The sequence below is a fragment of the Diceros bicornis genome, chromosome 1, assembly GCF_020826845.1.
Source record: "Diceros bicornis minor isolate mBicDic1 chromosome 1, mDicBic1.mat.cur, whole genome shotgun sequence".
Taxonomy (NCBI): Eukaryota; Metazoa; Chordata; class Mammalia; order Perissodactyla; family Rhinocerotidae; genus Diceros; species Diceros bicornis.
The window spans coordinates 23,788,228-23,860,316 of record NC_080740.1 but is presented as its reverse complement, the minus strand read 5'-3'; the positions used below and the strand labels follow the sequence as shown (position 1 = coordinate 23,860,316).

General features: G+C 41.0%; 1 protein-coding gene across 1 annotated transcript; it reads right to left on the bottom strand.

The window, feature by feature from the left end:
• Positions 1-15,836: 15,836 nt before the first annotated feature.
• RGMB (repulsive guidance molecule BMP co-receptor b) lies at positions 15,837-40,741 on the bottom strand. The gene is made up of 5 exons (XM_058535035.1): positions 40,500-40,741; positions 39,461-39,536; positions 35,974-36,233; positions 30,080-30,588; positions 15,837-16,806 (listed from the first exon to the last, which is right to left on the bottom strand). Exons 2-5 carry the CDS (start codon positions 39,463-39,465, stop codon positions 16,138-16,140), a joined length of 1,443 nt encoding a protein of 480 aa, XP_058391018.1. The 5' UTR covers positions 39,466-39,536; positions 40,500-40,741; the 3' UTR covers positions 15,837-16,137.
• Positions 40,742-72,089: the final 31,348 nt, after the last annotated feature.

Here is a 72,089-nt window from a genome sequence, read left to right as displayed (position 1 = left end):
ACCATAGCATTTTGTCATATATGCTTAAGTTATACATATTTTTGAAAGAGAAAATGTTGTAGAACTGAAATCTCCTGGGTATCTTCTCTGAATCTATTTCACTTCTTGCCTCTCCCAAGTTAACAATGATTCATTTTGTTATATTTTTGTACATAAATATGTCCTAAAATTTCATAGCAAAATTAAATATTTCAGTTGTATCAACCTTTTTCTTCCTGTAGTTTACTTCTTGTGCTTTTAGTATATTGTTTAAGAAATTCTTACTTAATTTAAGGTCATCAATCAATCAATCTATATTTTCTTCTGACATTTAAAAAGATTTTTCTTTTGACATTTGTGTCTTTAAACCATCTGGAATTTATTTTCATGCAGAGTGAGGTAAGGATACAATGTTAATTTTTTGCATATGAATAAGCAACAGTTGAAGCACACTTTATTAAATACTTCATTCTTTTCCCACTGATTTCAATGATCAAATCCATCATATATCAAGTTCCTATGTATGCTTGGGTCAACTTCTGGCCTCTATTCTGTTGCACTAGCTTATTTTTCTCATTCTGAGGCAGTATCACATTGTTTTAATTTCTATGGTGGTATATAAGTTATCGATATCCGGTAAGACGTTGTTTGGACACGTTTTTCTTCAAAATTATTCTGCTTTCTCTCCAATATAACATATGACATTGACCTCTTTTGGTTTTAAAGCCTTCACAGCAATAAAGGGTAGCAGGTGTATAACTATGAATAAATATCAGTCTGAAGTTTGGTCATTTATCTGCCTTCAGAAAAAAATTTAAGCAATTGTGTATCGAATAGCATTATTTTGCATAATTCTGTAAAACTGTGATTGATTTTACAAGAACAGTCACCATGCATGACATCCTCCAGGGCTATACGCCCCTGTAGACAAGTGTGGTAACAGATAATGCACTGGGACCGGTGGCAGTGGATCAATATTTCAATAAAGTTCATTTATCTTATATTCATTGATTGGCTGTAATGTGCAAAGTCATTACACATTTAGATTTCCTTGCTTATGCAGATTTACATTCTATATTCACACTGGACTTCTCCTTATACATACTTTATATTCTCAATTACAGTATTTACATTATCATTTTTGTCATTCCTTGTAATCTTTAATGAACTAATTTTAAGCTATGGATATATTTTCTTTGAATTAGGATGATAACAATGAAAAATGCAAATTTAACAAATTTAAATGATGATACTCAATTGACTTGAGAACACCATGAGCAAAGAACACACCAGGAGCAAAGAGAAAATATTTCAGTTTAGTTGAATGTTAAACAAGGGTTTCTGATCAGTACAGTCCAAACGGCACATGGACAACCTCTAAAAAGTTAGAAAGTATTGGAACACAATGAGATTTTAGCAGAAATTATAATTAATCTTACATTTCAATTTAGGCAATATATGCAAACAGTTGTAAGCTGTAAAAAATGTTTTAATTGCCAAACAGACTGAGGATCTTTCATGGACCATGAGGAACCACCAAGGGTCTGAGGAAAACACTTTGAAAAGCACTGTCCTGAGCAGTGATGTCAGCGTTTAAAAGCTTTTCTACTATGTTTCAGAAGTAGAACTTGAAAAGTCTGAAGACATGTAAGTGGACAGAAGCACTTATACTAACCTCAAATGTAGCCAAATCTAGATTCTGACAGGAATTACCTTAAATTTCACTCTGTCATCCAGGAAATCCCCTATATCACCATACTATCCCTCTGCTTTCAGTGAACAGCAGCCATTTATCTAAGGACAATCATTTTTGTGATCTAAGTTTCTGTAGATGTTTTAGTCATATTTTTAATTTTTCAGAGTAATCACAATCCTGGTTTTAAGATTTTCTAAAGTACTAAAAGGCTTTAAAAAAAAACCCCACACACAATTCCCATAACCCTCTCACAGCCAAATCCCACTCCTCAAAAGCAGCCACTTTATTTAAACTTTTAGCTTTTGTTCCTCTGGTATTTACCTCCATATTTCTATATATTTATTGCTTTCTCTTAATTAATCAAATTTAAGCATTTTCTATTAAATTTTTGTAATAGCAGATAACAGTTTTTGCCCTCTTCCTTCCTCTGTCTCTTTTTTCCAATATGGTATGATTGCAAGTTTTAGTTAAATTCACATGATGTTTTCATTAGTATATTCAAACATTTCTCTTCAACAGACCAGGTAGTGCACTAGGACTTTTCCTGTCCCACTCCTCTCCAGCCCCCCGGAACGAATTGTCTCATATTTTCACTTGCTTGGCATTCTTCAGATCTCTTCCTCCAAACTGCTTTTTCAGTTCAGTATTTCTGGAACACTCCCCTAAGAGTCGATGTTCACATCCAGGATTGATACTCTAAATAAAATAAAACAAAACAAAACAAAACCTTTTTTCTCCTGCTGTCTATCACTTTGTTTTTCTGTTCTACTTTCTTAGAGATTCCCTATACTTATTTTCCAATTCTCCTATTGATATCTTTAATTCTGCTTTCATATTTTTAATTTCCCAGAGCTCCATATTTGTTCTCACAATTAAAAAAAATAGAATCCAATTCCTTGGCTGTGGATGCGACACCTCATACATCTGAGGATATCTTCCCTGCATTGTCCGCATTTGCTTCCTCTCTCTCTCTCTCTCTTTCTCTTTTTTAAGCTCAGCGTGGGGGTGCAGTGGGGATAGAGGTGGCGGGTTGGTCTCATCGACGTAGGGGTGTCCCCTGACTCGCTGGTGATCCGAGGTCTCCCGTTCATGTCTGGGCATGAGCTCTCAGAGGCTCACTGAAAGCTCTCTGTGCATAGCGGGTCTTATTGACCTGGTGGGGAGCTTTACCGTAGGGCAGCGGGGTGTTGAGTTGTTATTTTTTATTCATTTCCCCCAGCAGTGGTATCTATAGGTCGTTTCTCTGGGCCGGTTTTTGAGTGGAGACCTGAGGTCTCACTGCTTCATATGTAATTTCCCTGTGTTCAGTTGCCAGAATCACCCAGGCCTTTCTCGGTACCTGGTTCATCCATTCCTGAGCCTTTCAGAAGAGCTGCCGGGCACAGTCTTCCTTCCCCTCCGGTACCGACCTCTCCCTTTACCTGCGCCGGGTGTTTCTTCCCTCTGGTAGATGAATGACCATCCGCTATTCACTTCTGACTTACACGAGGTTTAGGGAATATGGATTTATTTTAGTATCATCAAAAATTGTTTCTTTTCTTTCTCACTTGTAGGCTGATTGATTTTAAAGTGAATAAGGGGTCAAAAGGTATTTTCTTTGCCGCTGGGTACCTGGTAGTGAGATTAGTCTTGTCTGAGCTGATAATGCCTCCTTCGGCTTCTGAATTGCCCAGAGCCAAGCTCAAGGGAGTGGCATCCACCCAGGGGGAGAGGAGCCCTGAACTTGGGGAGTAAAGGACTCACTCCAGTTTACTCAGCGAATTAACCCAGATGTCCTGGGATTTTCAATAATTCAAGAAACTATTCACAGCCTGCTGCACTAAAAAGCTGCAAAGAATCCTTGAAACAGTCACGGAAATGCTGTTCCTGGGTTCTCAGGAGTTTTGGAGGCTTGGATTATTTCTTCTCAGGCAGTGAATAGTCCTATTAACCAAGAAGATGAACAACTGAGGCCATTCACCAGATGGTAGTTAACTCTTATGACATCCCACGGGGTAAAAGCTGTGTCAACACTGCTACCAGGGCATGTACGGGCACTGCAGACGGCTAAAGGAAGAAGTGGGAACAGCCTCAGAAGGCCAGGAGGAAGGGTACCATGAAGCGTCAAATCACTACTGGGATTTCCCGTCCAGGGGGCTTTGATTAGATCACCGGGTGTCTTAAGGTCCTCAAGAATCCAACAAACATTTTAAAATCATTTGAATTTAAGTGTATATACATATATATCTGGTATATTTGACCTTGCTGGGAAATAAGATTATACATATTAGTAAATTTTCCAGTTAACTTTATTAATTAATTGTTTACGGATTGCTATATATTCTTATTTTCCAAAAAGATTTTATGTAGATTAAAAGATACATATGATTACTAATCTCTCAGTGCCTCAGTTTTTAATTACCTATAAACGGACTTAATAGTACTGACAACATAGCGTAATTATGAGAAGTGCATTGATATTGTAAAGTGCTTAGAACCATGCCTAGCACATGGTAAATTCCATACAAATTTTTTAAATAAAACAAACAATATAGCAAAAAGATATAAATTCAAAATAAGTGAGAAGGATGAGGCAAATAGAAAACAAAAGGTACGGAAACAAAATGGAGTTTACAAAATAACACCATGAAATCCCCTACAGGAATGAGAAGTGGGTCCCGGTGTTAGCTTTGAGCCTTATGGTACCAGGGCAAAAGAGAAAAGGCAATCAGTTTTCTGATTCATAGAGCCCATAACTTAAAAACAAGAGAGAGTCCTATTCCTTATATTAAGAACAGAGAGAAATGCATCCCCAGGTCCTAATATCTATTATTTCCGCTAAGTTTCTCGCAGTTCATGAAGCAACAGGTTTACTGGGCTGTGTCTCATCGTCCCCTTCAGTCACATCATAAACAATCCATCGAGAGCAATCTGGGGCTGCAGCAAACCTGCAGAAGGCAGGGCATGTGGGTCAGTCACTCACTATCTTTATGGCCTGGCTTAGTTTAGGGGTAACATTGAGAATGTCATTAGGAATGAGTAGATAGCATATCTTCCAGGCCTCAGTTATCTAAAATTATAAACAAAAGGCAGAGGGTGGGAGTGGAGCTTGGCACATGGTAAGCACTCAATGTCTGTTTAATAAATGAATGAATGAAATCCTTTATTTCAGCAGTCTTATTGAAAAACTTTATATAATGGGCAATACACATTCTGCCTTCTTATTGGGTGAATTTGAAATATAATGTAACCTTTTCTTGATGACTCAGTTCCACTGTAACGAACATCAGTGATGGCCCCAGGGGATGTTGAGATGCATAAGCCTGTTTGCTCCCACACTCTGGTTTAAAATGCTGTGTCTTTTATTCTGATGTATGTTTTGAAGTTCTTGCTTCTGCATCCAAAGCAGTTAGGTTTATTTTTGGTTATTGCCAGTGTGCGCGCTGCTACCAGCCTTCTTTCTCCCCTCTGCATATTTATTGCTTTTCTTTTGATGTTGAATAAGAAATTGGTTGATTAGCATGTAAGAATTATATCTAAAATAGAGATAAGCCCTGAGTGATGGCCAGAGAGATTCTCCTGTGAGTCAAACGTGTAAGATTTTGTGCACATATTCTCTAAGATTCCTCTGGTGGGTCAGATGACTTTTTATCTTTCTATTTATTCTTGGCTGTGTTCTAGATGGTTGAGTTTGCCAGATAACTGATCTTGGGACAAATGCAATATTAATCTACACAGGCTACAGTACTATGCTGAGTAAGGAGTCAAAGGGAGAGCTTTCTTGCAAAATATTTCATGAGAAAGAGATTGTACAAGTGTTGCTGGGAAAGTCATCTTGTTATACATAATAGATTAGTTAAGCAAGAGCTCCAGGTAAGTGGGGACCAGATAAACCAGACTGTGGCATTCAATCATCCAAGTGTAGGAGACAGAGGCATTGAAGGCCCAGGGCTTGGAGCTTGAATGTCCTAGATACCCATCTGTACCCATCTGAAACATCACTTGCCTGCCCTTGGAGCCAGAGTTTCGGGGTTAGTCAATGCCTCTCTTGATAATGTTTACATTCCATGGGTGGAGTGAAAAGAACACTCCTTTCTTCTCTGCAATATGAGCATGTTGCATCCAGTTTTCATTCGGTGATTTCATTATTTACCCTCAACATTTTTAGGTACCTAGAGATATGTGGGAATGGCACAATAAAATGCAGGGGCGATATAACACAGTATGACCTTAAGAAATTCATTTTTAGCATCTTGAACAAGGATAACTGAGGTCAGTTTAGTTTTTTAAGTGGATCAGTGTGGTTCAGTAAACTTGAAAAGTGGAGTAAGAATCGCAAGAGAACAAGGGATGTATACTGTAAAGAAGTATCTGTACTGTAAAAAAAAGTCCTGTAAAAAAATCTTTGAGTTTTTTTTCTGGCAAAAAAAGTGTTATATAACATACTACTGACACAGTCAGGAAAGAATGCATTAAGAATATTTTTGAATCTGATAAAATTTAGCCCACACTCTCTATTTGGCATATTCTTCTTCCCATTTTAAGCAGATGATCATTTGCTAGCAATTGAGCTTGTTGATGCTGCTGCCAACTTGATTGATGAGATGGAGTATTTGGAACATTGATCCATTTATTCCTCTAAAAAAAAAACCATTTATCTTTGTTTCTGAAATTTCTTCCCACACTTCCACCGCCATGGTCCCCATCAAGTTCTTCCCAAAGATATGGGTGCATCTATTTTTTGTAAAAAATGGGTTTCATAGGGGATGATCATTTCATTGTCAACTGGCTTATTCAATTAACTTTAAGATCATGTTAAAACTACATTATCCCAACTGTAAATAAATTGCTTACATTGAAGTCAAAGGTAGCCTAAGGAAGTAAGCTTCTTCATTGAGCCACCGGAGCCCACTCCCAGAATTCATCGAACCACATACCCAACACATGTTCACAATCGATTCAAAGTGCCCTCCAGTGAACCAACCTCCTGCTACTTTCTTTGCAACCTCATCATTCAGAGAGCTTGGGAGCCATCAAGACTTTCCATACTGATAAATGGCAGCAAGGCTTACACTGGGCATGGCAGCTAGGAAAGGGGACTGAGTCTTTGCTCATGGAGAGCGTGAGGTGAAGGAAGCACTCTTCTCCATTGTACCAAAAGGTGATGTAGGAGGAAGTTCTTGTCAGGAAAAACTGCAACCTTCTAATATACTTTTCTCTCTTCCTGCTACGTCAGAACCTGTATATTTACCATCTGGGTGTTTTTTTTTTTTTTAATTGATGTTTTGATAGTTTTTAACATTGTGAAATTTTGGGTTGTACATTTTTGTTTGTCCATCACCATATATATGTCTCCCTTCACCCCTTGTGCCCACCCCCCTATCTGGGGTTTTCTAAGCCCTCCCTTAAGTAAATTGTCTTTTTAAGAAGACTAAAACATACAGAGACCTAGAAATTTTCGAGCATTGAGAGAATATTTTGTGGTTTTCCAAGCCTACTTAATGACCCTATTCAAATATGAAGAGTTGATAACAGTTTTCCCAAAGTTAATTTATGCTAATTATTGTGAAATTTATTCACATTTCTCTTTTATACGGAGCACTACAGAAAAATGTTGAGAGTTTTACACTGATCTTGGCTCTACTGTTGGGCAAAAAAGAGATGCTTGAAACTGTTTTGAAATTAGTGCAAGTTAAAAGGCAGCCTACTCAAAATTAATTCTGTATCTTGTGCAACTTATTCTGGTAGCCATTTGGGGAAAAAAGCCAAAAACCAAAAACACTCAACAAGGGACTCATGAACCACTGATGAAACTCATCTACAAATATGCTATTAATACATAGTGGGCACCATTGTCTTCTCTGGGTACAAAACAGTGAATAGGAAAAAAATATCTGCCCTTAAAGAGTTTCCATCCTAGCAGGAGAGACAGACAACAAACACATAAACATGAAATGCAGTATATTATAAGATAGTGAAGAAGCAAACAAAGTAAGGTTTCGGGGTATAGAGTGAGGGAGGGCGCATCATTTTAGATAGCGTAGTCATGGTGGGCCTCCCAGAGCCTGAATAAAGTGGGCCACACCACAAATGCCCTAGAGCTCCAAGGTGGCCTTGGTGGTGAAGTGAGGGAGAAGCCTGCTGCCCATTTTGCATTATGCTCGTTTATCTGGCCTAAGCTGGGGCAAAGAGATGCCCCCAGGAATATGAACTCTGTGTAGGTAGATGGAACTATAACTCGGTGAGGTGGCCATGTTCCACCAAGAGTGCCTGTGAAGTAGAGAAGTCAGCCTGCAGAGGAGAGAGAAGAAAGTGCTTCTAGAGTCAGAAGCAGAGATGAGACCCTAAGATCTTTCCAGACTCTGTTTCCTGCCTTGTGGGCCTGGATCCGTTCCTGCCCTTGGTTCCATAAGATACCTCTGTAGCCTTACAATAAATCCCTCCTTTCCCACTTTGTGCTTGAGTAGTTCAACTTGGATTTTGTTGATGAAATAAAAATGTCTTGATCAATTATCACCCTCTCCTATGCCTGAGGGATGTATAAGAAATTTTAAAAGCAAATACATATATAAAAGGAAGAAGTGATGGTTAATTTTATATATCAACTTGATTAGGCTTAGAGATGCCCAGATAGCTGGTAAAACATTATTTCTAGGTGTGTCCTTGAGAATGTATCTGGAAGAGACTGGCATTTGATTCAGTACACTGAGCAAAGAGATCCGTCCTCACCAATGTGGGTGTGCATCCTCTAATCTGTTGGAAACCCGAATGAAACAAAAAGGTGGAGAAAGGGTAAATTCTCTCCCTTCTTGAGCTGGGACATCCATCTTCTCCTGCCCTCAGATACTGGAGCTCTTGGTTCTCCGACCTTTGACTCAGTGACTTAGACCAGTGGTCCCCCAGTTCTCAGGCCTTTGGACTCAGACTGAATTATACCGCTGGCTTTCCCGGGTCTCCAGCTTGCAAGTGGCAGATCTTGGGACTTTTCAGCCTCCATAACCATGTGTGCCAATTCCCATAACAAATTTCCTCATATATATGGTCATATACAGTCCTCATATATACATATGTGTGTGTATGTGTACATACATATGAGGTTATATACAGTCATGCATTGCTTAACAATGGGGATAAGTTCTGAGAAATGTGTTGTTAGGCAGTTTTGTCGTTGTGCAAACATAGAGTATACTGAAGGGGAACAAAATTTGCCACCCTAAAATGTCTCTAACATCAGGATTATTTTAGGCTGATTATTTTTAGGAAACAAAAGACTCAGAAAGTTTTCTTGTTACCTCCCCCTTAACTGTGTAAAAGAATTCAGATAAAAAAACCTATCTCAGGAAGCAAGCTATCACTTGAGCATAACATGAACTAGGTACAAGACAGGGAGGAACCTGTTTGTGGGCTCCCCTCTGTGTTCTTCTGTTTCTGTGTGGCCAAAGAAACACTTGTTTTCCAAACATTTGCTCATTTTCACCTACCTGTGAATTGCCTCCTTCCCTTTGAAGTCCCTGACTCTCCCCACCTCCAACATCTTCTTTTGTCTTTAGCTGCAGATGGTACTTAAGGGGAGGGCTGCAGCCATTTTGGCGAGTTACTCAGTTTTCCTGGGTTTCTCCCATGTATACATGTTATTAAGCTTTTGTTTGTTTTTCTCCTGTTAATCTGTTTCATGTTGATTTAATTCTTAGACTCGCCAGAGGAACCTAGAAGGGTAGAGGAAAATTTCTTCTTCTCCTAGATGGGATAGCCTACTATACACCTAGGTTGTATGGTACTAATTTTACGGGACCATTATCGTATATGCAGTCCGTCATTGACCAAAAGGTTGTTATGCAGCACATGACTGTATATATTTTATTGGTTCTGTTTCTTTGGAGAACCCTGACTAATACAGAAGATATCTGATTATTCAATGCCACTGTTTTTCCTCGTAAGTTCCACAAACACTGCCTGCATTTTTGTACCTCTATTCTGTGTTTTTATTAGCTGTAAACAAGTTTTCTCAATCATCCCTCCTTCACCTTTTACTTTCTTGTCACTTTCTCCTTCCCATTTCTATATTTTTGTAGTCTGTTTCAACATCTTTTCATGAACTTTTTTCCATGTTGCCTTTTTATTGAGTGTCTGTGTGCAATTTCTCACAACTCCTCTCCTCTCACTTCTTATATTTGAAAAAATCCTAAAATCAGAGAGCAGAAGGACTTGCTCAGTTGGGCGACTCTAAGTCTGTCAGTTGCTGTGGCAGGCCTCTCCTCTTCCCTTCCTCCATTTTCCACTGTAAGTAATTCTGGGAAGACAGGAATGCTATAACTGGCCTGGACTGTACAACCAGAAGGGATCCGTGGATAAGAGTGAAGGATATAATGTGAGCACTGGATGCCGTTTCCAAACCTTCTATGTGCATCCCAATCTGTGAAAACATTTCAGAGTGTCCTTGCCCAAAGTTGGATGCTCTCTCCATGGGGACTCCTATTTGCTGAGGTGTATACACATGACCAGAAATCTCCCACGATAAATTCACCGGGAGCAGCTTTTCTTCAGAGTTCTTCCTGTCCCCAGGCCACCCTTAATCCCTGAAGTTCTGTCCAGGGCAAGTGGTTGCTCACCAGTCAGGGTTAATGTCGGGGCCTTAAAGGGTTGATGCTGAGCTTTCCAGGGCAGCTGCAGCGAGAAGGGAAGCAGGAGGCCCCTAGTCTGCACAGCTTTTGCATTTGGTCTTTCCCCTTCTCCTAGGAGCCATGGTACAGAGTTAATCCCCCTCACGTCTAAACTCAGGTAACTGCAGAGCTTTGACCCAGCCCTAACGGGGCATAAATGCAAATTTAGTTCTACGAATAGCTCAAGGGTTTGCCAGTTCCCAAAAGTGAACATAGTTCTCCATCTCAGGTACATTTTTGAGTAACGTATGTTGAGCACTAGGTCTGTACTAGGTACTGTGCTAAGAACTTTAGATGTGGCAACATGTTGAACTCTCACAATGAATATTTGAGGTGTGAAGTTCTATTAGGATTCCCATTTTAAAGATGAGGCTATGACTTGGCATGTCTAAGGCTGCACAACTAGCAAAGTGGGCAGATTTGAACTCAGAACTGTGATTTCACAATCCGTAATCTTGAGCACTATGCTATGCTGCATCCTCTAAGGTAGAATGTATAAAATAAATATTTACGGACAAATGAACCCTTAATAAGATCGTGTGGCCCAAAATGTAATCAGTATGCATGCCATATTTGACACTCTGCTTTGTGAGCTCTGCCTGTCCTGTTACTCCCCAGATGATAAACTTGCACCTCTTTCTCAACCTCCAAATGCCACCCAAATTTCCAATTTGACAGGATGCTGAGAATCTTATATTTTGTGCCGTCCCAAGTTATTTCACTACTCTTTGCTTTTCCTTCCCAAGAAGGAAGATGAACATTCAGTGGGGCGGTGACTCTAGCCCAGAATCCAACTTTTGTACTTAGAGAGAGCCAATAGCTAGCTCTCCCCACAGTGTTCACTGCTCAATGGAATTGCTATTTGGCAGCTCAAAAGAAGGTCTTGCTAGAAAAGAAATTTATTGCCCTCCTCACCCTCCCCTTCAGTGACTCCTACCTTACTGCTTCCTGTTAGAAGGCTTTGGAAGCCATTTGCACTGTCAAATAGCACCATTTTCCTTGGTGGTAGACATTATTGATTGAGATAATTCTGGTTTTTTAAAATGTCATTTATGGCAAGTGCAATTCCTACTTGGTTAGCACATGCGTGGTTTGTCTTGTATATTCAATCTGGTAGCAGAATGCTTATTTTTTTTCTTCTTCTGGAGTTGTTTTCATTGTTGAAATAAAAAATGGGTCAGAGAACTGTTACCCATGAAGAACTCTCAATTAGGAAACATTACCCTATTGCTTTCTTCTTGCTGGACCTACTTTTTCTGAGGACCTACTTTAATGTATTTTAGTTGACCGGACTGGTTTATTCAAATTGGTTTGAACACCATTCTAACGAGGCCAAGGGTGTACATTCCATCTCTGGAGGACCTGTTAGTGTAGCCTCCTGGACCCTGGATGCCCCGGTCTCCTTGTAAATCTGCGTGCTGCTCATAAGGGAGAAGAGACACAAAGACAACCCTACTCTAAGCGCATACTTCGTAGACATCAAATTTTGGGTACAAAGGGCTGCATATTCTATTATTTAGTTGATAGTGTCAAACGTCTTGCTTACTAGAGGTACTTGGGAAAAGAAGAGCAGTAAATTTAAAGGACAATACCATCTAAATACAGTCATGCGTCACTTAACAAGGGGGACAGGTTCTGACAAACGCGTCCTCACATGATTTCGTTGTTGTGCGAACATCTTAGGGTGTACTTACACAAACTTAAATGGTACAGTCTACTACACATCTAGGCTCTGTGGTACTAATCTTATGTGACCACTGTTATATATGCGGTCTGTCATTGACTGAAAGGTGATTATGCGGCACATGACTGTAATAATGGTGCAAATATGACTTGTCCATTTGGAAGACATGCAGAAAATGGATGGAAGCAGAAACATGGTGACCTAGGCAGTGAAACAATAAAGAACCGTGAACTGCTTCCTCTTTCTTGAATGTCTTGGTTACATTCTCTGTGAGGGAGGGAGATGTTCCTTGGTTCACATACAAATAGACATTTGTTTATAGGAACAGGGGAAAAAACTGTAGCAAAGTATCTGCTCAGAACGGACTGCAGCAATCCAACACTGTGTTATTCCAGCTGATTCCAGGCAACAGAATGCAGACAAACACTGTGGCTACAAAAAAAATCAGAATTCTTGGGGTTTGTTAAAGTCACCGTTTGCTGTTTAAGACAATCAAGACTTCCCCTTTAGATTTTGGACAGTTACTCAAGTTTCAATCCCCGAAAAGCTGGAGGTCTGGACATGAATAGAGTATATTGAAGAATTTTTGACTTTTAAGCATAGGCTTCATTGCATGTGGATTATTTATGTAGATGATTTCTTAGTGTTCATTCAGTACAGACATACGCACTAGGCACTCAGTGGCTATATCACTGTCATCCTATTTTGGGGGTTCAGCTGACGTAACTTTCCTTTTTTGTTTGTTCTGAACTGCTACACAGAAACACAAAGAGTAAGGAGCAAGCTTTCTGCTGCGGAAATAATCTGTAGGTTTTCCCCCCATCAGAACTTGCTCCAGGCACATCGACCTAGTAGGCCTCACAGGCCTTACCCGTGCCTTCAGTTTCGGTTCTTTTTCAAGCTTTTCTACCCTTTAGCATGTTTCCTGAACGAAGACCAAATTGTGATCTTGTAATGTCTCTTTTTAGGACACCCAAGAGGTGGGGATGTACAAGTTTCCAAAGCCAGAAAATCCCGCCCCAAGACCCTCCCCACCAAGAAAGTTGCTGCAGTCCACGCTGCCCCCAAAGAACCAAAGTGCAGGCCCTAGGTCTGCAAGGGACCAAAACTATTACAAAAGACAGACCTTAGGGATAACACCAGTGGACCAGCCTCACAGGTACTTATCTGCAGTTGCCTAAAATTTAAAAAAGAAAAACTACAGGAGTGATATAGTTCAGAAAATAAGTGTGTCTGTGGGCAGGTAGTATGACTCCCTGTAACCATAAAGGACTTGGCACAAACGCACCCTCATTCCCTTCCTTCTGCGCCTGTTTCCCAGCTCATCCAGCAGGTGTCACTATAATCACAGAACAAACATTCCACAGCATGGTAGGTCACTTTATTTTTCTAGCATAATAATTTAAAGTATTTACACACTGCACACTCACTGTTTTACACAGATACTTATTCATATACCTATGAACCACATCTAAAGGTTTCTTTGCAAAGACTCCACACACTTGGGGGGGGAGGGGTTCCAAGCATAACAAAAAGGACAAAAAAATGTTTTGAGTCTTTAAAACAGCCATGTGGAGCATCTGTGAAAACCAGTGTTTTCCTCCAAGTTGTAAGCTCCCCCCAGTAGGCCTGTGAACAGCTATAGCCTATCCATGTGTTGGTACGACCCAAAACTCTTCTGGTTAAGGAGGATTTCAAGAACAAACATGTGCAAGTAGCATTTTCCCTAGAAATCCTAGAAAAGAAACAGGAGAAAATAAACCTGACCCTTCTCTAGAGAAATACCTGTATTTCTGAAACAGTTATCTGTGGGGACTGTAAATGTTGTACAGGGACACTGATCATAAAGGGAGAATAGCTAAATACACCGGTACTAATACTAGTGACGTAGGATGCTTTTAAGCATCCTTCCCAGCTAAATGTTATGGCAAAACCACCCAATTTTCTCTTTCCAACTATTAACAGAGGTGGTTGTTTTGCTTTCCCTGAAAAGGACAAAAGTATATTAATTATATACACTCTATACCCAGATACTGTAGAAATTTCTACTATTGTTTTTACTTCACTTTTATACTATTTGCACAAAAATAGTGGTTAGAAGTACCCTAAATATTTTTCCTCCTTCGTTCTACTCAATTACATAACAAAATTGCTAACTAATTATCGCTTCTGAACCTGGCACATGGTTCCACAGAACAAAAGCAGCTGCAGTTCAGAGCTGATGGCAGGTAGGCTCCAATCCAGTTTTGGTAAAAGGATAACAGGTTTAGATTTCAACTCTCTGGTGCTATGTCTCTATCGAGTAAGAAGCAGGATGCCATCATGATTTTCCCAGACCGGCCAAGATTATTCTCTCACATACCAGACGGTAGAGGGGTTCGCCAGCACTAGATGAACCCACAGCTCCATCCTGTGACTGGATGATAGATCAGTTCACTAAGAGACAGAACTTCACAAAATGACATCCTCTTTTCCTGCTAGTGTGGGCCTCTGGCAGTGCAGGACAAAAGGAAGAAATGACTGGCCAACTAAAACTAAGCACAATTTTGACTACTATGGTAGTCAAATTACTATGGTATCTAAAAGTTCATTAACTTTTGTTGGCATTTATGTAGACTTGATTAAGGTAAAGTACAAATTGTATCACTTCTTCTTGGAACCAAACATTTACATTTCAGATATAACAATATAAACCTACGCAACCTGGAGTTCACTTTCTCAGTTATTCACTTGCTCTGTTGTCGCCTTTTGTGGGTGGTGGTTTCCTTTTGCCACAGGGTGCTAACAAAGGGATGGAAAAGGCAAGGAGATATTTTATTTTATAGAGATTTCACCAAGTTACATGAGCAACTGACTAAATAATATTCACTTACAGATGATAAGAGGGAGAGTATCTGATCAAAGAGAGAGAGAGCAACAACACTGCTTAGTGAAGATGAACCAGCACCCAGTCAGGCCAAGGAAGCTTTTCTGTCATTAACACCCTCTTCTGTTCCATCATGCATACAGACATGTGACAGACTTTGAGGAACACCCTGGGGTGGAGGGCAAAGACCAGAAAACTTTGTGACGGGACACGGGCCTTGACGTTAAAGAAGGGATCTAACAACCCCCACATCTGGGTTCATAGGTGAGGTTGAGGAAAGCTTACTGGGGTCGGGACAGGGAGCAGAGTGTTTTTGGGCCCAAATAGCCAAGGAAGAGAAGGCTAAGAACATGGCACAAGTTATAGAGAGAAGAGCAAGCCATGATCACTAAATTTATGCTGCTGTGTTTTGTTTGTTCGATGCAGAAGAGAGTTAAAAGAGGTAAAAACTACAGTTTAAACAGGGACATGGGACAAGAAAAAGGCTGAAAGCTACTTACTGGGGACTAGCAAAATGCCTAGTATTTATCTACGAACTTGCCATCACTGGCCCCTTCTGACCTACAAAAACAGCAGTTTCATATGGTTCAACCTAAAATACCGCAAGTGCTCAGATCTAACAATCCTAGTTAATAAGAATTGTAGGAATATTCTCCCCACTCTCTGAAGAAGTGGCAGCTGTTAAAGAGGGAGACGGCTTCCTGGAGATCAGTGTTTGACAGAGCCCAAAGCACCTGTAAGGGGGATTAACTCTCCCTCCAAACTGAGTGAGGGCAGAAGAAGGGGTAAGGACCTCCCCAGTTCAAAGGAACGAGGCAGCTCCACCAGGAGGCGCCAGTGAGAGCTGCCACTGCGGCACATCAGTAGCAACGGGAAAGGGCAGGAGGGAACAGCTACAAACAACATCACTGTCATCTTCAAAGGGAACGCTGCGTATGACTCTGTGTACATGTACTATACATACTAACCAGGTACACACATAAATATTTAATATATAAAAAATAAAGTGCTTTCTAATAGGTCCCAGGCAGGGACATTATAAAACATTTCACAAAACTGCAAAACAAAATCGATACAATCAAAGAATACTACATCCAACATACGTGAGAACAGTCAAACACAATATGTACAATCTGGTGGGTGTCCCAGGACAAACATCCTGTCATATACATGGTATATACATATATACTCTTTTACTCAATATATTATGACAATATATATTTTAAAATTTTGTTATAGACAAAAAAATAAAAAACAAAACAAAAGACAACCCCTAAAAAAACACAATAAGGATCAGGCATGTGAGTCCTAGACTGAGAGACACGTGGCTGCCTCCACGGGGAGTCCCACGGCTGCTGCTCGGGAAAATGTGCCAGCGTTCCTTCCTTGGGTGCAGCGCCTCCACGTCCTCCAAGGCACTGTGGGCTGCGGCGGTGAAGTTGGCATCACCAGTGGTGAGCAGGTCAAAGACACAGGACTGGAAATAGATGTCCTTCACTGGCATCTTCTCGTGGCATTGAGCGTTGGCAGTCTCCAGTGTGTAGCCAGGCCAGGCCTGTGCCAGGGAGGTGCGAGGCAGGGTGTGCCCCAGGATGGCAGACACCTGGCCCTGCCCATCATCGATGCGCTCGCTCAGGGGGCAGCCGTTCACACACAGCTGCAGGTCCTGGCTTTCCTCGTAGGACATGGCCAGGTCTTCGGGCATGCGGATGGCGAGGGTCAGGTAGCGACCCAGCTGCCGCACAAACACCGTGGTGCCTATGTAGCGGGCGTGCATCTCCACATAGCGGCCACTCTCCCTCTCCACGATACGCAGGCTCTTGGTGTCACCGTCCCCACCGCTGGTGCTGCCATCCACAAAGGCAGCTGGCAGGTCATCTGTCACAGCTTGGTATACTTTCTGATCTGTACACTCCCGGTGGGCTTTGAAGATGATCGTGATCTGTGGGAAGGAACACATACAAAGTTTAACACGACGGGAAGGAGAGTGGACGCTGCATCCCTCTGCAGCAAGAGTTCCCTCCATTCTGGAGTTGAACGGCTAGAGAGAGAATCTTCTAACTCAGCCCATTTGTTCCTGTCTCACCAACGAATGCTGTCATTGTTAGGGAGAATAAAAAAAGTCCTCCGTATTAAGAATGAAATTTGAACACAAATCCAGAGAATGTCTATCAGGAAAATTCTTTCCTTTACTTTTCTAAGGCAGAACAGTGTTGCTGTTGGGGTACAGGCAATTTTTATTGATAATTTATATCTTGTCTCTGTCCAAAAACAGATGAGCTGTGGTACAGCCCTGAGGAAAAAAAGATTCATTTCTAAGTTACGCAGAAACTTGAAGGGGCTTAATTAACAATATACCTAACAGAACTTTGATTTCTAAAAAGATTCTTCATGGGATTATAAAACCATATCCCATGAGTCATCACTACAAACTTATAAACACCAAGGGACGAAGCAGAGTTGAGGAGGGGGCCACTCCAGCAACAGCTACCCATCGTGCGCCTCGGGAAAGATTTCTCTAAGTCTCTTAATCAAATGTTTCACATGACTGGCTAATCCCTGTGACAGGGAAATCACTTGGCAAATATAGCTCCCAAGTGCTGGCAGAGAATAAATACCCTAAACCTAGTTACAGCAAATGTTTTCCCCAAACAGCACCATGGCCCTTTAGCTTTTCAGAAATTTTTTCCCCAGCCAACTCTCAATTCTCCAAATTAAGCAGACAATTCACAGAGAAAAAACTACTGATAATACAAAAGCTTCTCTTTAATGAACCCACTTTCTTTCCTTAACTAGAACAATTACAAAAAAACTGAACCTTCGTGCACCTTTGCCTTCAACATACTCAGCATCTCTGGTACAAGTGGTGGAAGGAAGATGACCATGAAGAGACAGGGCCTTCTGGGTCACACAGGTGGGAAAAGTGTCCCAAAGGAAAAAAAAAAAGACTACATTTTGAGATTCGTGTTATTGTCAGTAACTTAGGTAACAGCTTACTTTCCTTTCTTCTTGAAGAAGAAAAAAAGTATCAGGTGACTTTAGTCAAGGAGGAAGGTAGACAGGCTGAACACTCTACAAATTACTCTGGACGGAGGAAAACTTCCACCTCCTGCAAGGGAACTAATCAAGACAATAGACCCTTGTTAAAAATGCCAGAAAATGCCCTGCCCCTTCCCCGCCCCTCTCTCTACAAGTCCTCACCACCACCCTCAAGTTTATGTCTGAAGTTTTTTCTCCCCAACTCGGCCAGCATTTGCTCACACTATTTAATTCCACATGTTCCCACTGGTGTTACTTGACTGGAATTTTCCAGCCATTTCATTTTACTTCAGCCAGTTATAAAGCCAGATCTGAACCAGATGCACTGTAGCAACTGGCTAAATTCATATCCGTTGTTTGCAGCTGCAACTAAAAGCCAGACAATGTCCTATGAAAATGCTTGGTTTTCTCCCTTCCTAATTATCCTGAGCCACAATTTAATTTCACTACCAGCCTTCTCACATTTCAACACCTTCTTAACAACCCAAAGGAGGTGTACCAGAGATGATTTCAGGAAATTTGTTGTGCATCCAACCATAGGACCTTCCAGAGTGCATGGGATTTTGAGCGAGATATCTAATAGGACTATAAAGTAGATTTATTTGGTGGCTCTAAAGACAGTTTGACAAGTGCTTTTTTAAGGCAAGCTAGGATCCCTTGGAAGTAAAAAGATTAATTCAAGTAAATTCTGCACCTGAAGGAGTGGAAAGTTTATACAGATGGCTAAAATAAGAGTTAGTAATAGACTTTTCATATAATCACTATCCTCATTTTCAACCAGAACATTCACTCAAAGATTAAACAAACTCTTCTACAACAGCTAAGTAATTTGTCTTTCTAGTCTAACAAACTTCAAATTTAAACCAACTTGGCATTATTTGCAAGAACTAAGTGCTTTTTTGTTCACCTTAGGAAAAACAAAGAGGAATTAGTTTTGTTCGGACAACAAAGCCGAGAGCTCCAATTCCAAACAAGTTTCCAAAAAGGTAAGCGAGGGTCACTATTAAGATGAAACCGTTCCATGTCTTACTCAATCTCTGTTGTTTTCACAAAGCTCACCAATTCCAACTGAGGAGTCAGACGCCTCACACATTACTGTCCTCTGCTACGCCTGTGACACAATTAGTAACTCCCACAAACCTAGATCAAAGAAAACTCAAAGCCTGACCTCTGTACTAGTATCTACACTTACAGATTATTCCAGTTTACCTAACAGATTTTGTCTGTCTGTCCAACTTCCTAGGAGTGATTTTCTCTATGAGACAATGAAGCTGGTATTTCTCTCACTGTCTCTTTTGGGTGAAATAATTCTCATGGAGCATATGGATAGAATTAGCCCTTGAATCAAAATGCTAAGGATGATGAATCCATCTCAATTCCTGAGAGGAGTTTGCTGAGTGGTCTTCTGTAGTTTAAATATGTACTGAAGCGGCATCGAGAGATATAATCAATGTAAATGCAGAAAACATCAAGTAACAGTTTCACATGACTTAAGTTTTTTTTTTTTGTGAGGAAGATGGGCCCTGAGCTAACATCTGCCAACCCTCTTCTTTTTGCTGAGGAAAACTGGCCCTGGGGTAACATCTGTGCCCATCTTCCTCTACTTTATATGGGACGCCGCCACAGCATGGCTTCACAAGTGGTGCGTTGGTGCGCGCCTGGGATCCGAACCCCGGGCCACCAGCAGCGGAGCACGCGCACTTAACCGCTAAGCCACGGGGCCGGCCCTGCACGTGACTTAAGTTTTACAATGCAATATCATTCCTCACACTAGTTACAACACAAGCTCTTAAAAAGCGAGCACTCAGCCATGAGCGCCAGAAATTCATTTTCAGATTCTGTCTCCGTTTTCAGAAAAACAAAATTTATTCATTCTTAATAATTCTTACTTCAAAAGCATTCAAAATTTAAACGGAATTTTTGGAAATTCCAAACGTTTTATATTTCCAACTAGCAGCTATCAGAGGGTAAAAACAGGATATTCAAAATTGTATTTTAAAGCTCTTTAACAGATAATTTAAAAACGCCAGCTATGCTGCTTAATCCCCTCCCCACGAACTGATCCATATGCTATAATAACTCAGTTTTCCACATCTGTTCTATGCCATACCATTTATTATTGATGGATGGAATTTCTGTGCATTTAAAACATCAATGCCTTTTGTTAAACCTCCCCCACCCAGTCCCTCTCAACCCCCACCTCAGACAAACTACTTCAGTAGTCCTCATTCATTTTTAATGCCTCACTCTCTGCGAGCTTTGCCACCCACAAGGTCTATCAGCAAGAGAAAGACAGCCGCTACAAATCAACCTTTCCACATGGGAAAGGCAATAAGGACTTCAGGTTTGCTGTGAAATATCAAAATTTAGACACACCTGCCTCTCCTTTCCACCAGGAAAAAAAAGAAAACACATTAAATGAAATGAGGTTGCCAACAAAGAGGAAAACCCAGGCACTGCCTGGCCAGCACACAGACACAGCGTCCCAGGCCTCAACAACCTTGCAAAGTGCTGTGCAGAGGTTTTCAAACAGCAGAATTCCCCAAAGGCTGTGCACTTAACTATCTGTTCTTATTGTATTTTGGAAGAAACATTTATTGGCGTTTAATCAGGCCATTTGGCCCTGCAAGTGCAGGACCTTACTGGAACTCTCAACTACCAGAACTGGACTTTGAGATCAACCACCTCACAACTCTTAAGACTGGACCAGCAGCAAACCAAACTGAAAGAGTCACAGAAATTAGCTTGGAACACAGGGAAAGGCAGTTTTGATTATGTACCTGGTTAAAATCCTACTTGTGTTAAAGAAAGCTAAAAAAAAATTACTTCATATAATTAGTTGATATGTCTACTTCATCAGATCATCTGGATGCAGTTATAGGTTGAAAAACTATGCCATTTTGAGGGAGAGGAAGAGAACACTGGGCTGGCGGGCCCTCTTCCTCTGGCACAGGTAAGGGGCATACAGCCTCCACAACCCGGCCTCTAGAGTGAGCACACAAGACAGCGCGCCAACAGAGCACACGCTCCACAGACGAGAAACACACGCACGCTCTGCCTCCAGCTCTCCAACACCTCATCTTCACTCGGAGGGTCAGCTTTTCTCAATGTTGAGAAGTCAGAGTCTAGGAAGCTGTGAAGCACCAACAGGAATTAGAGGCCTTTGCAAGCACCTCCCTTGGATAGTCCTCCTGGTCCCAACCCCCCTACCGGCCAGCATAACCCGGAAGTGTGGCTCTCGTCACCCGGAAGTATGGATCACGCTGGAGTAGAGCTACCCATCACGGCGAGAGGCGACTGTCTTTCCTTACGTAAGACTGGGGAGAACTCCGTGTCTCTCCCCCTTTTGTGGAGCAGGGAAAAAAAAAGAGTATTATCTAGAATAAATTTCTGTCTGAATGATTTCATAAAAAATCCAGTACTTACATGTTCCATATTTAAGAAAAAATGTTGGGCTGGGAAATAATTGATGCCATTGATAACTTTCCTGAAAAATTAAGAGAAAAAAATCTGCTAGGGGGCAGCCCAGTGGCATAGTGGTTAAGTGTGCGTGCCCCACTTCAGCGGCCCAGGGTTCGCAGGTTCAGATCCCGGTAGGCACACACGCACCACTTATCAAGCCATGCTGTGGTGGCGTCCCATATAAAGTAGAGGAAGATGGGCACAGATGTTAGCCCAGGGCCAATCTTCCTCAGCAAAAAAAGGAGGATTGGCAACGGATGTTAGCTCAGGGCTAATCCTCCTCACACACACACAAAAATCTGCTAGGAAGGTGTGAACTCAATGAACTGGATTGTAATTTTACAATCACTACTCAGTCTATATATCAAATATCTACCTACCTACAGGGAGGCTGAACTTAAGCCCTACAAAAACATACTTTGTTAAATAGCTTTATTGGACTAGGACAGACAAGATACTAACAGTAACACAGTACAAGTGTTTAAGAGGAGGGCGGCAAATTAATCTTACCCTAGACTCCTTTTAGGGCTCGGATGAAACTAAGAATCTACTACCTTCAAGAAAGGTATCAAAATAGGTTTCTCTACCCTCGAGTTTTTTCCGCAGAGCTCTGTTCTAGGAGCACTTACAGGATTCCAGAGAAATGGGATGGATCAGCCTTCAGTGTTGCCCTAGGTAATACATGCAGGAACAGGGGCTGCCTTGGCCGCTGCAGGGGTGCTTGGCAGAAGACGGAGAAAGAAGAAACCAAATCAGAGGGGAAGGACACCCGCAGCTGAGGCTGCTAGGGTGGTCCGGGAAGCAGCATGAAGCTCAGCGGCTGGAAAGAGCATGCAAGAGTGAAAGGGAAGCAGGCCCAGGGATGACACATGAAAGGGACAGGCACAGAAATGCCGACCGCCAAAGAGTAATTTCTGTACACTTAAAACTAGGAAGGCTGGAAGTATAAATAGGCTCAGAGACAGGGAAGCTGGCCAGCTTCCTTGTACAGACCAGAGCAATGCTATGCTGAGCGTAAGGAGGAAAGGCCTCTACTCCACAGGGAACGTCTTGTCTGTTTGTTTGTAGGGTTCAGACTTTGCATCATGAGGAGGCCAGCAAAGGCAGGAACTATGCTTCTAGATGTCAAGTCAGGCCTGTGTGGACAGCATTACTGGTCTAGGATGCCACTGTGCTTCAGACCAGAGGCTAAAAATACTGTGAAAGGTAAGAGCCAGGGCCAGAGGCAGGAACTCTAGGGGCAGGAATCTGCACTGGCAGGTCTTGCCTTCAGTGATCTCTCTCTACCTAACGGCTGGAGGGGGCAGGGCCACAGATCCTGAGGCCCTAGCGGGACCGCGGGCCATTCAGCACAGCTGTTCTCCCAAACCCATGGGGATTAGGCAATCACAGCCTCTGATCATTTTTCAGTTTTGGGAGGTGATTTAAAAAGTGAAAGGGCTTAAAGGGCTTCAGAAAACACACACTGTCACTTCTAGGTTCAATTTCAAGTCCCCAGGACTACAGAAGAAAAAAAATGCCCACTCAGTTACGAGGTGGTTAGAGGTGGTGACCATGTATTTCAAGAAGCCAGTTAACTGGAATGCCACAAAACAATATCCTTCTGTCTTCATTTTCCTGAGGCAGAGAGAGGGGAAGACATCATCACCACATAAGTGCATGTGTGTACATATGCGTGTACTCACACACACCTTTAAATGGAAAGATTAAACTCTGACCCCCGTTTCAGGAGCACACGCAGAGCAGATGAGAAGTTGGTGTTTAAATGCTGTCATATCAATTCTATCCACAGTATACATGTGATGTTCCAACACTGAAAGAACCCCACCAGAATTAGCCAAAGTTCTTTTGGCTCCAATTGTTAAAACACCCAGCTAAATGGGACATCAACAATCTTCTCTCCACAGACCTGAAGTTCTTTCTGGACCCAGCAGCACCGGGTTTTCACTGCGAGGCCGTCCAGTTAAAATCTGTATCTTAGATGAGTGTTGCTATTCCTGTTAGTTATCACTTAGTGACCAGATGAGCAGTTTGAAAAGTCCTTAAGTTACCCCACCCAGGACAACACAAAATTCAAAACAGCGGAAGAGCCAGTTCTACTGCAGTCGAAACAAACAAAGATGAAACGGGTAAGGTAGCATTTCTCATTGTTCAACACTGTAGGTAACTCTTTTTACACGCCACATTCTGCACAGTCAGAAATTGTTTGGTTAGCATTAATTGAAGCCAACAAAAAAAGTACCAACCACCCAACATTTCCTTCTCACCCCTTCCTCTCAAAATGTTGACTCAAAGAAAATTTAACAGGGGAGAGAGAGACATTTGGAAATGGGACAGGAAAACAAGTTCTAACTCTCAGCTGTGTATCAGCCTTGGCCTCGTGCCTCTGGTTGAAACTATGGAGGAGTGTGGATTTGTTTTAAAGCAGCAGAGGCCCACAGCACTCACATGGAATCCTGCCTGGCTTGGGCAGGCACTGGGTTAATTTCACTTACAAATGGGGGACGTGAAGGTCCCCCCCCCTCCAAACCATAGCTGGGACAGAGGGAGTGGCACAGTTAGGGAGATTCAAAATATAGGACTTAGAAGATACGCAGATACAAACTTTATACTGTTGTAGATGGTTTCTAACAGCACCTTCTGCCTCTTCATTCCAGAGAATAGAAAGACGGTAAAAGACTCATTATCCAGACTATCTGAATGTGTATGGACCATATACGGTGTACTGTGTTCGGTGAGTACAGCACAAAGAATAACCCAGGTAGGCCCATTCGCTTTACAAAATGACCTTTCACACTTATAGACACAGCATACAGCTAACAGTTTCTCCTCCTTTTTCTGCTTTCTTTCCCCACATACATCTGGAAATCCTTTCACCTCCACGCAATCTGCTGAAACTATATGAAGCAGAGTTGAGCAGTTCCTGGGCCTAAGACCTTATAATCCAGTACAAACAAGAGCTATGCAGGAAACAGAAAAGGACAAATGAGAACACCACCACCTGGAATTACAGCTTTTTTCTGCTCTTCTAAAAACTGTTCTTTAATGTTTTAATATTATTTCTATAATGAATACATTCGGGGAGATAAGGATATCTAAGACACGCTTTCATGAGTTGTAAAGATGAGATGAGACTCTGACAGTCAAATTCTAGAAAGCTTTTTGGTATTAAATCAAAGACCAAAAACCTTTCAAAAGTAGCAGCTGGGGTTCTACACCCTGCTAGGTCGTATGGGAGTGACGAAATGAGGGTGTAGGTGGGGGCCACCTTGACTACAGGAGGTAGAGAGAGACTGAGCCAAATCCCAGGAGTAAAAGCAGTGAGTGACCTGTGACAAGGACCAGGGGGAGGGTGTGTCCTGGGTACAGCAGCCCATCTCCTGGCCCACTCTCCTGGCCCTTCTTGACACCTGGGACAACTTGCTAAGTAGCAGCACTTGGAAGCAGCTTATGAACGCAGGCCACCAATGTTCTAAAAAGAAACCCTAAAAATGGCTGGTTTTACACACAAACTCTACAATTCTCCACCGATTGCTGCCAATTTTAGTTACAGGCTTAGACTGAGGCAGAGACTGCCTTCACCTCTGCATCTCCCCCCACAGTAGGCCCTTTAATGCTTGGTGGTTCAAATGTAGCACCAAGTTAATCACACATTTTATCAGAGAAATGATCATACTTAGCAGGGAGCTATAACTGCAAATTTCTTTCCTATCTGTTCCCCAATATGCCTCAACCGGTCTTATAACTTTTTAGCATTTTTGCAAAACAAGGAGGACCATTACAACGAGCGAATCTTAAAGAGATGGCAAGAATTATCTGCAAAACAGATAATCATAACAAAATAAAGAGCAATTTCAGATTTTAAGGATTAGTTATAATCTTGCAAGAATCTCTGGAAGGAAAAAGTCTATATTCTCAAAGAAAATGCCGTGTGTACCTTCTATAACAACACTGCATGCACGAACAGTGTCCGTATATTCAAAACCCAATCCTGATGGGACGATGAGCTTCTTCCTTAGTCCATAAAAATAAAAATGATCACCACTGCGTAGCTCCCATTTCTTTGTAAAGACACTAAAAACATAATGGGTTACAAAAACTTGGCTACAAAACAAATGCACTAGGTCTAGGGTCAAGAGAGGACAGATTTCCAAACCTTGATCCAGAGATACGCTTAAAATGGCAGCTGAAAGCCTTTGCAGTGCAGGCACGCCTGGCTCTTATTTTGTAACCAGAGAATGATCCAGAACACTGGTTTACATGCCCACATGCTGCTGCGGAATAACAGTTGCACGCTAAGTGGCATCAGAAAGGAGGAGGACCCAGTGCATGCCCTAGGAGCCTACAGAGAATAGTGTTTTATCAGGAGGGAAAACCCTGGGTGATAGAGTTTGAGGAAGACAGTAAGCAAGAACCAACCGAATGAACTAAGTCTTTCTACATCTCTAGTTACTTCAACCAGTAGACGTTTTCAGGAATTTCCCAGAAAGTAGCTAGAGTATGAGAATTAGGATAATTATGGACTGTTAAAAATATATAGATACCTGATGGACAGGGCCTCTTCATGCTTTGGACAGGTGCTGAGCGCTACTGCCCATGGGGTTACCGGGTGCTGGTGGCCCATGGCAGCAGCAAGAACATCCGAGGCACCTCAGAATGCCCACTCACCTGGCCAACAGCCATCTGGCTTGTCAAGCACAAAGAACACCCCTCTTTCCCAAAAGCAAACGTAAGCTAAACCGCCTTCTCTCACTCAAGGATGAAGCATGGAGCCATCTGAAGCAGAAGATCTATAAAAGGACTTGCTGTCATCCCCAGTCTCCCCTCCTCCCTCCAATTTTGTTTTACTGAGGTTGAAGGAGAGGGTAAGAAAGCTCAAGTGATGGGAAAGGACAAGATTACATTAAAACAAAAGGAAAAATAAAGCAAAGATATCCAAATTACTTGTAAAAAAAATAATTAAAAAATACTGCTACTGTTTACGTGCAATAAATATATTCCTGAAATTTTCTGGAAATGGAATCTTTTAAAATGCACTTGAGAGACTGGCGATTTTAATATATGCTACCAGGAATACATTTGTAATGTGTAGAATCCTTTCATAAAATAATATATTCCAAAATCACCTGCTGTAATTACAGCATATACAAACCCTTATTGAGTCCGCTTAACCAGAGATGCATGGATACAAAGAATGAAGTAAACAGGAGCTGAGACGAGGGGCTGGCAAAGAGAATGTGCAAGAGAAGGTACAGAAGTCGAGCATTCCCACAGATGACCTGGTTTATTTATCTGTGTGAGGCCCAGGAGAGGTACTGACATGTGCTCTCTGGAGCCCGAACAGTGTGGGGCTACCTCCTCCTCCCCAAACAAAACTGCTCTTCTTCCCCGGGTAGCCAACTCTGCCAGTTCTAAGCCTGTCCCTCTCATCTCTCTTGCCCACTGCCTGCAGGCCCGAAGCTGCCTCTCACAGCCAAAGGTGGGGAAGATGGCCCAGAGCTGATGCGGATCTCAGTGAGGTTGCAGGTATGCCAGAACCGCTGCAGCTCCCAGGATGGAGAGATGAAAAACCAGCCCTGGCCTCCTCTTAAGGAACACACCTACCTGGCAAGGTAGCCAACTGCATAGACTCCTCCGGAGAGTGGGAGCCTAACAGGCTGGCAGAGGGCATAACAGAAACCCAGCAGCCCTGAGAAAGCAAACCTGCACACACCATGACCAACTGGAAAACCAGCCTGCGCCTCCCAGGGGGAGAGGAAGCAGACAAGGGGGATGAAGGCACATCGTTGAGCACTGCAGGCCTAGGTGCCCTAAACTCACAGCTGGCCATGTGGAAAATGGAAAAGGCTCAGCTAACAAATAGCCCCTTGAGCACAGATGCCTTCATGTTCTTTCATTCTGTTGTTCAGAATTTTTTCCCAAGCTTTGTCTTTTTGTGACGAGGGAAAGGCTGGTACTTAGGGGCAGGTAGAGCTCAGGAAGATGGCTTGACCAAGAAGCCAGGCACTCAGGACTGAGGAGTTGTCTTCGAGACCTCACTGAGCAAAACCCCCAGGTCCAGGGCTTTAGTTCAGTGCTGAAGGCAGAGATAGGAATGGATGCTTGAATACAATTTCGGTATCACAGCTGGCCAGCCTCTACCGTATCATTGGTCAGTCTTTAAATCTAGTGACACTGAGCACGTGGGTCATTAAAAATGCTTGACCACAAGGATGATACAGTATCTGCAATGGATAGTGCAGAGTTGTCCAATAGCTGGTCTATGTCTGTATAAAGGTCTCAGTAAAGCCAGGACTTGCACACAAAAACTCTGAAAGATTTTTTTTTTTTTTTTTAAAGTTTTGCAGCAGACATCAAGAAAAATAAATCAGATCTTTTTTGGAACTTATTTCATATGTACTTTGTGCCTCACATTGTTTTTATTTTTATTACCATCATTTTTTCACTGATTAGAATTTTTTAAAGGTTTTATTTTGGCCCTGGGTAGAAGGAAACTGCACTGCACAAGGTTAGGCCTTTGCTTGGTGTCACCAGCACAGGTCATATCAGCATTGATTCAGGGCCTCAAAAGTAACCTTCCAGATGTTTCTGGGGGCTTTGGAGAGAGTTACAAAAAGAAGGAAAAAAACAGCTACTAGAGGTTGGGAAGCCAGAGAGTAATTTGTTGCTGAACAACATGGTCACCAGATGTGGGGAAATACTTTCCAATAGTGCAATTAAAGACCAAGCATTCTCATCGTCGGCTTGAATTTATGTCAGAGGACAACTTTCCCCGCCTCCTTTGTGAAATGGGTAAAACCTTTGATCCTTACCAAATTGAGGGAGAAAAAGTTGTTCTTTTTATTTATTTATTTGCTAAAAACTACGATAGATTAAACCACAATTGAAATGGAACAACCTAAAGTACTTCAGTGTCAACTGTTCCATTTATATATTAATACTCATAAGGTAACTGGTTATCCCCAAATATTTTCACCATCAGCAGTAAAAAGGATAGAATTTTGAAAGGTTGAATAACAAACAGAAGTGACATGTGATTGGATGGACGGCATGAAAAACAGAACTTTGGGCTTGTGAAAAGAACCAGTATTTTCCCACGTACACAGCACTTAATCTCAATAGTATTATCTGTAGGCCACTCTTCCAAGCCCTCAATTATCTGCATAATCGATAATGATTTTCTCCATTCCCTATGGAACTGCCTTCTTGAATTTTTAGTGTTATGTTTTCCCACAGGCTATCCCCAGGTTTTATGCCCTATGACTCTGCAGCAATGATGGATTTTGGGCCATAGTTTGTTTTATAACTTCCTAATTGTATAACTCTATATCATAACTCACAGCAAATACATATTTTAATATACAGACAGGAAAAATTATTTGCATACTTATAAAAACCAGAGGAAGAAAAGTTTGAGATGTAGGATTTGGAAAGGCAAGCTGGGGCTTTCATAGAGAGCTGAAGTGTAAACATTTTTGAGTTCCCCTAAGATGTCTGGACCAATGTAATAGTCTTCTTTGTTCACAGCAAGGACTTCTAATCTTAGATTTGTGACACCCCTGGGTGTCTCCAGATATCTCCGGAGGTGCTGTAAAATTCCCTCCACAAAATGCCAAGTAAAATAATTTAAATTCACTTAAAAAATATGCCACACGTTTGGAGGCAAAGGAGGGTGTCTTGCAATCAAAAGAACAGTCATAAATATTACAAAAGCTTGATCCATGTCAATTATATTTTAGTCTAAACCAGTTTATGAATAGATAAAATAAACAAAGGAAATTAAGCAAGATGAGATCAGCTGTATGCGTGATTTTGTCGTTTGGGACACTATTTTTGTGGAAAACCCTTTTTGACCTTTTACTTACTAATGCCTGAATTTGCGCTGACTGGCAACTGGAAACCCACCTCATAGCTCCTCTCCACCTACTTGCACAAAGACATGGGTGCCTTAAAGGTGGCTTAGAGGATCTCCATTCAGTATTAGTTTCTTTAAAACCAACCCAAACAAACAAGAACCACAGACACTGGCAGCTAGGTAGGGTAAGCTTAACTTAATTATGTCAGCTTTTCCCTCAGCTTCTGACTTAAACTGTTATCTTCAGATCACATGTGAGTTATACCTCACCGCTCTGCAATATCCAATTCCTAACTTCCTTGGTCACCCTGGTTAGTAACTAAAACACCACTGTGGGTTTGCTATTGGGAAGCTGGCTTATAGCCATTACATTTTACTATAGCTTCCAAATTTCCAATAAAATATGCTTCCTGATGGGTTATTGCCTCGGGCGTCACAGCTTTCTTTATTCAGAACACCCACTTCAGTCATCTGATAAATCTGAATGTGGCTCTCTTCGAGAAGAGTCACATACATATGCACCCAAAAAATACATCACTGAAAAAAAGCATACATTTTTCCATTAAACAAAGCCTGCCTTTTCCCTAGAGAACACAACTTCAGTATTTACTTTTTATTTTTCATATCATTGTCTATTTAAATTTAGACTCCCATTTTATATAAGCTCTAGAATTCCAGAAAGAAATTCCTTACTAAATAATTTTCATTTAATCCTTCATCAACCCTGTTAACTGCTTGCCAAGAAGACCAAAAAAAAAGTACCTTTTAAACTAGGTCTTTCGTATCACACTTCAAAAGTTGTCTGAAGAATCAAACATCTGAAAGTTATAAGAAAGAAGAAGAAAAAAAGCATACTTGCCTTATTTGTAGCAGTAGCACTGGATCCAGGGACCACGGGCACATTCGTCACTTGAACTGAAAGATGATTATTATCTATGAGTGGCCAGGCCCCTTCTACTTTGCACGTCTGGAAGTGATCCTTGAAAGTTCTAAGGTGAGGATCTCCGAACAAGCCACAAAAAAGGTAATTGGGAGGGTTCTGGTCCCCTCCCCTGTGTTCTCTGGCTCCTGCGTGGCTGTGATAGTTACAAGGATCATGGGTCACTTCAGGGTTGGTAGAGGATGTAGGTCCGTCCTTGGAACAGTTCCTCTGGCTCATGAGGTCGCTGATACCCAGCACAGCAGAATGGTATACCAGGTTGCCACGGCAGGCTTTTGAAGTTCGCTGGGTGCAGCCAGCATAGGCACGCAGGGCCTTGCAAAACTCAGAGTCAAAGCCGTCAACGGCAGAGTTCAGGTGTGAAGTCAGGGACACAAAGTCCGTGGTACATTTCTGGATTCGACACTGGGCTGGCTGTTGGCAGTCACCTATGGGAAAGGAGATAAGACCAGACATTTTTTACACACTTCACAACTTCCTGAGCTACATGAGAAAATGACATTCTCCTCTGGGAACTGTGTTCTATTTCATATACACCTATTTTAAGAAGGCCTTTGGAAATCTGGTTGTCTTGTGCTCCTGTGTCTCTCAACAAATTAAGCCACTGGGAGAAAAACTGCATGCAGCCAGTTAACTTAAAACTTTAAGACATGGGTCATTGTGAGTGAACATGAGTCTAGTCTAGCGTTCTTAGGTTAAAATTACAAGGGAATGGTAAATGAAATATTTTATCAACTTTGCTATTGTTTATAGATTTTGAGAAAGATTCCTTTGCTCTAAGGCCAAGCCAAATATGTGAATTTTGTTTTGATTTTGAAAACTGCATAAGTCATTTGCTTTGGGAGACAATGTCTGTGCACAAAACCAGGATTAAAGCCTCCACGCCTCTGGTTGGGGGAAACCCCTAAATTAGAGCACGATTAGTTAAAACACCTTTACCTGATTCTAGTATGGCCACAAGGTAAGAATATCAGGAAAAAAGGCAGCTACTAAGTTCTTCTGCATTTCCTAAGGGATGTTATCAACAAATTGTATATAAACTGATACTTAATCTCCTGGTTTCTACAGACTGTAAATGTTCTCTTAAAAAATAAAGTGATTTGGGGCCAGCCTGGAGGTGTAGCAGTTAAGTTCAGCACGCTCTGCTTCAGCAGCCCAGGTTCGCGGGTTCGGATCCCAGGCCTGGACATACACCACTCATCAAGCCACACTGTGGAGGCATCCCACATACAAAATAGAGGAAGACTGGCCATGGATGTTAGCTCAGGGTGAATCTTCCACAAGCAAAAAGAGGAAGATTGGCGACAGATGTTAGTTCAGGGCCAATCTTCCTCAGGAAAAAAATAAAATAACGTGATTCATGTGACCAAGCTATGTATTCACTTCTCCCTTAAACACCCATCCCCCCAGGATCCCAGCTCCCAAGCAGTTCCCCAGTAAAAAGTACACTAAATTAAAAAGTACACAGCACTGAAATCACGCTGCAGAGACAGATGAGTCCACCAACTATGTTTTCACAAACAGAACCAGAGAACTATAGGACACAGATTTCTTAGAGTATATATAAACCTTTTCCCTTAAATCATCAAGTCATATAAACTTAATGATTTAAACAAAGCTAAAACGAAGTAATGAAAAACCAAGTATTACTGCCCTACTATTTAAAAAGTCAATTTTCAAATGATGTTTTGCCATTAGCTTTTCATATAAAAATTTATAAAACCTCTCAAAGCACAAAAAACACAAGAAGTGCCAATACTAGGTCAGTTGTGTGTGTCAATCAGTTTAATATTCTGTTTCACAAAGTAGGAACACTAGAATTATTGAGAAGAAAAATACTTTTATCATTCACCTCAAATTTCATAGAAATGAACTGTTAACACATATTTGTGTTACTTAAACATTCTTTATAGGTCTCCAAACTAGGGAGGAAGTCTCCATCTCTTCAAGTTTTCAGTTCCTCATCTGAGAAATGAGGAGCTTGTTCTAAAATGAACTTTGTGATCTTTTCCAGGCATAAAATACACAGTTCCTCTTTGGGGGGGTGGGGGGGAATCAGAGTTGGTAGAGTACTATTAAATACATTATTTCAAGATGTGGGCATAACAAACTTCAGGATAATATCAAGATTTAGGACTTCATCTTATAAAAACTTAAAACTAACCCTAATATCATCTTAGAAAGATATTGCAATCTTTTCAGTAGTAAACTGCTTTTAAATCTGAATTAAATGGCGTGTAATCTCTGTTTTGGCTTCATCTGGGGAGAAAAGGATAGGAGATGAATGACAACCTCTCAAGATACCTCCCCCACCATTTTTAAATTTCAAAGACCAAAAAGGGAAAAATGTAGTCTATTCACTTTAACTGGAGTAAAAGAGAAGATTAAAATATTTTAATATTTTGGAGCTATGGATTTATAGCTATCGCTAAATCACACACACAAAAAAATCAAATATCTCCATGTATTAGGTCTATTTTAGGCTTGCTCATTCCAAAGTTGACAAAAGCAGCTCGATAGTTATAGAATTCCCTTCTCCAAAGTAGATCAAGTCATTTTCAACTATTTTTACTCAAGAAACCAAAAATGAAAACAAACCAAAAAAACTAACCAAGAACTCCCAAGGGCATTAAAGCCATTTTACAGATGGAAAAATCAAGACCAAGGGATACAAAGGCCTTGTCCTGGTTGCATCATAAATAGCTAATGTGAAGCCCAGACGTGGTGGTTTTCCCCAGACGTGGTGGTTTTCCTCAAATCCCATTTTCCTTCCACCACATGTCACATCTCCCTCATATTCCTTACTCTAACAACAGGACTTGATAGCTTAAAAAAAGACTTTTTTTTTCTTTTTAAATCAGATTCACAGCAAGGAGAAAGCAAGGAAATAACAACAGCCAAGATCACTCAGTAATGAACAGCTCTTAGACTACAAATAAATGACAGCACAAGAACCTTCCACTAAACTTGCACTGCCTATTTGTTCTTTTTATGGTCTATAAAATCTGTCCAAGCGTATCTTTACTTATAATTATTTCAAATAATCATAAAATATCAAATGTAAGAACAGCATGGAAATGCAGAATTCAGAAGGCAAGAGAAACAGAATTTAGAGAGATTCCCAGCTCCGTTTTCATTCCTTCCCCCACTGCCCCCCTCCCTTTTTCATAGCAGGTAGGTGCTGAGTCCTTTGAGAAATCTCACAGAAAACAGAACTCCTCAGTTCTTTTGTTTCGGATGAGGTTTCTAACAGCATTTCCGAATAGAGATGATGGGAGGAGGAGGGCTAACTAGAGAGAAAGTGCATTCGGATCCGCAGTTTCAGCCCCATCGCAGGCTCCTGTATAATGACTAATATGCAACATACACCCAGAAATATCCAGGCTTCATGAATTTATAATGACAATGCACACTTTGCCTGTTAAGGCGGTAAAGTAAGCCTCCTGTCAAAATGCCAAGACAATGCAGAGCAGAAACAATCTTGAAGATGTAGCCAAGAAGGCCATGAAATGTATGAGTAAGCAAGTAACTCCCATATTGGATCTCCATTCAGGAATTGCAGAGGTTTGCTTAAAGGGGAAAAAAAAAAAAAAAGTGAATAAAAGTAGTCTTCACTTCCCAAAAGCAGAATTCAAAATCTGCAGTTACAGATCTATTTTTTGAGTCAGATCAGCTATAAACTGTGTGATAACATTTCCGTTCCAGTTAATGAAAGTGTTAAAGGATTTGTGGGTCTAGAGCTTTCCTTCATGATTCAAACATAAAGACCTCACATTCAAGACAGTTTCCTCAACGCCAGGACTGCACGTGTGAATTTGCAGCACAATCACCAGTTTATAATGAAAGAAACGGGATACGCTGAAGCTGAATTAAGTGAAACACAGAGCCAGATGGGGTGCTGAGGCAAATTGTATGGATCCAGGCATAAAACATATGGCAGGCCATCTGCAAAGAACACGGGGCTAGGCTCCCTGCTCTGAGGAGAAACCACCCCTGCATTTCAACAGCACTACTCTCCAAAGCAACCTCTCGAAAGGAGCCCGCTTTTCTAGAACCAGATGAATTGCTCCACTTCAACAAGATGTCCACATGGACACTCGCCACTGCCTGAGATCACTCACCACAGCGACTCTGGGTAGAATCTAATGGTGACTTTAGTGAGGGCACATTAAGATACTGGGAGGAGTTTCACGTTCCAAGTTCTTGAACTAAGGCATCTTAGTTTCCTAAATCTTTAAGCCAACTTGTTAGGTCTTTTCATGGGCCAGCAAAGAAATCTCCAAGGACCACATTCCAACGCTGTCATAGGACCCTATGGCAACGAAGGGGAACAATATCCAAGCAGCCAAGAGGCACGCAGTCCTGCCCAGTAATTCAATTTCCCTTTTAAGAAACCTACACTTTGACATTATCGACACACATTTTTCACACAAAACACTGCTGAATACATCTTTTGACACATCATGAAAAAATTTCCCTGTAACTGTAAGCAGATTGACATTATTTTCTAAGGTTCTAAAGTCACCAATTTAAAGCCTTAATCATTGTAAAACTTGCTATTACACTTCAGTCTGTCTCCCCCAAGTGACAGTGTTAAAATGCAGCTGTTACAACACAATGCAAAGTTACGCAAAGTAAATTAAGTCGTCTCCTCAAATGCCACATTTTTTTTCCATTACTTAAAAGACCTCCCGGATTCTTAGTCTGGCTGGTATGACTTAATAAATATATAAAAATTACTCTGCACAGTTGGGTGGCATTAAAGTTCACGATTCTCCAGATCAGAGCGTGCGTTGTGACTGCTGTCACACAAACACAGGACAGAAGGATCTCGAAGGAAAACTTCTTAGTGCGCTAGTGGTTCTCAAACTAAAAGATAATTTATCTTCCAACTTGGCATTAAAAAAATTCTTTGTCTAGACCAACTCCTAGAAGTGGCACGTATTTGTAAACAGCGTCCTAGATTTTTTCCCCCAGCTTTATTGAGATACAACTGACAGAATAAGTGTGTTAATGACACGATTTTAAAAAGAAAAATAAGTGTCATATGCTAGAAGGTTCATCTGCAGGCTTACTTCCCTAAGCATAGTTTCCTCACTGCTGCTTTCACAGCGGAAGCGCCGACCTCCAGAAAGCAGCACGAGATCTGTCAACCCCTCCTGGAACGCGAAAACACGCGGCTAGCCACAAAGCACGAGATTTTCCAAAGAGGTTGAAAGCTGAATCAAAAGCAGCTTTCGCAAACAAGAAAGAAATTCCTGTTTAAAGAAGTTTAAGTGACTTCGAGATTAACCCCCAGGTTTTCAAACTCTGGCGAAAATCTTTCCATCTGGTGCGATTTCTTCGCCTCGCCGCCACCCCCAACTCCAGAGAAGGAGCACAAGGCTCCTTGTCTGCCCTCCGAGGAGGCGGCGGCGGCGGCGGAAACCTGATCCCGGCCTGACTTGCAGTAAACACCAATGCAGAGAGCAATAAAGCATCCGGAACACTGGTCTCGGGCGCGCAGCCCCCGCCCGCGAAATCTTTGATAAGCGGCTGTAGGAGGGGAGATTTATCAACGCTCCGAGCCCCGGGCGGGGAAGGCGGGCGGGACGGGAAGGCCTCTCCTCTGCGCCCTGGGCGCGCCGCACCGTCGGCGGGTGTGTTCCTGCCGCCGCGCCGCGCGCACGACGAAGGTGCGTGTCAGGCGCTCGGGAGGCCCTTCCCGCCGCGCCGGCCGCCCTTCAGCCCCGGAGAGCGCCCTGGGGAACCGGGGTGTTTGGGAACAAAGCACGGGGCCCTGGGGCTGGCTCCCCCGCGCGCGCGCTTCGTACCTGCGTGGAGCAGCCCGAGGCTGAGCAGCAGCAGCAGCAGCAGCGCCACGGGCGGCGGGCAGAGCCGGGGGCGGCGGCGCGGCTCAGCCCCGGCGGCAGCGGCGGCGGCGGCGGCGCAGGAAGGTGCTGCTCTCAAGCCCATGCCCGTCCATGCAGGTCTCGTGGGCTCCGGCGAGGGCGGCGGCGCGGGCGCCGTGGCGGCTCCGGGGCCGTGGCTGCGGCATGGGCCGGGGGACGCGCCTCGCTTCCTCTTCTTCCTCCTTCAGGCCCGCGTCGGGGACGGCCCGCCGCCGCCGCCGCAGCGAGCAGCGCGCCGCGGGCGGAGCGAGTCGGCGGCGGCGGCAACGGGGCGCGGCGGCATCGCGACGGCCGGAGGCGGCGGGCGGGGGGAGAGGGGGCGGGAGAGAAGACACAAAGACGGTGAGCGAGTGCCGAGCCCGGCCCCCAGCGCGCGGGCGCCCCGGCCCCGGCCAGCGTGGGCTCAGCGGCCGTGGAGCGCGGGCGTGGACCCACGAGAGGCGCGCCCAGCCCTAAGCGAGCAGCCGCCGGCGGCCCGGATTTCTCTGCGCGGAGGCCCCCGCGGTCAATCAATCTCAGCCCCGCACTGCCGCCCCGCCCGCCTTACACCCGCCAATCCGCGTCGTCCCCACCCCGGCTGCGCCCCTCCCTCCAGCCCCATTGGCTGCGAGCGCGGGTCCGCTGGGCCCAGCCCGCCAATCGTAGGGCCCAAAGCGCCCGCCCCCGCCCCCCCCCGCCCCCCCCGCCTCCTCCCGAGTCCCGCCTGCTCAGTGTAATTCGAGTTCCGCGGCCGCCGGCGGCGAGTCCTGTCCGCCGCTCCCCGGCCCAGCCTCCTCCCGCTCTCTCCTCTTCTCTGCCCTCCACCCCCTTCCGCGATTTACTGTTTCCTCACGCCCAACAGACACAGGCAAAGGCAACTCTCTTGCCGGCGTTACAAAGGAACCGGCCTTTGACCTCTCTTTGAGTTAACGAGATCGAGTTCTACTTCCCTCTGAGGTTTTTTTTTTTTTTCCTTTAAATCACCCCCGCTCAGTTCCTCCAGCTCCGGCTCGGGCTCCGGCTCCTTGGAGGAAGCGGGCGCTTTTACCGAGCGCCGTGCGGCAGGTCCCTTCGCAGCCAATCACATCTGCGGAACCGCGTTCCGAGCCCGTGGCGGACGTTTGGTAAAGCTAGCTCCCAGCCGCGTTGGGAATCCGAACGTAACCCGCGGTCCGGACAGATCGGGTGGGCTGGGAAGGCACCCGCCAGCTCCCTGCGGAATTGGCTGGCAACTGTGCCAGGCTCCGGTGTTCCTGTTCCTTTGACATTTCCCTGCCTGAGAGCAGCGGGGAGGGGTCTGAGAATGGGCGAACTTCAACGTGTTCGGTTACAGTGTAATTAGATTAATGAGGATAGTAAGCTTTTAATGCAATGTAGGGTAATTATGCCATGATTTGTTGTTGCTCAGTGGCTTTTCCACAAATTTTCGTAGTCTATTAGTAGATTAATTAAATGGCAGGTCAGTTTCTACTTTTGCGATTGGAGGGATCCAAAAATGAGGACAAAACCCCAATTATCTGCTAGAAAAGAGGTTGCCAAGTGAAGACAGGAAGGCGCGTTGTGAGGTTGATGATAGCTTCCAATTTGTTATCAGTAGGTGTGAAGTGGTATCTAATCTCAAGAATGGCCTCAAAGGCTGCGAGCCACGTCGTACCGCCCTCGCCTTTGCCGGCTCAGGGCTGCCATTTTAAATTCACTTACATCCAAATCGCAGTTTGCAACTCTACTGGCTACGTTACGCAGAATTTCTAATTAGGAATTGCGTATCAACCACGGACACGTTAATATTCCACATGTTACAACGTGCTAATCAATGGACCAGGATAATTGAGGGCAAATCTTCGATCACTCCAGCTTACTTATTAGACACATTATGAATTGTACAAACCACTAGGTCCCTAATGAAGGATGCCTGTCTATTTTTACTGTAACTTTTCATTACTTATTACATACTATGATGACTCAAGTGGTAAACACACCTTCACTGCCCAAGATATAATCCAAGCCTTGTGTACATCCATAATATGCTTAATAATAGCTTCAGAGTTGCCTGGAGAAATGACTTTTTGGGGGAAGTTATCTGAAACGATTTTTAGATAATACTGTGGAGTAAATACTATTAGACCAAGAGTTTACCCTCTTGCTATTACGACATGTAATCCATGAAAGAAAGTTAATTAAATACTGGTAAACGTCTTTTAAAAAGTAATGCAATGGGAACACTGTTTTTCAAAGTATTTTGCTAACCAAGACCAACAGTAAGATGTTTCTTTTTCCTTAACCCAAGATTTAATTCGACCCCCATGAAAGAAGCATCCCACTTTATTTACCATACTTCAAAACACATAAGCCAAGAGTTAAGGATCAAATTCAGCTGTTTGGGTCTTTTCGCTTGTGACTTGCTATGATTTTTTTTCCCTTTCCTCTTCTACCCTCCATATCCTGTTCCTTAAGTACACGGGTGCTCCAGATTTTCTTATCAATAGAGGGCGCCCTCGAGTCACTGCAAATGCTGCTATAGTGAAATGGAACAGTTCTTTAGAGGGAAAACTTCATTTCTTCTAAGGTGCTTTATTGCTCCTCTGCTGTAAAATTTGACAAGCTCAAGATTTATAAGCCTAACAATTCACTTTTTATTGCTGCATAAGTGTTCAGCCGGCTAGAGGAAAATGTTAATTTTGACAATTAAACCTCAAGGAGGTTCCTATTTTCAAGACATTAGGTCAGTTGACACGCTCCCCGGGTAAATTCGGACTGTTAGCAAGATCCCAAATCGGCTTGGAAAGCAAGAGCGTGGTGAATGGTCGCTTATAGCGCACCCACTCCTCCAGCTTGTATGCTGCAAGTTAAGGAGGATTTTAAGACTCTACAAAGAAAAATCTGGGGAGGGAGCTAGAACACAAACATAAAATCTATGACTTACAAAAGTTTTACATTTTAATCAGAAAAAGAAATCGTGAAGTGACAGGTTGCGCAACTCACAAATCCCCCCTATTTCTTGCCACTTTTACTCTTTCTCCCCTCGTCTTTGTTTTCAGGAAGGAAAGATGAGATCAGAACAGTACAATTAGGGGACCCAGCAAAGCATCCCGTGGTATGAACGTGCAAGTGCGTAGAATTAAAACACATGCCAGCAACATAAATGGATTCTAAATAAGATGCGGTTTCTTTTCCTGAACCTATACGTGATGCCTTAACTGCTCCCCTGTTGATATATCTCCATTTCCAGAAATCTAACATGAGGGTCTCTGCTTAACAGATCACCTGGGGGAGAGGAGCCAGGAATCAGACCCAGGGTTGTGATCTGTGCAACCTACTCTAGAGTAAGGGTTTCCCCGCTGCTCCCCAGTCCGCCGTGTAAGCAAAGCAGGGGCTGAAATAGCCCAGAGTCCGACAGTCCACCAGCAAGCAGCTCCTGGATTGTACTTACATCATTCTTAACCCTTCCGCTCCTGGAGGGGGCTTGGCGGGATCAGGGGGCCCCCGAGCTCCGAAACACGCAGGACCTGGGTGTAAGAGAAGAGCCCCAGAGCCTGGCGTGAGCGCGGCGCCCCCGGAAGGAGAGGGCCCAGGGCGTGCGTGGGGCGCATCCCCCGAGCGCAGACAGCGGGCCCCCGCGATCCCTGCGGGCTCCGCCGCGGCTCGCACCGCTCAAAGCGGCAGGTGCAAAAAGCATTTGGGAGCCGCTTGCCAGCGCGCGGAGGTAATGCGCTTCCTGTCCATTTATCTCAGGAAACCAGTGCAGCCTTCCCTTCGAAACAAAATTAACCTCTCATTAGCCAGCCACTCACTCCCGAAAAGGCCTTAAAAGCTTTACCAGCTCGCTAATGTATTTAGGCTTTTCTTCCAGGCAAACGCAGCCGCGGCCGTGACTGCCATCAGGCCAGGGGGTTCCTCTGGGCTCCCCCGGGGAGCCAACCGCTTACCTCCCCCAACCTCAAGTCTGGGAAACTCGGGCCATCCCGATCCCGGTTTGTAGTACGGGTCAGACCCGACACCCCGAACGGACTTCATGCCAGAAGCAGCCAAAACAATTTCCCACTAATTTCATGAGCGCCCCTCATCAAAACCTCAGCTCCCCTGTCCTCCAGGAACGGGGAAGGGTACCCGGGAGGAACCTCAGTGGCCAGCTGTCCCGGGGTCGTGGGCGCTGACTGCCCTTTGGAGCAGCAGCCCGGTCCGCAGCGGGTGCGGGAAGCACTGATCAGGGGCGTAGGGGTAGTGTGAACTAGGATCTAGCCGATTCCAGGAGCGGAGAATCAAACGTGGTTCTAGGTCTGCAAGTGGCAAAAAGGGGCCTTTTGGAGCGCTGGGGTTTTCTCACCCTGGCCCCCCGCCGCCCCGAGGCTGGCAGATTTATACCACACAGGTGGAAGGAGACCTAAACAAAACAGTCCCGGCCGCTGCCTGCCGCTCGCCCCCCACGTCCCCCTGGCCCACCGCAAACTTCAACAAAATAAACAACTCACCACAGGCATTCCCTTGTCTGCAGCTCGAAGCTTGCCAGCTGGGAAAATAAGCCGCAAGCCACGCGGCCGGGGCCGGCAGGGAGGGCAGCACGGCGCCCGCCTCTGTCCTCCAGGTGGGGGCAGCGGGACCCGGGGGCAGGCGCGGGGCTCCGCCTCGGGGGCCGCTCTCCCGGCCGCCCGACTGCAGAGCCAGCGCCGGGCGAGGGGCTGCGCCCTTCCAGCCAGCGCGATCTCTCCGCCACCTAGCAGAGGGGGCGGGGAGGCAAATCCCTCAATTCCCTCCTGCTTTCTCGAAGCTGCTCTCTCTCCCCTCCGGTCTCCAACAAGACCAAACCTAGGGGCCTCCACCCCGCCCCTCCAGCACCACACCGCCCCCTGCCGGCAGTACCCGGATCTTTCCAGCGCGGCTGAGGAGTGGCGGAGAACCCCAGCCTCCAGGTCCCGGCTCGGCTGTCGCCTCTCTCACCGCCCCCGCCCCCCAAGTCCTACACAAAGACGCCGTTTACTTTGCCAGCGCCACCCTCCGTGCCGCCCTCCAGGCCGGCCGCGTTGCCTTTGCCCAACCGCGGGACCAACCGATTCCGGGTTGGTGACTGTGCCAGCCGTCGCCGGGGCAGAGCGGCAGCGGACGCGTGCAGGCTGTTCCCACTCGGCGCCTCGGCACAGGCACAGATGCGGTCCCCGCCCCCTTTCCATCATTTTCTCTAGCTATCCACCAGCGGCCACAAAATGCACCCCTTCCTCTCCATAAATGGTCTTTGAGGGTCTTCCTAGTATGTCTTAATTGTGTGTGTGTGGGGTGGCGGGACTGGTGCTCTGGACTTTCGCCGAAATAAGGAATCCAGCGATCTTTCCTGTCCACCTAAGATGCCAGTGTGGCTTGAGTTTACAGCTTAAGAAAGCCCAGGATAACGATTTGGGAATTACGAGGGGGAGAGAAGATTGAGAGAGACAGTAGGACACAGGTGAGAAAGTGTGTTATAAAGAACAAGCCTACGAAATGTTGGAGGAACGACAGTCACTTGGATACGAGTAGAAGGCGTGGAGGGCCAGAGGAAAGCGATTAGCTTTCTTCTCTGGGCTGATCTTTCAAGGTTGAAAATAAGCATCACAGGTATTCAGCAGTGCTCTGCATTCAGTGCCTGGGACGAGCAGGCTGCTTCTCTTTTGCAGGCAAACGCTCACGCATCTTGACTTAGGTATTTCACTTTTTGCCTCCTTAGGACTATCTCCGACCCTCTCCAGCTTTTCTTTGCCTTCTCCTGCCCCCGCTCCTCCTTATAGTTTCTCGGTCTAACGCTAGAGGCAGCATAGGGCAGTGTAAAGAGGGCGGAGTGGGAATCCAGCGAGGAGGTCTAGCCCTAACTCTCTGAGTAGAAGTCTTAGGCAACTGATTTAATGTCTTTGACATTGGGGTCATTGTCAAGAAAGCGTGTTAGGGGCGACGGCCAGGTTCCATCCGGTTCTGAAATTCTATGACAAGGAACGCCTTCTTGCACCCTCTGTAGGTTCCCTTTTCAAGTGTTGCTTTATCTTCTCCAAGTGCCAATCAAATAAAAAAAAAATACCGGGGATGTTTTCAGGTAAATGGAAAATACGTTGAAAAATGCTCTTTTTGCTACTGAGAATAAACAAACAAAAAAACACCTCAGCTCCTGGTGCACAGAAACTAGGAATTTTAACGTCCCCACTTGCTTTGCCTTTGAAAAGCCACTCCAGCTATCAGCAGAGCAGAGCTTTGATTTAAAACCTAAAGGCGAGTCTCCCATATTTTTCTTCTCCCTTTCACCAACACAAAGACAAGCTGCTACGTAAAACAATGATGAACAAGAGTTCAAAGCGAGCCCAGAGAGCCAGCCCAGACGACTTTTTTTAATGCAGCCCCAGTCCTTCCCCACTCCCCTGCTAAGCTGGCTTTGGACAGCACATAAATAGAGGCACAAGCTGCCAGAATCCCCTTCTTCCCGCTACCCTTCCCATAAATATTGGTCAGTGGAACCTGGATGCTAACTTGTCGATCATTTTGTAAATGCATTCATCAAATCAATACATTTTATTTTTCCTTAGCCCCCCAACACTTTCCAGGATTTTCGATTCACTACCCACTTTGGAACCTTAAGCCTTGGTTCTCCTTCTGAGCAACTTTGGCTGTTTTCTGTGGAATCTTTTTGGAAACCAAGGCAAAAAAAGGATGAAATTTCATAATGAAGTAGTAATTTTTAAACTGCAAATCTCTTCTTCAATTTCAACAAGAGAATTTCAGAATTACTAAGCTTTCATAGCAATGCACACTTTTAAACATTTCCATTAAAGAGAATTCTTCAGTACACTTTCTTGGGGGAGAAAAGGTTCTTTAAACAATAGTAGTGGAAAAATATTTTGAGCTTGTATAATTCTGTTGCATTCATTTCTATCAATCGCACCCCCCCACTGTCCCATTTGTATATGCTAAAAAGTGTTTATATTTCTAATTAGAACCTCGGTGTTCCATTAGTAAAAGAACATGGCTTATTTTTTTTTCTCAAAATTCTTTATCTTGCTCTATGCTCCACAGTTTTTTTTCTATCTCATTTTAATATATTTTTTTCTCACACCAACCAAAATAAGCCAAAGATAGAAATAGAAAAGGGACAAGAAATCACTTTTCAGTAAAATTGACTTAGTATTTCTCTATTGACTGTAAAGAAACCTTCTGATGATGCGATGTGTATTTGCACCATCTTCTGAATTTCCACTTAAACATGATAGAACTTCAGCTTTTAAAATGTTCAGCTACTGTACACATCCAAGTCTCCAGTTATCAATGTTACAGTTTACTTTCTTTTGATGTTTCTAAGTTTTTCCTTTTGCAAATTGGGGGAGTCATCTCAATTATCAAGCAGCATACGGATCTGTTTTCTAGTATTGTTTTGCTTTTCTTGCATGTTTTGTTGGAATTCTTCTCCAGTTTTAGATTGATGCCCAATTTAATAATTCCTTTATTTACTTATAATATTTGAGAATTATTATTATTGCTATTAATTACACTATTTTAAATGTTAGTAGTACTAATAATAAGGTTGGTAAAGTATATTTATAAAATAATACTAGGAGAAAATGCTACTTTCTACATGTGATTAATAAAAATATTTTATTTAGTTAAATGTTATTGAAGATCATCAAGATCTTTTCTGTTTTATAGGATGTGTTTAAAATGAGTAAAAACATGAAGGATCTCGATCAGACCTACTTTTAAAAGGGTGAGAATTTGTTTTGTTTTTTTCCATTTATACAAAGATATAAGACAGCTGTCTTGAATCATCAGCTCATGTGATGTTTAAGAAAAAGAATTCTGGTAAACTGTAAATTTTAAAAATGAAACCTCTGGCCATGTAGCTAATGAACAAAGAAAATTAAAAAAAAAAAAGAATATCCTTCAGAAGATAAAAACTACTACATTCTATCAGCAATGCAAGCCTGATTTTCTAGAGAAATCCTGCAATTCTAAAGTATTCCTACATATGTACACAATAAAATAGATAAATGAATATTAAATTAATAAAGTCAATACTCATGAAAAAGTATATGATGAAAAAAATAGACAATAATCTCCTTGAAGTGCCAGGAGGAAAGTTATATTTTTGTGTCTACTTGCTGTTAGAAAAGCTCTTGTCATGAAACTTGTTGCCATTCAGTGCAGTGTGAAATAGGAGAATGGGAAAGAGCAGGGACTGGCCTTTTCCCTGTTGTATTTGTTGATTATTTCAATTGTGGACATTGTAGACACACACACACACATACACAGTCTTTTCTAGATCTTGTAATATAAGTCTTGAGGCAAAATATATATCCCCCAAATAATCACTCTTTTACATTGCATTTGATCTGTAAAAAATAAACTTCAAGAAGTTGGAGAGGCTGGCCCCCGTGGTGTAGCCATTAAGTTCACACGTCCCACTTTGGAAGCCCAGGTTCCCGGGGTTCAGATCCTGCCCTCGGACATACTCACTGCTCATTAAGCCATGCTGAGGCAGCGTCCCATATAGAAGAGCTACAACTCTACAACTATGATACACAACTCTGTATTGGGGCTTTGGGGAGAAAAAAGAAAAAAAGAGGAAGATTGGCAATAGATGTTAGTGCAGGGCCAATCTTCCAAACAACAACAAAAAAGTTGTTGGAAAAAGAACCTTTTCAGAGAGCTAAATAAATATGGAGTTACTCTTCTGTGAACCAATTTAGACCCGCCGTGGTAATTCATAGTTTCTTCTAGAGGCAAAATCTCTATCCTTACACTCACCTTACACAGTGGCAAGAACATTATAAAAACATAACAGAATAGAATATACCAAAATCCTTGAAATTCCATGAACTCTAAGACATATGGGAAATTGGATACCCTTGATTCTAATAGCCAATACTACCAATTAAGAGTTTAAATAATAAAAAAACTAGGTGTGTTCTAATATACAGATTATATATGTTATATATATGTAACTTTACCAATGTTAGAGAAAATTCCAAGGAGATACATTTTAACTCAACTTAATAAACGGAAACAATGGTAGAACAAAAGAAATCAGTGTTCAAATAATCACAAGTACAAAAATAATAAGTATTCTCCTTTTTCTTCTCTTCTTCATATTACATCATCCCATCATCTCAGATTGTCCAAGCGGCATAAAGAGGCTTTGGCAGTCTTTGTGCCAGAGCAAGGCTAGACTCAAACCTGAAAATGAACCGAGGGATGAAAACAGTGCTTGTTCGTCAGAAGTTTGAGTGAAATCGTTGTGGCTGAATTCAGGAGTGGGGCTTGTTTCCAGGAGGAAAGGATTCTCAGAGGTCTGGGCTCTTGATGCTGAGTTGTTAATGTGCTCTTCAGCTGTCCCAGCTGGGACTGTCCATCAAAGAAGAATGTAAGGAATGCATGACTGGTGCGGGGGATCTATGTGAAATCGATGAAGTTTCCCTTTCCCTTGCCCCCTGGGGGTGGCGAGAGGGAGATAGGGGTGCACATCCCCAGCCCCCCGTGGCAGGCGATCAGCATTCAGGATACTTGCTTCTTGTTAAAGAAAGGATCTGATAGGATTCATGCTCAAATATAAATCCTTTATTTAATTCTTTCATTAAGCAAATGATTTTTGAGCACCCACTAATGAGCCTGGCAATCTTCTAAATCCTGGGGATACTGCTGTAAACAATTCAGAAAAGCCTCTTATGGATGTACATTCTGGTGGTGGGAGAATAACAGGTAAACAAGTCAATAAACAAAATAACTTTAATAATGCTATAGAGTTGAAGGAATAGGGGCTATGATAGAGAGTAACAAGGGTGAGAAGGAGCCACTGTTAATGGAAAGGATGTTCTGAGATATCACACTAAAGCCTGTAATGAAATGGGGGAGGGGGTTCCAGGCAGAGGTCAAGGTCTCAAGGTATGAACAATTTTGGAGTACTCAAGGAACAGAAAATACTGTGGCGGAAAGTACCTTACCTGGGAGAATTTTTAGCAATCTCAGGCAGAGTTCTTTAATTCTCAGTTGACATTTGAATGAGGGAAACTTTTTGGTTGTTCCTAAACCTCATGGAGATGAGAAACAGAAGTCGCATTTATTTAATTACTAGCATGAGCGACACATGGTGTCTGGCTCTTGGGGGTTTTTCTGCATCCTCACAACCTCTCTCTGAAGCACAGATTATTGTTCTCATTTTATGCATGAGGAAATTTAGGTTGAAAGATTGAAAAACCTGCCCAAAGACATAATAAGTGGTTGGTACAGAATTAGAATGGAGTCTTTCTGATTCTAAAGTCTAGTTGTTTCCATTAGACTTCATTGCTCTGTATTATTTACTGGACAGTCTTGATGTTAGAATGTAGAGATTCATCAGAAAGGTTTTGAGCCACTTAAAAATAAAATGAGTGAAAGTAATATAATAGGGGAATTGAAAATGAACTGGTTGGGGAAAAAACCCTAAGACTTATTTTTAGAAATTTTAAATTAAACCTGTAGTCCTTCTCAATAAAGAGTCTCTCCTCAGTAGTGCAGAGAGCTGAAGAGTCTCTTTTTTCCTCAACTCACATTCTGTCACTCTATATAGCACTTGTCAAGACTTGAATGAACATTCTTGGCTTGATTAAATGCCCAGTAGCCTATGGCTTGATTTTAGGAGTACAGGTTTTGCTACACACTCCTTCAGTGGGAGGCCTCTAAGTTTCTAATGAATTCATAAGCAGAATCATCTTATGAACATACTCTTGCCTGCTTCGTAGCTTAGCTTGTGCCATTTCCTTATTATTTCCTTATTTAGGGCTGTGTGATTATGGTAATATGTAAGTGGTGTCCATGGTGCCAGATACATGGTAATGCTAGTGGTTTCCTACTACCTTCAGAGCCTGAAGAACTAGGGATAATGATATGGAAAAAGTCCAGTAGAATCATATGGAAAATAATCTGAGTCATCAGTACACAGCTTCATCACTTCACTCATTATTATTTTAAACAGATAGCTAGTATTGTTACATCCACTTATTCATTCAGTCAGTCAGTTATTCAGCCAATAAATCTTTCAACAAATATATACTGAACTACCTACTATGTGCCAACACTCTTCCAGACAATAGGGACATATCGATGAAAGAGAAAAGAGTTAGGAACTAAGAAATGCATCAATAAATAAAACATAAAAATCCTTCTCCCTCCTAGAGGGACAATAAACATACACACGAGGATATTCTGGAGTATATTAAAAGGAGTAAAGTGCTCTGGGAAAAATAGAGCATGATAGTGGGATGTGGAATGCTGGTGTGTAGGTGCAATTTTTTAAAGGATAGTTAGGGTGAGATTCACTGAGAAAGGAACATTTGAGCAAACCCTTGAAGGAGTTGATTGAGTGACCTATGTAGCTGTCTGAAGGAAGGAAGTTCGAGACAGGGGCAACAGCCAGTGCAAAGGTTCTGAGGCTACAGTGTGCCTGGCATATTCAAGAAAGAGAAAAGAGGCCAGTTTTGTCAGAATGGAATGGTAGGTTATGAGTTCAGAGACATTACTGGGGCTCAGATTGTGGAGAACTTTGAGGCCATTGTAAAAATTCTACTGGAATTTGAGAACCTTTGGAGAATTTTGAACAGAAGAACAAAATGATCTGAATGTGAGGAGTTCACTTGTGTTGTTTTGTTTAGAATATCCTGTAGTGAGACAAGAGTGGAAGCTGGGGTCCAGTGGGGTGGTGATTGCAATAATGCAGGCAAGAGATGATAGTGGCTCGGACCAATGGTGCTAACAGTGGAATTGGTTGGAAGTGGTTAGATTTTGGATATATTTTGAAATTAGAATCAAAAGGATTTCTTGATAGATCAGAGGGAGATGATTGAGAGAAAGAGAGGAGTCAAGAATGCCTCTAAGAGTTTTGGCCTGAGCCACCATCAAGATGGATTGCCATCAACTGAGCCAAGAGTTGGAACAGGTTTTTGGTGTGTGAAAGACATGATGGAGTAGACAATTAAGATGATTTTATTCAGTCTGTTGCAACAGGGAGAAAGTTCATTAACGAGGACCTTCTCAAAGAAAAGGAAAGGGGCCTTGAAGGAGAGTCAGGTAGGCAAGGCCGTCACCAGGTCGTCTTATGGGAGTTCTGAGGAAGGATGGAGAAGGCTCTTACCTGAGTCATTGAGGAAGGCTGGAGGTGAGTTATCTTGGAATATTTGAAGGCAGAGTAGTGCTTTGTGGTTAGCCATTTCTTTGAACACAAAATGTTGGGAGCAGAGGGCTCAGGTAAAATTAAAAATTGTCTGCAAAGAAAAACAAAAGTTTAGTTTTGGACTTATTAGGTTTAAGATTTCTATTAGACTTCCTAGCGAAAATCCCTTCAACATTTCCTTGCTTGACATCAAGATGTTTGCTGTATCCAGCCCTGAATTCTCTCATTACATGTAAAAATATGTGATTTGAATAATCAATTTTATTTCATTTTGGCATGCTGATGAAGTCTCTGAATTATTTTCTTTTTTCTTATATAAATATTTTTGTTTTTAACAGCCTTGATATTACTAAATGATCTATTTTAATGAAATTGGAACCAAGTTTTCCTTCATCTGACACTTCAGATATTCTACATCTCGGTGATAGGATTCATGAATCATGAAAGACTGCTGGGTGCTCACCATGATTGATTTCATAGTCACACCTACCCACATATATCATACGTTCTCTGCCCTTTAGGCACGTAGATATCCAGTGAATTAGAAAAACCATTCTTTCCTTTAGTAAGTTAGCTTAAAGACACACGAAAACCTTTTTGATAACTATATACAGTAAAATAGGTGAAATGGTGCATTTGATTATAGTGTTACAGGTTATTGGTCTAGATTTTTCCCAAATGTCCTACCAATACCTCTCACAGAGAACCTCTCATTTCATAAGAAATTCAGGACAAAGTTTGATCAAAGTGGTCAGAGAAGTGATAAGAAATGTAGGCCTTTTGGGGAAGAGATTGGAAAAAAGTAGACCGCAAATCATATTATGTGGAAGGAGAAAAGAGTGAGGATATAGAGGTTTTAGGTAGGAAAGAACATGTTGAGTTTAGAAGTTAAATTTAAGATACAAAAGATAAAAAGAGTCAGAGCAAACCATAGTTTTGTCCAAAGACAAAAGGAACTTGTGAAATGTAATAAAATATTACAAACAAGCTTTGTTTGCAGGTTTGGGAATCTGGTTTAGACCATTCCCTTTATTTTGGGGAAATGATGACTCAGTTTTAAAATAATCCGTAGTTGGGATCTATTTTAGTATTACCTGTTTCTGGCTTTAAAAAAGCATAATTGTGACTAAATTATTTTAATTAATGAATGAAATGAGCTCAGAAACCAATGTGAACTGCACTATTATTTTACTTAATTCTCACAACATTACTATGATCTTAGATACCATTATTTTCTGTATTGTACAATGAGGAAATTTAGAAGGTGAGATAGCTTACAAGTCATGCTCTTCTTTTTGTAGACGAAAGCTGAAGTGATATGATTCAAATCCATGTCTATGACTGTAAAGTCTCTTCACCATTACACCTAGCACTACTCTCTGTTTATGTAATACAAGAGTTCTATCATTTTCATCTTTTTTCTGGACTAACAAATTCCTGTAACTTTTGCATCGAAGGCATTTCTTTCTTAACCTTTTATTAATTTTTTTATTCTCTTCCGAGTGATATAAATTGTCTCTTTTATTACATAATATTCCCAGGATGAACTTCACTTGATACTAAATCAAAGCTACACAAATGAAATTCACTCAATTGTGTTAAATACTCTATTTAATGAAGAATAAAATGTGTTATAGAATTTTTGTGTTAGCGACACATTACCAATATCTTTCTTTTTTCTCATGCTCTTTAGTGTTCTGTTTTCATCAGTGTTTTATAGTACTCACTCTTTTCTATGAGACCTTCTTCACATTTTTCCTTTATTGAATGAACTATTTTTATTGTTTTTAACCCACTTTTCTAACTTCTCAGGCTCATATTCTATTTTAATTCTAATTTTCAAAAACATTGTAATTCTCCTAATCATTTATAAATTTGCTTAGTATTGAAACCTCCACTCCAAGCCTTTAATGAAAATATTGAATGGTACTGGCCTCTAAAGGACTTTTGTAGAACTCTAAATAGCATTTTGTCCCTATCAGGATATCTTACATTTATAATTACTTCCTGGGCTTGTTTTTTTGCCAAATGGCACGTTTGTTTGTTTTTGTTTTGTTTTGTTTAGTTTAGCAATGTTGTCTAACCAATAATCTAATTTTAGTTTCTCCCATCTCTTGTTACAGAAGAAATTACACATACATAGTACTGGCTTGAATAATAATTCCCAGGTAGAGCTATTTTGGCTACAGGTGCTTTTGGTCATTTTGCCTTCCCAGCTGCCAAAATTCTAATTGTCCCCAAGGGTTGCCTGCAAGAGCTAACTCATTTAAAAAAATATATCAGGCTGTGTGCACCTGCAATACTCCTAACTTGGTGGTTTCAGGAATGCAGTTCCAGCCGTGGATTCTGGAGCTGATCAACACTGGTAATCCAGTAAGTGAGCCAATAAAGAAATTATGAAGCTAGTTGCATGCTGTAGCTAAAATCTATGACAGAGATAATTCATAATTTTGCATATCATTGAATTCACTGTCCAAAATTTACCTTTGTAACATTTATCACAAGGAATCTGAGTCTTGATATACCTTTGGTTTTTCTATATTTCTTTACAAGGCACTCTATGTTAACTCACCGATTTTCTTAAACTGTCAAGACTGATGTCAAGCAAGATGTCAATCAAATCCCATTTTCCAATGTGAAATTTCTAGTTTCTGTTTGAGTTTTTGCCAGAAAAGATTTATTATGAGTAAATCTGCAAGTCAATCTTTCTCTTCTATTTTCTTAAAAATAACTCAACAAAATGCAGCTTGAAGGGAACTCTCTCTTCCTTTTATTTTGTTATCTTTCAGAGGACGTTTTTAATCAAGAGGGTTAAAAAATAAAGTAATTCGATGTTTTAAATTGACTAGGAGAAAGAACTCTGTTATGTACCTTTTATTATTGTCCTTCATTCTGAGTATAACAGGAGCTTGGAGCAATAACAACACTTGGAGCTTTCCAATCACCCACCCTCCCATGTCTGGTTTGACAGGTAGGCAGTTTGATCTTCATACTATAATTTAGAGCTGTAAAAATCCATGCTATTTTGAGGTGAATTGTGCCATAATTGTTTTAAGGTGTTTTAAAAAGACTTTTGATTATATCATAACTGTATGAATTCTTAACTGATTCACAGAAGAGTGCTGAGCTTGGTAGTTTTTTTATACTTACATTATAGACAGTTAATTGTATTATTTTGTGGTTCCTGGACATCAACAAAAACTTTATTTATTGAATAAATAGGTGTTTATATAAGGAAAATAGACTTTCTGGTTCATTATTTTAAACACATTTTATTAATAAACTTGTTTAAATAATCATTCCTAGAATGATACAGAGAAAAAGGAAATGAATAATTTCACATCAGAAATGTATATAACAAATGAAGTGTAACGTACCTGTCAACCTTTTGGTGTGTAGATGAACCTGAAGGAAAGGCATTATTCAGAAAAATGCTTCCCCAGAAACACTTGGTTCTGTAAGAGCAATTCACTTTATTTTCTATATATGTACACAGCTCTCCACACTTCAGTAACACATATTTTTATTAGTTTGCGTTATGCGGCATGTTCACAAGAAAGAGACGCAAAGATGCATTGAAACGCGGCAATCAAGAAAGTGAATAGTCAGATATACAACAGAAACAAAAGAATGTAGAACATTAAAGGTTATACCAAGTAGAGAAACTGGTTGCATGCAGTAGCTGAAATCTATGAGAAAGAGATAATTCAAAATTCAGCAAAATCTTCTCAGTGATAAAACATATCACAGCTAGCTTCAGTGTTTCAGATTCCAGGTTCTCCCCAAAGCACATTTGCTGGTCTGTCATTGTCATATTTCTCCTTCCCAGAATAAAATGCCTTTTAGCTAGCATTTTCCTGTGGAGAATATACATTACGGTGTGCCTAGGAGGAATTCAGGGGAGAATGAGAGAGGAAAACTTTTCTGGGGAATGAAAGTTAAAATTATAAAGTCTGTGCTTCAGACATCAGAGCCTACAGTTCATGTGTTTCTTCTTCGTTGGATGGCCCAGTGGATTTCAAAGTGTGGTCCCTGGGCCAGCAGCATCATTATCACCCCGAGAACTTGTTACAAATGCAAATTCGCAGGCCTCACTCCGGACCTACTGAGTCTGAATCTCTAAGGGTGGAGTCTGGCAACCTGTGTTTTAACAAACCCTCCAGGTGATTCTGGTGCCTGCTATAAGAACTTTTGGACTAGCCCCTCGCTACTCAAACTGTGGTTCTTAAACCAGCAGCAAAGGTATCACCTGGATGCTATTAAGAAATTCAGATTCTTGGGCCCTACCCCAGACCTATGGAATCAAAATATGCATTTTAACAAGATCCTCAGATGACTCTTCTGCACATTAAAGTTTGGGAAGCACAGGGCTAACCATTCTGTCATGGTTTTCGCCTTGGATGTGTGATGAAACCACCTGGGGATGTTTATAAGCTACCTCCAGAGGTTCTGATTTAATTGGTCTGGGATGTTGTCTGGACACCAGGGATTTTTTTCACAGCTCCCCTGGTGATTCAAATGGGCAGGCAAGGTTGACAACCACTGCTTTGAGCCCTCAGACAGAGTTTATTTTGTTTCTAACAAGCTTCTTTATGTGATTTCCAATCTTGCAGGAAATCTTAATCTTCAGTTACATTAATAGAAGAACATTCCAGGCAAGAGGGATGATTATTTCACCTTATTCTAAACAATCACATCACATCCAAAGCACTGCCTTCAGCTCTGGGCTCCCTGAAGAAGAATGTAGAAAAACTAGGGCATGTTTAGAGGGGTGGGACCAAGAGAAGCAATGCGAATTATTCCTGTGAGAAATGGTTACAGGGATGTATAATGTTTAGGCCACCAGATTGGTCTTTTTAAACACAAATCAGATTTTATCACTCTTATGCCTGTCACTTGCCGTTGCATTTGGAAAGAAATGTAAGCCTTTTACCAAGTTCCTACATGACCTAGTGCTGCGAGATCTCCCCCACCCCATCCCTGGCCCTTGCTCCTCTCGGCTCTCACCCTCTCCAGCCACCTTGCCCCTTTAAGTTCCTTGATCACTTTGAGTTTTCTTGTCTCAGAGTGAATTCATGTTCTGTTCCTTCTGCCTAAGTGCTTTTTCCTTGGCTTTTCCTACGAGTGGAGCTTCAACTTTCATGTCTCCACTAATATACTGTATTCCTATGGACTCAGTCTCTCCCAGTACCTTTCTGGAACAAAAGCCTACTTTAGGTTCTTTCTGTGATCAGTAAGACCTACTGTGATCTGTAATTATCTTGTTTACTTATTTATTTTTTTATTTTCTTCCCCACTAGAAGGAGAATTTGATGAGGACAGGGACCTTACTGGTCTTGTTCATTACTATATTCCCAGTGTCTAGAGCAGTGCCCAGCACAAAGTAGGGAGTAAATAATGATTCACTGAATGAATGAAAAATGAAGGAAAAGAGAAGACTTCTGGTACCATGATAGTTATTTTCAAATATTTAAAGAATTGTGACTGCAAAGGAGTTTAGATTTGAGCGGCCTCAAGGGCTATCACTAAACCCAAAAGGTAAACATTGTGAGGGGACTAAGAAGAAATTCACAAAACTGAAAGGAGCAATAGGCAGCAAGAGGAAGAAGTAAGTTGTTATGAGTGGATGGGGACAAGTGTCAGCTGGATGGCATTTCGCAGAGTTGTCAATGAGGTGACTTGAGCATTCAGAAGGTGATTGGTTTCCATGATCACTGCCATCCTATTCGATCTCATGACTCTAAGAGAATGAAAATGGAGGAGGGCTGCTAAGGACAGGTGTTTTGTCAATATTGAGAAGACAGAGCAGACAGCCTCACAGCGATGGAGAAAGGCAGAAACATTTCAAAAGTCAGGCAGAAGATACAGCCTGATATTTTGTGTGTTTGAGCAGACAGCTCTATGGTCATCAGTAGCTCTTAAGGTCACTACTGTATCTTTGCACAATATCACAATTAATATTTTCATAGTAACGTTTATATTTTCCTTTTTTAAAAGTGACATGTTCATTGTCATTTTTCATTTTGTAAAAATATTGTAATTGCTGCATATTTTATTCATCATTTATCTATACTGTTTTAATGGCTTTTGAATATACATTGTATAAATAATCATTTATGAAAGCAATCTTATATGAATATCCTTGTAGTAAAATCTTTGTGTACTTTTATGATTATGCTATAAAGATAAATTCCTAGCAATGAAAATATTAACTTAAAGGGTATTCAAGTATTTAAGGCTTTAATAATGGTTATTTATAAAGGATAATGATAAACTTGAGTCATTAATAGTCTTTGTTTAAAGAGTCAGGCAAGTATGTGATTTATTTTGGAAAGAATTCCACCCAAGATAATTAAAAGAGTTTGGATACGTAAAATTATGAAATCAACTTTCAAGGAAAAAGTCAGCTATCCAGAAACAACCATTCACCAAGGGTACCGTAGCCAAGATGCTACACTCTTTGTCTAAATTTATGTACATGAATTTATATTGCTTGAATAGAAATGTGGTTAATACTACAGATAATCTACATATAATCTCGCTGGACTTGTTGGCACTGTCCACTCTGTCAGTGGAAATGCATTGTCATTATTATGCTTAACTCTTTTCCAGTAATGAAAAAGATTAGTGGGCTAAGATATTTCACTCATGGATCTGCACAGTATCTGTATGTTGAATAGATGTCTTAATCTTCACTTCATTTTGATATTTAGACTTATTCCTGATGCTTTCAGCCAGCAGATTTCATGAGAAGCCTTCAGTGGAAATTCCATAGGAAGGCCTGGGACCTTAGGTTATTAGTGAGAGAATGCTACAACTGAATACTAAGGTAATTTCTATAAGGTAGCTCTACCTCACTTTAGATATTCAGCTGTTTCTTTTTTGTTGTTGCTGTATGCTGTGTCTTATCATTAAATTGTTTTGGAGTTACCATTAAATTGTTTATCAATGAGCTCAATGCTTACAACTAATTTGGACAATTAATTACTGGAATGGCTGATGGAGGCCCTAACAGAGAATTAGAGTCTGACTAATCAACGTGTTTGCAGAAGTTAAATTATAGTTTACCATTGCTACTGCCAGTTACCTTGTTAGAACTTCAGAGGAGAATTTCTTAACCATCTGATAACATGGTCTGTGCTTTTTTTCTGGGTCATGGTGAAATCATCAGCTGTCTCTCTGATTCCTCAAACCTTCTAGGTTACATTTAATTATCTGTGTTCTTCACTCTATTTAGTCCTTTGCCAAAATTGGTTGTTTTTACTTTACATTATCTCCTAAAATTTGGCCTTCTTTTTTCCTATATAACTACAGTCCTCTATCACATTCTCATTACCTCTTGCTTAAATTATCAACTTATACAATGTTTATCGGGAATGAAGTTGAAAAAACTAATAATTATTGGGAACTTTAAGCTAAGCATCATATAGACATGTTTCAAACATTATTTAATTTTTACTTCAATCATGGGAGTTATATTTTTATTCCTATTTTACATGTGGGGAAACTGAGGTGCCAAGATGTTCTATACTGTAGACAAGTAGCTAGTTTAAACCTAGTTGTGCTTGCTTTACAGCTCTCCCCACAGCACCACACACACTATCTCTACAATTAGAGTACCTACTATGTTCCAGAAATTAAATTGTGCAGGCTCCAGGGATATGAAATGAATAAGACATAACCCATTTCCTAGGAGAGCTCATATTTCAGAAGGGAAACAGACCTACACACAATATATGACAATTCCGGAACACAAGTACACTGAGAAAGGGTAGAATGAGCAGACTCACAGATAAAAAGGAGGACGGTTGTGAGGACCAGGAATCATTTACAGATAAGTGAAGAAAAGATGAAGAGGTGTATCAGTAAGATCTGACAAGAGCAGAGAAAATTAAAGATTGTGTGATATGGAGAAAAAATCCTATGGCACCCTCTTTGCTGAAAGCTGTGTTTCAAAATAACATTGATCAACCAGTGCCAACTGGAGCTAGGATTTCTCTTTCCATCTCTCATCTCTACACTGCCTTGGTTGACTTTGACCCCAGGAGGGCTCTCCCCTCCTGGTCAGCAGCAGCTGTTAATCTTTTGTATTTAGTCTTCAAATCCCATGCTCAAGAGTGAGAACCTTTGTCCCTGGATTCCTAGAAGTGTCTCTTTGTCTCTAAGTGGGTCAGGTGTCCATCGTTGAATCAATCAATACGGCCTAGGGTAATATGCCATGCTGATTGGCTTAGGTCTGTGTCATGCATCACCCCTAAGCTATCTTTGGAGGCTCACCTGGAACCCACATGCTGAGAGAGAGGGAGAACTAGCATCAGGGCACTGTTACCAGGAGAAACATGAGTGAGTGCTGGGTGGTAAACACAACCATTCACGGATGTTATTGTTCTCCACACATGTTGGCTTTTCTAGTGTTCTCTTTTCTTTTTAGACCCAGTTAAATGCACCAATGCCTTCTTAATTCAATTCCATTCAACAATCAAGCAGCAAGTACCTGTTTTATGCCTGGCCCTGTGTTAGTCTCTGGAGAAACAGAGCTGAAAAGGACATAGATCCTACTTTGAAGAAGGTCATAGACAAGAAAACATTTAATTTCTCATATCTCTAAATAACTAATTTATATTTTCTTGTATTTCATTGACATAATTTAATCTTTTGGCCTCATCAGTATTGTCTGCCTTAGTAGGTTTATGGAAGACAAGAACTTACTCTTTTTAGCTGTTTTGTACTAGCTCTCAGCTTTTCAGTGAAGAGTCTTCCAATGGACATTACTTTTCCAAGGGCTTAAAAAGATATTGAGAATTCGTGAAGTTTCTCTCTTTAACTTCAACGAATGTCACACACATTGGTGACAGACCAAAGTAATAGAAAGGAACTCAACAACCTTCTTCGTGAACTGCATTATTGTTTAACTACTTCTGTTTCTTTTTATTATTATTATTTTACTGAGGTAGCATTGGTTTATACTATTGTGTAATTTCATTATATTTTGGCTTCTGTATAGATTGCACGGTGTTCACCGCCAGAAGTCTAGTTTCCATCTGTCACCATACATATGTGCCCCTTTATCTATTTTGCCCCACCCCCACCCCCATCCTCTCTGGTAACCACCAATCTGTTCTCCTTATCTATGTGTTTGTTTGTTTATCTTCCACATGAGTGAAATCATGCTACTTCTGTTCTGAAAGCACCAAAGTACCTAATTTTTCTTTAATCTGGCATATAAACTGTCAGATTTTACATATTTTTGTCATGTAGCTCATTTTGTCTTCAAAATTAAAAAAAGCTTCTACTAAAACAAGTGCCTTGTGACATGACATCCTGACATGATCCAACTAAAACTTATTTTTTTAAAAAAGAGACTTCAGGAGACACTTTGGAGCCAAGGATTATGTCTGTTTTAATGTTGATAAACTGTTCATTTATGAAATAGTCATGTGGGACACCTGCCACAACATGGCTTGGTAAGTGGTGCGTCGTAGGTCCACGCCCAGGATCCAAAACCGAGAACCCCGGGCCTCCAAAATGGAGTGTGGGAACTTAACCACTATGCCACTGGGCCAGCCCCAAGAAACGTTTTTAATTATAACTTATTCTAAACAGGGCCTCTATTATTCAGTATTTCTATTCTTTTCCTAAACTTGACAAGGGTATTAGTATGTTTTAGGTATGCATTGAACATCCTTCTGCAACCTTATTTACAATTTTATTTTTATCATCTTAAACCTACAAATTTGTTATTATGTTTAAAAGTATTATTAAAATAGCTGACATTTTAGCAACATCTTTGTTTTATATTTCTTTTGGTTATGTACATCTTTTAATAGTTCTTTTAGTGCAGGTCTGTGGATGGTAAACTCTCACAGTCTTTGAATGTCTGAAAATATCTTTTTGTTACTTTCACTGCTAAGTGTTGGTTTTAACTATGTAAAAAATTCTAAATTGAGTTATTTTATTGTAGTTTTGTCTAACTGGTATATAAATTGCTAAGGGGGATATTAAAATCTCCAACTAAGATGGTAGAATTTTCTTTTTCTCCTTTTTGTTCTGTCAATTTTTGCTTTATATACTTTGAAGGACTACTGTGTCTTCCTGATGAATTAAGCCCTTTATTATCATGAAATTTCCTTTCCTCTTTAGCTCTTCTAATAGTTTTTTTCTTGATTTCTCTTTTATCTGATGATATAGACACTTCAGCTCTCTAAGGCCTACTATTTGCCTGGTGTGTCTTTTTCCATTCATTTATTTTCATTTTACATTTTTACATCTTACTTTTTATCTTTATTTTTTAATATAACATTCGTCTCTTTAGATTGCATCTTTTTTTAATGCATTCTGAAATCTTTGCCTTTTAATTGGAGTGTTTAGTACATTAATAATTAATGAAATTATTGTTATGGTTAGATTTAGGTCTACCATTTTATTGTTTGTTTTTTGTTTGTTTCTTCTGTTTTTTTGTTTCTCTGTCCTTTTATGCCTCATATGGGATCATTTGAATATTTTTAGAATTCTATCTTAATTTATCTATTTTTTAAATTTGCGACTTTGCATTACTTCTTTTAATTGGTTCTCTACAATATACATTCTTAATTTTTCATATCCTCCTTAGAGTTAATATTATGCCGCTTCACATGAAATAAAGGTGACTTTCAATGATACAGGTCTAGTTACCCCTGTTCTTTGTGTTATAGTTGTCATGCATATTCCATCATACTTTTTAAACTCACAAGACAGTGCTATAATTTTTGCTTTAAATAGTCCTATGTGTTTTAAAATTAGAAGGACATACTACTGGATATTTACCTGGATATTTACCATTTCTTATGTTCTTTGTTTTTACCTGAAGATTCAAGTTTCCATCTGATATCATTTCCCTTCTGCCTGAAGAACTTCCTTGAGTATTTCTTATAGTACAGGCCTGCTGGCAATAAATATATTTTTTGTTTTGTTTTCTTTTATTTTAAAATGTCCTTATTTTGCCTTCATACTCAGGAATATTTTCATTGGACATACAATACTGAGTTTACAGTTTCCCTGACCCCCAGCATTTTAAAGATGTTGTTCCACTATCTTCTGGCCTCCAGAAGCTTTAATAAGAAGTTAATAGTGGTTCGGATTGTTGTTGCCCTATATACAATGTGTCATTTTCCTCTGGTTGCTTTCAAGATTTACTTGTCATCTTTGGTTTCCCGTAGTTTGACTGTCATGTACCCATTTGTAGTTTTCTTCACAGTAGTTCTGCTTGGGGATCCTTGTGATTTCTGAATCTGTAAGTTTATATTTTTATCCAACTTCAGAAATTTTCACCACTTTTTATTCAAGTATTTTTTCCGTTTCATTCTTTTTTCTGCTGCTGTGCTTTCATTTATGTATATACATGTTGGGCCTTTTAATATTGTCCGGCAGGTCCCTGATGCTCTAATCTTTTTTTTTCAGTTTTTTATCTTCTATTCTTTAGATTGGATTATTTCTGTTGACCTAACTTCAAGTTTGTTGGCTTGCTGCTGTCACCTTTATTCTGCTGTTAAACCCATCCAAATATTTTTTTTATTTCAGATATATTTATCAGTTCTAGAATTTTCCTTTTAATATATTTCCCTGCTGAAATTTGTTTATTGTGCTCGTATTTTCCTTTATGTACTTGAGCATAGTTATAATAGCTGCTTTAAAATCCTTGTCTGCTACTTCCAATTTATGATCATCAGGGATTGGTCTCTGTTATTATATTTTTCTCTTGAAAATGGATCATATTTTCCTGGTTGAGTAATTTTGGATTTTATCCTAGATATTGTGAAATGTTATGTGGTGGAAACTCTGTTATATTCCTCCAAAGAGTGTTGACTTTTGTATTTTAGCAGACATTGACTTGGTTGGGCACAAATTGCAAACTCTGACTCTTGGGAAACAACTCAAATCTTAGTTGGGTTCTTTTATCTGTAGTGGAGTCTGTCCAATGCATGCATGGTTCAGGGACTAGCCAGAGATTTGTGCAGAGAAATATACGCAGAATTTGGGGCTTTCCTTCTCTGGTTTCTTTTTTCCAGAATTCACCTCCTCCTCACTTTCCAGGGTTTGTGGTTGCTCTGGACTCTGTCCTCTGGTTCTTCAGGAGAGAAAGATTGTGGTTTTTCTATTGGAGTTTTAGCCACCTTGTGCAGCATCAACTTCTACTTGTCTTCAGGCTAAAAGCTGTAAAAAATGGGAACCTCAACCCTTGATTTGGTTCACTTTCCAGTGCCTTCAGATTGTTGTTTTTGGTATTTTGTCCAGAGTTTATAGTTGTTACCTGCAGGAGAGTCAAGTGTGGTGGGAGCTTACACACCCAGATCATAAGAGGAACCCTGATTGGTTCTTTTTAATATGAACTTGATCTTGTATTCTTTCTACCTATTTTGGTTTCATGATGTCTTGTTATTTCTAAATGGATGTTGCACCTTCATTTCTCTTTGAAATCCTCCCTACCTTATTTCAAATTCCTTTTCTGCTTTATAAGATAAATTCCACTTCAAGCATAATCTATTTTTCTCATTTTTTTATCTTATTATTATTTTTTTTAGTACTTGTTTTAGAATTTGCAGGCTTATTTTGAGTGCTTTTGATTTTGTTTTCTCCATCCCCCTGTACTATTGAGCTGTTTTAAGGTTGACTCCGCTTAGTTCTCTGGGGCCTCAGTCAAAAACCAGGATTTATAATCAAGCTCCTCTGATATACGGAGCATGGAAGACCCAGGTAGCAGTGTGGCTTAGCTTCTAGTATCAAGGTTGCATTTTTCCTCAGTCTCATGGTTACCGATAAAGCTCAAGTCCCCATCAGCAGGTCTGTCACCCTTTTTCTCAGCTTCCTTTCACATGTGAGGCAACTCAGAGCAGGCCCTGATTTCGAGCAGTGACACTACTGTGCCCATCTTGAATAAAACACTTTCAGCTCCTCTTCCTACACGGGAGTCAAATTCCCAGTGGCCATTGCTCCCTTCTGACCAGGGTGGCAGCAGACTTGACACTTCTGCTCCCAACTACTCTTCAGATAGTCTGGATATTATCTTTTATAGGAATCTGAGTATGTCTTTTTTGGTTTGTCTCAGTATTTCACCCATCATTGCTATGTGTTTGGAGTAGATGGTTTTTATAAAGTCTGATCTCACTGCACAAGTTTGACCCTGAAGTCAAGTCTATCTCTCTACTACATATAGCAGTGCTTCTATATATTCTTTTGCTTGCCTCCTTTTATATCTATCAAAAAGTACATTTAGTTTTCCTTTCCATTTTTTGCTTAAGCCAGTAGATGCAGTCTTATTTGTGTGAAGCCAGGCCTCCTGACTTTTAGAATTAAGGTGAGGAAGATGGAGTTAGTGAGCATTTATTTATATGTGAGGTGAGATATCAAGGGGAGGAAGGGATGGTATTTGTGAAGAGGAGACATTAAGACATTATAATTTTGGGGTTAAGACAACGGACTGTGGGCTACAATCCTGGCTCTGCCATATACTAGCTCTGTGATGCTGAAAAGATACTAAACATCTCTAAGTCTTATATTCTTCACCAACAGCTGGCAATAGAATTCCTATTAGGGAGGAAAAAATTTTGGTTCAGAAAAAGACCTTGATAGGCCACTTGGCATGGATGATGAAACTCTTAAGGTATGAGTAATCATATTGCTCTAGGGCAAAATAATGGAATAGTAAACTTCCCTTCAGGAAAAAATAAAATAGATTTTTTTTCTCCTGGAGGGGAATGGGTATGGAGCATGGTGGTGTGAGGTCAAGACATGACGGAGGAGGACTAAGCACTGAAAGTTCTCCAGTGATGATGTGGTTGAAGGATATCTTAAGAATATGAAGAATGGTCACTGTAAAGTTGCTTGTTTTCCTGAACTGTGATTCTGTCCTCTTTCCACAGCCCCCAAACTTCAGGTGATATCACTCAACATGTCCATGGCTTATGTGAGATTTTTGTGTATTTATAATTTTTAATGGAAATGGGATGGTGAGGCAGTCCAAAGAGTGAATGAAATCATCAGAACCAGTAGAATGAACCAGAGGTGAGAAAGAAAACATACAATCCTTAAGTATTTGTAAAAATCCCAAGGAGAGCTTCAGATTTCTATAGGGATTTGAGCCTACTGTGTTGACTAGGAGACCCCAAGTTAACAAGTGTTTACAAAAATGAGGTAGGAGTGGAAGGTAAAGTGAGTAGAGCTCTTGGTTGAGTGGGAGGAGTGAAAGATCAACTAGCAGCAGTTGTGGGATCATATTGAAGTGCAACTCGAGAGTATACCCATCGTCTGATCATCTGTAGACTGATTCTGACCACAAGTATTTACGGAAGAGTCTCGTTACTTGCAGTGGTGGTGTTCTCTAAAGTTGCTGCAAACACTGAATTAATGAATACTGAACTAAAGGGAAACAAGGTTAGGTCCCTGTGAACCTCTGTCACAACACTGATCAATGTTGTGATTGATCAGCACATAAACTTCTTTTATGTGTGTTTCTGTTGAAAGACACCTTATTCAATATGTATTGTTGATTCATTAACTTTGAGCCCTTGGCTACCAGCACTATAACTCACGCCTGAAAGAAGCTCGTCTAACACGTGTATTTTCTCTATAAGACACATCAAGGCTTCCTGTGCTTCGGAACACTAGACAAAACTTTATTACTTTGCTTGGGGGCTATTTTAAATGGTGAAATGACCAACAAAAGGCACAAAAATGTGAAAAACGTGGCACTAAATAGACCACGAGAAGGACACTTGTTTATAGTATGAGAGCTGAAACAAGAAGGCAGTGTCGCCTTGTTCAGCCTCAGCTGGGAACGTGGCCATTGGATGACTCAACTTTTTCGCTGCTCTGCGCATGTCTGTAAATGACCTGGAGAGTGCAGCAAGTATTGATTTTGGGGTTACAAATAAATTTTAGGGAGTAGGTGAATTCGCAAGTACAGAATCCGTAAATAATGAGGACTGACTGCTTTTTCATTTGACAGATATCAATACGTGCTTAGGACTTGGCAGCCGCAGTGAAATCTTCAATTCTGTTTCTAATATTCTAAAGCTCAGAAGTTTTCAGCCTTATGAGTTCTTTCTGAGTAAAAATTGTAGAAAAATTTTGAGTAATTTGATACATTAAAATCAATTTTACTCTGTATTCCCCAGAGTCCCAATTGCTTTTTAAATTTGAGCACTTAAAAACATTTATGAAACTATGGTAATTACTAATAGAGAATAGAAAAATTTGCAGTTACTAAAGATTCCCCTTTCACACCCTCAATTTCATTAAGTCAAACAGTTATCTAACTCAACAATTCAGACTATATAGACTATATCAAAAATATAACATTCACATAAAGAAAACAACTTAAACACATTAGTGATAAAAATATGGTCATATTAGGTATCTGACTTCATAGAAAGAATCATATTTTTAAAACTTTGGCAACCAGAGTTTATCAACTGTCTGGCATCTCTGTCTCTCCTTTCCTTTTATTATTCTTGGGCAGCCAAGATTCATCTAATATAAAAATTATTTACAGCAACAAGGAACACTCTTATTTTTAAAAAAGTATTTATATGTGGTATTCATTAGGTAAGCCACAAGGAGGGTGTAATAAGATCTCTGTATATACGGTGTCAGCATAAGAATAAGTAAGACTGTCAAAGCACAAGACAGTTGAATAGTGACTGCCTTTTAAGGGTTAGAAATGAAGCTTCTAGGTCCTGCTGCATGGACCACTGTCAGAATGTGGTAGTAATTCGAAGAACTTTTCATCTGACTAAAGCTTTAAAAAGCTCAGAATTATAGGCACCTAATTTAGTGATTGGAATTTCTCTTTCAGGTATGTGGAGGGAGAGGGATGGAATGATAGTGGGTAGACGGCTTCTGTCTTTCCCTGAGAGGGTACTAGCTCGCTCTCTGTAGGCTTTGTGCCTCAATTCTTTTGTCTAATGGAGGCATAATCTCTTGCTTGGTCTTCCTTTTTGCCAAGAAATGGATGTCTTTAATTTTGTAGTTCCAAGATTGGGAAAGCACTCTGTGACCACACACTAGATCTATATCAACTGGACTATTTGGGAGCTTGATTTTACAAATGTGGCCTCACTAGCACCATGCGTGACCTGAGTAAAGTAAATGTAACACCTAATACTCTTGTCTACACATGGTAAGGCAAGTAAGCAGTAAATGTTTGCTGATATTAATTGAATTAAAGTGGACATACTATATGGATTAAAACAACCCAATCTGTTTTTTGTTTGTCTGTTTATTTACTGCTTTTGGATTATTAGTTACTAGAGTAGGTGATCAATGAAGGGCATTAGCTATATGAGCAGGTTAGATACTGATTGAGTTAGGACTTCTGGCCTGTTGGAAGACAGGATCACACACTACAGAGTCTTTGGGGGCTCCTTTCAGTAATATGACTCTATGATCCCATTTGGTAGATGGAGACAGACATAGAGAGACGACATATCTGTGACAGAGAGTGACATATCTATGAGAAATGAGCTTAATCAGGGATAGAAATTGATATAAAATATACAAGGGCACGAATGATTAACTTTTTTACCTTATTATTTACCTAACTCCTTTGTTTCTAGCCTACGAAGTTGCTTTCTGTATACTTTTAAGGATTCTGGCTGGAGCCTGTCAAAACTAACTGGCCGAAGGACCCTTGGGTCTGTTAATAAATAGTAAAATACATGCTTTGACTTGGTTAGAAATTGCTTAGAACATTAATCACACTCATATCATTTGACTATATTGTCCACCTCCCTGTTTTATTTCAATCTCCATTCAGTTGTCAATAAAGAGAAAGCATCTTGCAGTACAGTTTATTTTCTACTTGCCTGACTTCTCTTAATGCATTCTGCTTTGTCTTAGAAAGATAAATGCAGAAATTTGCAATGATTTTAAGGAATAGAGAAACTTCCAGGCCAGATTCTATGTTTTCCCGTGTGACCTGGAAAGAAGGCAAACCCATTAATGCAAGATTTGATTTCCTAACAGAAGCACCAGACTTATCAAAGCAGACATTTGTGAAAGGTCCATTTACTCATGTAGTAGGCATCTCTCCTAGCTCAGGATCCTCACACACAAATGGCAAGAATTAACTTTCTTACTTGCAATCAGATATGATTTACCTTCTTGATTATGCTCAGCATTGACTCATAGTTTCAATTAGATGAAGAGATGAAGATCAAGGAAAGGCAGGGACCCAACATACTATAATATTGAGTACTTATCATGTGACAGATCATATGTTAGAATATTCTAAGCACATTGTCATATTTGATCCTCCCAACAACCCATGTAAATAAATACTACTCACATTTTATGGTAAAAGGTTGAAACTTAAAAAATTTAAATTATTTGCCAAAAATGATATAGTTAGTAAGTGGAGATGGTTGCTAAATCTGGGCTCCAAAGAAAAACAGAAGCATGGCATAAAGAGGGCCTAGGAAGGAAGCAGAGGGTACAACACCTGTGAGGACTCAAACCTGCTTGGAGTCCTTTTGGAAAATTCAGTCACTTCTTTTGCAGAATTGGATTTGTAGCACAATTATCTGGTCTTTGTTCTTTTTATTTATTCTTTATTAAATTTATTCTGATCTCACAACAGGGGAAGTTTTTGTTCATTTAAAGGTCATGTTTTTAAAGCTATTGACCTAGAGTTGTCATCACATTCTTCCTATGTCAAATAGTCTGAGTACTAAGATAAATATAATCTTCATCATTTTACTACTAACAAGTTTGACTCTTCAAACAAAGAGAAAGAGCTTAACTCATGAAAAATAATATATAATACATTGTAATATACTTGCCTCCATGATAGAAACTCTCTCCTTAAAATATACATGGGTTGGAGTATCTCCACTCTGGAATAGAAGTAGCCGACCTAAGAAGATGGGAATCTAAAAACATAAAAAAAAAGTAAAGAAGAACATTAAATCCAATGGGTAAGTAGAAAAGGCATAAGGCAGCTGTGTTCAAAGAGGGAAAGGGGTGGAGAGAAGTAGAAAATCCCCCTTTGGACATTTTCTTCAAGACATGCTAGAAGAAAAGGAGCCTGGCAAAGAGGGCTCTTCTAAATGTGGAGCCATTTCTCCAACCAAGGTTGGTCTTCCTATTCCATATTTCTCACTGGTCAAATTTCATACTATAGGGCTCTAACTCCTTAGCACTTCTGGGTTGTGTGGTCTGCACTGCAGTGACCACTCAGGAAGCCAGCCACTACAGATACAGTGTGGCATTGCATGCAAAAGTGGAGAGGATCACAGAGGAGTATGGGGCATGAGTGGGCCATGGGGGCCATACAGGCATGGGGATCCATCTGGGGCTCTAGCTAGCTCAGAGAACTCATCAACGGTACCAGTAAAGGCAGCTGCAGAGTGGTCCAGGCAGTGGCTGGTATCTTTGGGAAGAATGAGGCAATGAGACATTCTGAGATGGCACAGAGTTTTGTGTCCAATAAGCAGGTCAGTCAAAGTGTCCCTGAGAGTCCTCTCCTTTCTAGCCAGCCAGAAGAAGAGAGGATATAGAGGAGCATCTCTGGGAGGTTTTTATGGGCGAGGTATCCAAGGCACACATCACTTCTGCTCATATTCCACTGACTACAACTCAGCCACATGGCCACATTTAATTGCAAGAGAGGCTTGGAAATGTAGACTAGCTATGTACCTAGAAAGAAGAGAAAAACCTGGGTTTTGAGGGGCATCTGCCATATCTGCTGAGTATTTAAAAAAGTGAGGTCTAGAGAAATTGAGTACCTTGCTAAAAGTCACAGAGCTTAGAGTCCAAATTCTCCCTACAATGATGTGCCTATAAAGCTATCTCAAATCTGTGAATGAGCATCCATACTCTGTTCCAGACATAAGGGCTGACTGTTTTGTTTTGTTTTGACAGGAGAGCACAGCATTTAGAAGGTACATTTAATAGACCTAACCACATCTTACCTCTTTTGGTATTTTAAAAGAAAATCTGGAATTATGGAATAAAATTCAATTTCTGTGACACTAAAATTTAAGCTAGCAACAATTGATTGTTTTAACTAATAAAAAAAGAGAACTTTTGGTTTGGTCTTTCAGTGAACCATTAAACCAACAAGACTCACATCATGGCCCCTCTGTGAGAATAAAGATGATAGGCAGATGCTTTACTTTTACCAGTCTTTGAAAAAAAGCAAGGCATTCTAGTTAAATGTGAGTTAGACCAACCCAAAATAGGTGCACAAACAAATGTTATAAACAAAATATTTCAGATATCACATAACATAAAGTAAATGGAATTTATCCTGATAGTTCAGAACATTGGCTAAACCTCAAAGCTGAGGCCAATGGATGATAAGTACCTCGTGATCTGAACAGATGTGCTAGATACGTCTTTGCAGCACGCACTCAACAAGTGACCATACAGATCTGTGACCATCACTCAATTCTAGTCTACATTAGAGGGGGCTAGAAACATATCAAGTGAATTCTTTGAAGAGAATTTTTAGGAGTAGAGAATACTATGACATCGTCTCAGTCACAGGAAAGAAAAGAGAGGATAAGGGAGGGCAGTTCATTCCCTTTTCCTCAGGCGAAGTGAGGGGGGACTCAAGAGAACCATCCAGAAAATTAAAGTTGTTTGCAAAATGAGGAGACCTGTGCTTACCTCTTGTCTGGAAAACTCCGAAGGCAGGAATCAGGCTGGTGTGTTTCCTATGCTGAGGAGGCAAGGATTGAGGAGCCAGCAATTGGTTAAGTTGTACTCTGTAATTTGGTGGGGGACAAACATTCTAGAGCCTTCTTGCAGACCAAATGGACACATGGAGAAAATAGCTAGGCTTGAGTTTTCTCAGGACCTAGCCCCACGGGGCTGAGTGTTGGGGCTGGACAAACCCAGCAGAAGGTCTTGGATCAGGGGAGTGTCCTGGGCCATAGGATATATTAGAAGAACCCTTCAATGTACCTCATGGAGATCATTGGCATCAGATGCTTATCCCTACCTCTTGGAAGATGTGCTTGGGTTCCTGATTCTGTTCTGCCAGCCCTCTGTTTGCGCAGCTCTCACTCACCTCTCTCTTTCCAGTTGTCTCTCTGCCTTCCTTCTTTGGTCTATGGAGGTGAAAATAGAAGTAAAAATTTGGGAATTCTTCCAGGTAATTTTGGTGCTATTTAATTGCAACAAAGCAAATGATCTTCACATGGGTTTTTGAATTTTCTTTCACCAGGTTGATTAACCTTTTAATGTGTTTTTGTTTTTCCCCTTTTCTTTCTTTTTTTTTTTTTTGTGAAGAAGATCAGCCCTGAGCTAACATCCATACCAATCCTCCTCTTTTTGCTGAGGAAGACTGGCCCTGGGCTAACATCCTGCCCATCTCCCTCCACTTTATATGGGACGTCGCCACAGCATGGCCTGACAAGCGGTGCTTTGGTGCGCGCCTGGGATCCGAACCCAGGGCTGCTGCAGTGGAGCGCGTGCAGTTAACCGGTATGCCACAGGGCTGGCCCGTTTTTCCCCTTTTCTTATTCAATTTTGCTAAGCATTTGCGGTGGGTACAATTATTTTTGGAAGTCTCTTCTGCTTCCTTTTAAGTGAGAAAAAACCAAATTGGTGATGTAGGGAGTTCATTTGTCTTCTAATGTGTTATGATCACTCTATTGTAGGGGAAGAGGTTTCAAATCTAGAAGGACATTGTGTGTCCTCTGCCTTGTCATACTTTCCTCCTCACCAAACCACATCCTTCAGATTGGGGGATATCAGTGAGATTTTTTTATGTATTTATGACTTCCTTCTTCTCAGTACTGCTTAAGGAAATAGGAAAAGGAGATACATCATTCCCAAGGTTTTTTACTTTCTTAAATATAACAGGGGATCATCATTAAGATAGACATTTTTAGATTTATAACAGCACCTATAAACAACTGACCCACATTCAATTTGATTGGGAAAAAGGCAAACTAAATCCAATAAAAAATTCCATCATTTTCTTGTCTTTTTAAGATTAATAGATGTGAATAAAACCATTTAACTCTGAAATGATTTAACATGATGAATTAAAATTGCCACTCAGCATAATAACGTAGTGCAGACTATTTACAGAATTAAAATATTCTTTTCAGAAAATGCAATTTGTACATGTGCACATTAAAAATAGAGAATACTCTTGTTGAGCTCTGGTGAATACACCAGCCGAGAAACAAAACGAAGTAAACACCTTTCCTTCTTTTTGAAATGTTCTCTTTGGCAAGCAAAATTAGATATTTAATATTTTCTCCATTTTTAGTTCATGTAATAATGTATCATGAAAAAATATGAAAATTATATTCTGCAGAAATTCTCTGTCCAACTTGAAAATAGAAAAGTGATTTACACATCTTTTTAAGAAGGATACTACGAAGATGTTTGAGAAGAGAAAATCAGTGTCATATGATTGTTAAACTTTCTATACTCCTGTGGACACAGAACAGAGCCACTACATTTTACAACTTCTGGAGGCACCATTCACATCATAGTCCATGTGAATGTCGTCCCATAGCGTTGTATGGTGTTGTGTAGTGTACAGTCTATGCCACACGGTTGTATGTGGAGGCCCTCTCTTAGAATCTCGTTTATATTACCTTTAGACTAATAATGATAGTAAAAGCATAATTCTTCTTATGCCCAGTAAATTTTAGCTTATTCTCACTGAAGTATAAACAAGGTAGGTAGGAAATCTCAAAAGGGCTTCACCTCAGAAACAGCGGGGAGAGCTGTCAGGAGGGCTGGTTGGCTTGTAAAAATAACTGGGGGAGGCAACGGAGATGTGTGGGCCTGGCAGGAGAAGAAACAATACTACCTGTGCCAAAACAATGACAGCTGGCATTCCGTGGGTTTTTGCTATGGATGAGAGTACTCAAAATTGGGCAAATTCAATATTTTCAATTATGGGTGGGAGCTTTAATGGTCAGCTGCTTCCCGTTCGTGACGAGATCCTCAACAGATAAGTATTATTCACTATTATTTTTAGATCTACTCTTCCCCCACCTCCGCTTTCTCCACAATCCTGACATTTCATGATGAATCATGGACAGAAATAAATTGTTACCTATAGTTGGCCAGATTGGTTTTTCCTATTCAGCTTTCATGTCCATATGAGGATGAGGTAACAAAAAGTTTAAACAGACTTACTTTGATGTCTATGAAATGACGGTGGTGTAAATTCAAGATATAAAATATCAACCTTAAATAAACAACTTAAGATTTCATATAATATAATGTTTTCCATTTGCAAGATGTCCAAGACAAGAAGACTTGGGTTTATGAAAATTTTATTTGTCTTATTTTTCTTCTGTGGCTCAGACTAAGTTTTCCTGCTTATGGTTTAGTTTTTAAAAGTCTTTGCTACTGGAATCTCTTCAGTAATGTCAATTCTAATGGTTTCTCTCCTCCGGTACAGTGTTCCCTCAAAGTTCTCCGAAGGAGATGAGTTGGGAATGCAGGTATAAACTCACCTTTCATGAGTAGTGGGCTCATATTACTGCCAATCTTAGCGATATTTCTTTATATAAAACTTGTATCATACAAAAACTTGTTTATTTTGCTTGATGATACGTGCAAGATGGAGCTTTTGGTTATCATAGATTTAAACAATATAAAGATGAAGTAAGTCTTTTTTCTTTTCTTTGGTGAGGAAGATTAGTCCTGAGCTAACATCTGCCGCCAATCCTCCTCTTTTTGCTGAGGAAGATTGGCCCTGGGCTAACATCTGTGCCCATCTTCCTGTACTTTATATGGGACACGACCACAGCATGGCTTGATAAGCGGTGCGTAGGTCCACGCCCAGGATCCGAACCTGCAAACCCCGGGCCGCTGAAGCGGAGTGCATGAACTTAACCACTATGCCACCAGGCTGGCCTCCTGAGGTATGTCTTTTGAGTTGCATTCCCAGGAAAGATGATGCATTTTTATAGAACAGATCACATTTATTTTCTAGCTGCATTTCTCTGTTACCAGTAGAATATGTTTGTGAGATAGCTGGGTCCATGAGAGTCTAGAATTCCTGGCGTTATTCACAGTACCTTTCCTTTTGACCAGGCGACTTTAATTCCCTTTGGCTTTACTACTTTCAGGATTTTGGATTTCATCTAGCTGCCATTCTAGCTCAGTGATTCCTCCACTTACAACTTAAGAACTCTGTAATACTTGGCTATTTAGATTCTTAGACGAACTATCTGTCACTGTCTGTCTCATGGTTTTACATTGTTCTGTGTCATTTTTTTCTATTCCTAGTCCCGGTCCCAGCCTGTGCCTAGATTTCTCTGTAAGAGTACAAGACTTCACATATTGAGAAACTTGTCAGAATTTAATTTCAATGGTAGCGATATAGCTCCCAGTTAGGATCAGGGAACTAGCCCAATTCTTTCCTATCAATATTCCTGAAAAGCCACGTAACTGTGCCCTCATTAACTGGAACTTCCCCACTGCTTGACATGAATGTTATAATGATGCAGACACCTCCTACCCCCACCCCCTGGCTTCTTTTTGTAGTTCTCTAGATAGGGAATGATACAAAATATTCTATAAGGGATGACCAGAAAATCATTAGAAATGATCATTTAGAAAATAAATCAGGCAAGAACAGCTGAGCAACAGTGACTCAGGGAGCCAGGAAAAATATACGAAGAGAAACATATTTTGTCCCAAAAGAAAACCAAATAGTGGTCGTTATAGACAAACAAGAATATTTTCTCTGTTTGATGTTTTTACTAAGAGAAGTTCAAAATAATTTACAGGCATACATTAATAATTAGTTCTCTGCACTCCCCCATTTTTTGCATGCTTAAATTGAGGCAGATGGATAATGATTGACTTATTTGAAGCACTCAGCACGTCAGTGGTTGAATTTTGTTGTGCTCCCTCGTTGACTGTAGACCACATGGTTTCTAATGACCTATGTATA

Coding starts and splice junctions, on each gene's coding strand:
- RGMB (XM_058535035.1), bottom strand. Junction 30,589..35,973: donor CCTCGGGCTGCTCCACGCAG/GTACGAAGCGCG, acceptor CCTTTCCCATAG/GTGACTGCCAACAGCCAGCC. Junction 16,807..30,079: donor GTGCTACTGCTACAAATAAG/GCAAGTATGCTT, acceptor TCCTTCCCACAG/ATCACGATCATCTTCAAAGC.